General features: G+C 42.5%; 3 protein-coding genes across 7 annotated transcripts; 1 reads left to right on the top strand and 2 right to left on the bottom strand.

The window, feature by feature from the left end:
- Positions 1-6,069: 6,069 nt before the first annotated feature.
- On the bottom strand, positions 6,070-22,108 carry DNAI7 (dynein axonemal intermediate chain 7). The gene is given in 13 exon segments (XM_039708295.1): positions 6,070-6,365; positions 6,368-6,413; positions 7,345-7,547; positions 9,904-10,009; positions 11,729-12,008; positions 13,090-13,193; positions 14,243-14,389; positions 15,137-15,274; positions 17,536-17,637; positions 18,554-18,645; positions 19,645-19,681; positions 21,635-21,655; positions 21,946-22,108. Coding segments are annotated over 13 exon segments (1,626 nt in total). The 5' UTR covers positions 22,069-22,108; the 3' UTR covers positions 6,070-6,138.
- Positions 22,109-22,244: 136 nt separating this feature from the next.
- On the top strand, positions 22,245-36,433 carry ETFRF1 (electron transfer flavoprotein regulatory factor 1). 3 transcript variants are annotated; one of them, XR_005627336.1, is made up of 5 exons: positions 22,245-22,311; positions 23,250-23,355; positions 23,459-23,705; positions 30,674-30,761; positions 36,191-36,433. XR_005627336.1 is itself a non-coding variant. In XM_039707882.1 (4 exons), the coding sequence occupies exons 2-3, from the start codon at positions 23,311-23,313 to the stop codon at positions 23,672-23,674; spliced, it is 261 nt and encodes an 86-aa protein (XP_039563816.1). In that variant the 5' UTR covers positions 22,245-22,311; positions 23,250-23,310; the 3' UTR covers positions 23,675-23,705; positions 30,674-30,809. The 3 variants fall into 3 exon arrangements, 2 of the variants coding, with proteins under 2 accessions (XP_039563816.1, XP_039563815.1); XM_039707882.1 differs by lacking the exon at positions 36,191-36,433 and having other exon boundaries at positions 30,674-30,809; XM_039707881.1 differs by lacking the exons at positions 30,674-30,761; positions 36,191-36,433 and having other exon boundaries at positions 23,459-24,053.
- On the bottom strand, positions 26,840-53,064 carry KRAS (KRAS proto-oncogene, GTPase). Of its 3 annotated transcripts, XM_039707878.1 has the most exons (7): positions 52,013-52,162; positions 51,128-51,145; positions 50,910-51,032; positions 45,131-45,309; positions 43,297-43,456; positions 37,128-37,251; positions 26,840-30,994 (listed from the first exon to the last, which is right to left on the bottom strand). In XM_039707878.1, exons 3-6 carry the CDS (start codon positions 51,018-51,020, stop codon positions 37,132-37,134), a joined length of 570 nt encoding a protein of 189 aa, XP_039563812.1. In that variant the 5' UTR covers positions 51,021-51,032; positions 51,128-51,145; positions 52,013-52,162; the 3' UTR covers positions 26,840-30,994; positions 37,128-37,131. The 3 variants fall into 3 exon arrangements, with proteins under 3 accessions (XP_039563812.1, XP_039563814.1, XP_039563811.1); XM_039707880.1 differs by lacking the exon at positions 37,128-37,251 and having other exon boundaries at positions 50,910-51,145; XM_039707877.1 differs by lacking the exons at positions 26,840-30,994; positions 37,128-37,251; positions 43,297-43,456; positions 45,131-45,309 and having other exon boundaries at positions 51,010-51,145; positions 52,013-53,064.
- Positions 53,065-71,493: the final 18,429 nt, after the last annotated feature.

Here is a 71,493-nt window from a genome sequence, read left to right on the forward strand (position 1 = left end):
GAGTTTTGGTGTTAAAAGTATTCTTTTCTATTCTGCTGTATTTATAATTTGATTTAAAAGAATAAAACCATATCAATGTGATTTGTATTGGTTCATTTGCATTGGTTAATTAAAGCAAATCATTGAGAAGGGGGTTGAGCAGCCCTTGGCTGGAGCTGGCAGCTCTTCCTTATTGTCTCTTCATTCTCTGAATTTCTTTGAACTATTTCATAAGCAGTTACTGCAATCAAGATACACAGTGAGAAGAAACAGCATTGCTGCCCTGCTGGATTGGGAAATCCAAGTCCAGTTCCTCAGAGGGATCGAGGGGACGGAGAGCTGAGCCTCAGGCTGGGATTTGGCAGTGGGAATTCAGTGAGGAGGGGAGAAGGGAGATCCCCCAAAACTGGCTAAAGCAAATACTGCTGGGTTTGGATGCCCCCACCCCAAAAAATGACCCTGGTTAAAGGAAACTTGAGGAAGCAGTGGGATGTGCTGGGGGCGCTGTGTTGGAATCTCCAAACCCTGGGCAGGGATGGTAAGCAGTGCCAGAGACACAGGAACACTATGGAAGTGGGGGCTGTCACCTCCAAATTCCAGCCAGGAATGTTGGGCAGTACCAGGTCCACAGGAACACTATGAAAAGACTCTGCTGGAATCCCCAAATTCCAGCCAGAAATGCTGGGTACTGCCAGCTCTTAGGGACACTGCCTGATCCCAAGTGTTTTCCCATTATTTTCTGTCATGCTCATCACCTGACACTTCATTAGAATCCCATGGGAGCAGCTGGAATCACAGCCGATCACACAGAAGCCCGTCTAGGACTGGAAATGAGCTGTTACACAGATTTATTTTTTCCCAATGCGTTTTTAATTTAAAGCAGAACACTGCCCGTGCCCCAACCCCATATCCTTTATTTTTGGGGTTTCTACATGAGAATTATCTGCCTAGGCTGGATAAAATCTTCAAAAGGCTCTGCGGGGCCCGGTGGGGCCCGGGCTGTCCCGCTGCCAGAAGGGGCAGCGCCGGGCTCGGCCCCAGCGCCCATCCCGGAGCAGCTCCTCCCGCCCGCGGCCAGCCCGCTCCCATCCCAGCGCCAATCCCGCCCCGGGACCCAGTGAGCCCGAAGCCCCGGTTCGGCCCAGGTGTGAGGGACGGGGCTCGGAGCGATGGGCCCGGCCCCATCCGGGCAGGGCGGGGCTCCGTGAGGCGGGGCCGAGGTCATTTAATCCCCGGAAATCGCCTCAGCCGCCATTTCCTTACTCAGCGCAGGGCGCGGGGTCGTGGTCCTTGTGCGTGCTCCGCCGGTGAGGCGCAGGAGCTTCGGCCTCCCCTCCTGTCCCTCGCCTGTACTTCTCCTTCCTTCTCCCCGTATTCCCTTTCTTTCTTCCTCTTCCCCCTAAACCCTTCCCTTCTCTCCCCCCAAACCCAATCCCCTCACTTCTTCTTCTGTTGTCCCTCCCCTCTATCCCCTTCTATTCAACTCTCCCCATCTGTCCACCCTCCCTCTTCCCCACCTCCCCCTCCCCGATCTCTCCTCTCTCCCCGTCCTTCCCTCTCCCTCTTTTCCCGCAGCCGCGGAGCTCGGGGTACCTGAGAATAAAGCCCAGAGGGCCGGAATCCGGCGCCCCCTGTTCTCGCTGGAATCCGAGCCGGTCCAGCCCCGTGTGGGGGGACTCCAGGGAGGGCGGGAGGCGCCGGGCTCCGGCCCTCTGGGTTTTATTCTCCGATGCCCCGAGCCCTGCGGTTGCGTGGAAAGATGGAGAGCGGGGAATGGAGTACGATAATAGAGGGACAGAGGAGGTGGTCGGGAGGAAGGTGACAAGGACAGAGAATGGGGAATGAAGAGTAGAGGAAGGAGAGGAGGGGAAGGATTGAAGGCAGGTGGGGGGAGACTGGGGTGGGAGCGGGTGGCAGGGGCAAGGGGGGGGGGGGGGGCGGGGGGGGGGAGGGGGTGGCGGGGGAAGGGGGGAGCGGGGGTTGGGGGGAAGAAAGGGTGGAAGGAGGAGGGAGAGGATGGAGGGATAGAACAGAGTTGGGGTGTGTAGGGGGATGGGGGGGACCCGGCCGGGGGTGGTGGAGGAAAGAGAGGTATAGAGAAAAAGAAGGACAAAAGAAGTAATCCTAGGAAAAGAGACAGCCCGACCCGGCTGCAGATAGCGTCAGTAAGAGCCGAAGGGCGAATAGCTGCGCAATTCCCTCCCCGCGGTTTAAATCCCTTCGGCCCCTCGCACCTGTGCCGGCCCCGCCGCGCCCATAAATCCCCGTGGGTCTGCACCCGCTGCGCTTAGTGTGGTGGGTGTCCGTCCCGGGATGCGGCGGGACTGCTGCTCGGAGTGCTGCGCGGGGCTGGAGGTGCTGAAGTGGAGCCGGCACTGGGTTCTGCGCCCGGAGATCTGGGTCCGGTTCCTGCCGGTGTCTGCTTGGGGTCCCGGGTGGAGCCGCTTCTCGCTTGGCGGGTGGGGTGAAGGATTTGGGCTGGGGTGAGGACCGGGATCTCCGCGGGCGGGAGAAGCCGCTCCGGGACAGGCACTGGGACCAAGTCTGGACTGTGCCCGGTGTGACCAGGGCCCCGCTGGGGCTCGGTCCTGCTCCAGCCGCTCATCCACCTGCTGGGTGAGACTTGATGCTCTCCCTCAACTCCCCCACTTTCTCTGTGCCTCGCACCCCCCAAAATGGAAAAACCTGTGGGTTTAAAAAGCCGGTGAAAACAGTTTGCTCTTTATTTCCAGAGCACAGGAGATGGAGTCGGAAAGTGCGACGAGAATCATCAAGTCAAACAGTGAATAAGTGATTGATCCATGTGGGGATCGAATTCAGAATCTTGGCCTTGTCAGTACCCTGCTCCAAGCACCTGAGTCAATCTCAGGCTCATGGGGAAGGTCCTGCCTGGGATGGAAATGGCTGCTGCCAGCAAGGGAAATCATATGCAAACGTAGCTCCTTTCAGGCTAGTGCTGCTTTACACACCAGCCCCTAGACTGGCTCTAGAGCAGAACTGACTGGTACCTGACATGACAGCACAAAACTCTTCCAGTAATGCTAGTTTCCTGCCCTTTCCAGGATTTACCCAACCGCTGTAAATGGTGCTCATTCCACGTCCATTTCCAGGGAGAAATGAGCAGGAAAAGTCCTGACGGTTCACTCAGTCCATGGCCAAAGTTCTGGAGAGTGTCAGGGCTGGTCCCACCATGGCTGGTACCTGACATGACAGCACAAAATTCTTCCAATAACCCTGGTTTTCTGCCCTTTCCAGGATTTACCCAACAGCTGTAAATGGTACTCATTCCATATCCATTTCCAGGGAGAAATGAGGCTGAGGGATCACTTGGTCCATGGCCAAAGTTCTTCTGGAGAGTGTCAGGGCTGGTCCCACCTGCAGAGGGGCATTTCCTGCAGGTGAGTGTTCACAGCCCAAAATCACTGCAGGTGCTGAGGCTGGGGCCACTTTCCTGGCCCAGAGCTGCATGGAGGCCTTGGTGACTCCCACTCCCTGCCAGGAATGTTCCTTGGTGCTCCTCAGTGTGTCCCAGCTGGCTGGGAATGCAGGGCAGGAGGAGTCTGGGAGCCCCAGGAAGGGAAGCAGCACCTCTTGTCCTCGGTATTTGCAGGGGAGGAGCTGTGCCTCAGTGCTCTGCCCGTGGCAGGCAGCATGCCAAACACACATCCTGGGGATGGGCACTGGGATGCCCGGGCAGCTCTGGGATGGATGTTGATAAAGGGCTGCCTGCAGCTCCTGGGCCAGGGGCTGTTCTGAACAGGCACCCAGATCTGTTAAAAAGGCTATGACAACACAATAATGGGATTCCCTTCTGGTTTGCTCTTGGAATGCTCCTGGTTCTGTTTTCATGTATTTTTACTCCCTCAATGTGCAGCTTGTAGAATTCATTCTGGAATTTACGAGGTTGAGCAGGGCTGGCTTTGGATTGACCTTCACCTCTGGTCCCACTTTGTGCAAACTCAACTTGGGCCAAGCTGGGTGAACTCATCACCTCAGCTTTCCCCTCCAAAATACCTCCATACTTATTCCCTGCAGATGAACTTCGATCTTCCCATAACTCTGCCACTCCTCACCTCCACTTGCCCTCACAGTGTCCCTTCTGTTCCCCACAGGTGCCCTGGTGACACCAGGGAGGTCCCTTTGCCCACAGTGCCTTTTTCCTGCTCCAGGCTGCTCACTCTCTGCCCTTGTCCCCCACAGTGGGAGAAAGGAGAAAGGTTTGAGAATATACCAGCATGTTGCTATGTTTCAACAAATCTCTCATCAAATCATCTTTGAAACACTTTCCATGTGAGGTTTTTTTGTAAAAAAACTGTTTTCCTTTTCAGACTAATTTTAAAGTTTTTAAGAAAATCATGATCTCACAGGGACTCATAGAAGTTCTGGGTCAGTTCTTGTTCCATGCTTGCCAATGACCTTGAGATAAAAAGGTACAGTCATTGCTATTAATTATTGCCACAGGCTTTAGGCTTACAGCTGGGTTACATTTCTATTATATTCTGTAACTGTAAGGAGACAGACATCAGCTTACTGGAGATGACTTGCCCATTCCCTGCTCTGCTCTCACAAACCCTTCAAGCACTCTGCCAAACCCAGCACTACTGCAGATCTACGACAGAACAGCAATTTGTTCACAGGGGCTTCTCCTAAAATACATTTCCCATACGTGTCCAGAGTAATCCAAGTGCTTATTTTACATCTCCACAAGTGTGGCCAAAGCTCCAGGTACACAGAAACACCAAATTTTAAGAGTGTACCAATAGAAGCACCAACAGATTTAAGTATTACTCTTCACACAACAACTAATCCAATTAACTACTGTGCACTTGGACTGCTTGGTGTGAGAGGGTCAATAGAGCTTCTGTGTATCCTGAAGTACAAAGCATGAAAAGAAAAGATTTTTTCCACAAAACAAAACGGAAAAAAAATATGCCATACGTTAGGAAATACCTTTTTAATTTTAAGCTTAGTGTCCTACAACTCAAACATCCATTAAAAAGAAAAACCACACATGAAATGCACAAATTCATCAAATATTAGACAAACCTTCAAACAAGCATCATTCCGGAAAATGGGCTCTTCGAGTCCCTTTGCCTCATCCAAGGCCTCTCTCCATCCTTGGGGGTCACTGCACTCACTCCAGGGTACTTGGTAGGGAAAAGAAGCAAGTGGAGATGTCATGGCTTCCCTGGGATCTTTTCTCCTTTGACCATTGCAGGCAGTGACCTGACTGGGAAATGCTCTCTGGGAACCCAGTGTGAGAAACAGGGAGCATGGGTGGACGGGTGAGCTGGGCCAGCTTATCAAGAATTTGCTTTCTTGACTGTATTTTAAACTCAGAACAGAAGCTCTCCCTGCACAGCTCCCAAAACAGTAACAACCTGTCACTGTTGAAGTTTGCGGGATCTAGTTTGCTCCAAGATTTTTTGGGGTGGGGTGGGAAAAGTTGCATGTTTTGGGGAAACACTAAAGGGCTCTGTGCTTTCCTGCCCTGCCCAAGTACAATTTGATGCCAGCATGGACATCCCATTTCAAGGCTTCCTTTTGCAACACCAACAAAACCTTCTGGGTGTCCGTGTCCATCCTGGTCTTGCTGGCTGCTCTCACAAGCTTCCTGACGGGGCTGTCCCTGCAGAGACCAGCAGATGCAGCCCCTGTGGGCACTGGGGACTCCTGGAGGTCGCTGCAGCAGCTGCTGTGGCCCTACACAGGACTGCACCACCACGGCCCTCCCCCAGTATAACCAGGGCTGCGCTGCCACGCTCTGCAGGACAGGAGTTGAAGCTGGTGTTATTTTAGTTTACATGTCTGGATTTGTTTTGTTGCGTTGTGGGTATTTTTGGGGGGAAATGAAGTTTTTTTTCTTTAAAGCATGTCTTGAAATGAAAAAAATCATTTTCCCATTCTGCCAAAAGTCATCTTTAAAAGTAGCTAAAAGGATCTTAGTTCTACTGAGGTTTACAAAAGGACAGCAATTTTGTTCTACAAAACATGTCTAAGTGATCTAGCCACAAGTGAATAAAGAATTTATTTTGCTTGAACAAATGTTTGCATTTTAGAACCTGTTTCAATGATTTTAATAGAAAAGGATTTAAGACTTGAAATGTAACTTTATTGAAAGCTTTTGATAATAAAATTTTGAAGGAAAGCATGCAGTATCTAAGAGTATGCTAAGACTCGGGTAGCAAGAAGCAGCTGATACACAGAATCAATAAACAGGAAGCCAGCTCTTTCCACTTTATCCATGGCTTCATTGCTGGCAGAATCCTTGAGCATATGGTAGAGTGTGGAGTGAAATTCAGACTCTTCTTCCAGCTCTTCTGAAAAAGCCTCACTGGATTCAGTGAGCTTGAGGTTTTGTACTTTTTCACCACTGAACATAAAAAAGCCCAGTCGTTGTCTTTGGCAGAACCTGCTGTGAGATATTCGCTCACCTATTGCAGGAAGAAATGCACTGTGAGGTGAAGTCTGTGCCATTGTCAGAGTACAAACTGTAATATTTGTGTGTCACATGCATTTAACCTGTGAGAAAGCCACTGCAGCTTTCAGCAGTGGGGTGTGCTACCTTTCTCCAGCCACACATGGGAGTGTTTGTCTGGCTGGGAGGTTTTAACCATGTGTTTTAGCTCACAGGTGGAGACAAACCAACAGAGAGGTTGCTCGTTCCTTCCTTTGCAGTAGGGAGCAAAAGAAACCCTACAGGCAGGAAGAAGCTGTTCATTAAAAAGCTGGCAGAGCAGATAGCTGATTTTCAAGGGGCCTCTGAGGAGCATGAAGCTCTGTCACCCCAGCTCTGGCTAAAGCCTCTCTTGGTGACTTAACAGTTCCATTTTCCTTAGCAAGTGTCTTTGTTGATGAGACTTGTGTCCCCTGAGAGCTCTCAGGTGCGGTCTGTGACACTGAACTGAGGCTGGGGCTGAAGCCACCAGTGGGCACAGCCATTTCTCACAGATCCCAGCCTCAGACACCAGGAGCAGGGGAAGCAAAAGCAGGTGTAATTCCACTCTGTCCCCAGAGTGTTAAGAGGGAAGGAGAGGTCACAGGGGCTGTGAATGCACATCCTGGGCCTCTTCCCCTGCCACAGTCCTGCCCTCTGAGTTTGGCTTTTTGGGAATTTTGCTTATTAGAGGTTTCCATAGTGCCATCTGTGGGCTAGGTCAGTGCTAGAGGAAACCAGAACCCAGTGACCACAGTCCTCAACCAGCCTGAAGAGCCTGGAGCTGAATCAGCAGTGATTTTTGGTACCACTGTGCTTCCACCTTTCACATATGAAAGAAAAACTGATGATTTGCAAACCTTGCCTGGTTAGTTTGCTGCTCAGGAACTCGTGTGCAGTGCATGTGACAGCAGTGACAAACCTCAGGAGCACCTCTTCAGGGGCACCAGGGGCTGATTCCTGTCCTCCCTCACCTCCACCATGGTCCAGTCCCCAACGTCCTGGGCCTGGGGTGGCAGCTGCAGGGCAGAGATGTGGTACACACCCCCCACGGGCACCAGCTGCTCCAAATCCACAACTTGTGGCACCTCTTCTCTGCCTCCTGGCTCCTCCTGCAGCAGGGCATCCTCTTCTGGGAAGTTCAGCAGACAGCAGGAGTTAACCGGATGCTCAAACTCACCGATATTCCCCATCTCCTGGTATTTGCTCTGTGCTGGAAGTGCTTCGCTCTGCAGCATTTCAGCCCCATCTGCTGGTGCTCCTCAACACTCACTGAAACGTGAGGACAGGCAGAGAGCCGGGCAATGAAAAGCACTTCTGGACTGGGTCTGAGCTTTTGGATTTGTAGCCAGTTCCAAATGCTTTCTATGGGAATAAGGTTTTACTGACAAAATGAGCCCACAGAAGAATTTCACAAGCGCAATAATACAGTAGATTCTGGACAGGTTTAGTAAGATTGTATTGATATGCAAAGAAATTAAGCAAATAAAGAGATATATAAAAATAAGGCACTAAGAAGTCATGTGCTGAAGGTGAAAGACATGGTAATTAGGAAGAGCAAGAGGATTTAACATGAAACACAATTTTCAGATAACAAAGATAAAGATAACAAAGATAATTCCTTTTTTTTCCTATGCATAATTACGTATATATCACCAATGTATGAACTTATGGCTTAATTAGTTAGAAAATGTTAGTAAAAGGCAGAAACACTGTGGAAAATATGCCCATAAATATTTTCTTTAAAAAAGCCAAACCAGACCACATAAAACATCACATGGGATGGTACAGGAGGAGAGGAGTTATTGTTGACAGGAATCAAGAAAAAAGTGTTCAATACTGTAAAAACAGCTACTGTAATTGTTATGAAATTTGCTCTGAGAGAATAAGACCGTATCAAAAAAGGAGAACACTCTCTATAAATTGTCTTCAAGCTTTAAAAAAAATAGAAGTGAAAATGGTGTTAATGTCAGATTTAGTTACATTCTGTAGAGGTTTTACTCTACTGTATCACACACCACCATAATGTCCTTTTACAGTTATTCTGAACAACAAACTTACCAAGTAGCAAAAAACATTTTAGTGCATTTTACAGTGGTAGCTTACACTTTAACTTGTTTTTTTTTAAATAATAATACAAAAATATATAAGTGTCTTCTAAAGAAACTATTTTTTGTCCCAAGGTAATTTATCTCCTTAACAGTGGCACAATAAGGGTAAATCCAGAGAAACTGTCACTCCTCTCTATTGTTGCATTTCTGGTTTTTAACCCTCATTTACCTGGCTCCTTGTTTTGAACTTAAGGTAACTAAGCATCCTCTCACTGCTATTCTCAAAAGTGATTGAAAGAGCTTGCAAACCATGAGCATGCCAGAAAAAGCAGTTTTTCCTTTCTTTCCTAAAACAGATGAACAAACTGGAAAACACTCAGGTATAATTGTGCACATCTGTGCACATCCACCGCACCTAATACTGTGGTAAGGGTTTTCAAAGCCTGACAGAAATAAAATACAAATTCCTCCACATGAGGCCCAAGTCCTCAAGTCCTTTATATTCTTTTGAAAACCTTGCTTTTAGGGTCTAGTCTGACAACTGGTTCTCTGGATTGTGCTCAGTCCAAAGTGTTGTGGGGTGGGGTTTGTTTTTTTACCAGAATAAAAAGGCTGTAAAGTGGAACTAAACTATGCTAATAGTTGTTTGTAGTTGTTTTATTTAAGCCAGTACCACAAGAAAACTCACTCTTATTAAACCAAAGGACAACACCACAATACTGGAGAAATTTGTAAATTATGCGGGACAGACAAACAGTTTTATTTCCTAGAATTAGGCCCTCTCACTTCAAGCACCCATTCAGGTAATACTCAGCAACACCCCACACTACACCAATACCTACCATGATTATGCATTTGAATCATCATTTTCAAATGATGAAGTAAATCAAAAGAGGAAGTAAATCTCTCCAGAGCCTGGCAGATTCATAAAGACTGTATGTCTCACCCATAAACATATGTATAATAATATACATATCTATATAAACATGATAAACATGTTTAAGCATAAAAAAAAATAAATAAAAACAAGCGTGGGGACAAACTCCATTTTCCTATCTGTCCTGTTATCTCTCCACATGATTTAGCAATCATTAATAGAAATGTCAACAAAACCCAAATGTTATCAAAGCATCCCTATATTTATAAACTTTGCTCCATTCACATGCAGATATTGCAGTGTTTCCATAGATCATGGGATGGCCTGGGTTGGAAAGGACCTTTAAGTCCAGTTCCAGCTCCCTTGGCACCTTCCACTATCCCAGGTTGCTCCAAGCCCCATCCATCCTGGCCTTGGACACTTCCAGGGATGGGGCAGCCACAGCTTCTCTGGGCAACCTCTGCCAGGGCCTCCCCACACTCACAGGGAACAATTTTTAACACATAAAATACTTAGCCTAAGTACTTTTGTAGTGCTGCACTTAAAAAATAACCAAATACCTTGCGATGGCACATCCAAAATATCTGAATTCTTCCCAGTTTCCTCCTCTGTCTCTTTTATATCATCTGTGTTATTGCTTGTCTCTTTCAGTGAGGTGGAACTCTCCTAGACAAAAAGCAAGAGACATTTTTCCATTAGTCAGAGACAAACAAGGAGGCCCAAGGAGAAGGGATACAGAAACATTTGTACCAATCTTGCTACAGGGTCAAGGTTTTAAGAGAAATAATTTCTACCTAGCTATCAAAAATATTTTGAGTAAAGGTACTTTCTGATTTGGAACTGGATTTAGAGATAACCACAAAGTAATTACTTCATTTCCACAGCAAATTCCATCTTGAGCTCCCTGAGTACCAAACAAGCACCCAACGCTTCTTCAGCAGAGTATGCACTCAAAACTTGTGGTTTTTGCTGATTTTACAGCCAGCAGAGTGGCACAAAGTAAAATGTAAGTCAAGGCATAATCCAAACCAACGCTGAAACTGTGCCAGAACCCCATCTGCAGCTTTGGCCTGTGCCTGGCCAATGGTATCTATTCCCTTTCACACTCTATTTCACTGTATTTACACACAGGAATGTGGGGAGCTCAAGCTACAGCCAGACAGGGGGATGCTGAGAAATATTCCCCTGGATTTCCAGACAAATACCCAACGCAGACAGGGATTCATCCTTGCCACAGCAGACTCCTCTGGAGGCACAGCACCTTCTGTGCTCTGGCTGTACCTGCCAGCATGTGGGAAGAACACACATCTCCTCAAACAGGACAGGACGTGAGAGGACAGAAGCTGAGAGAAGTGAAGCCTTCAGAAGGAAGAGGAAAATTCACAAAATGGACTGAGAGAAAGAGCGTCAAGACCTGGGAAAGAAAAAGAAAGGGAATAAAATGAAGCAGCTTAGAGAAAGTCTGAGAAATGTAGATGAAAAGTGCCAAAATATAAGATTATATTAAAAAAGAAAAAAAGGAACCAAAAGAAGCAGGATTTCAAGCACTGATTCATGACAAAGGTGTTAGGGACTGGAAAGGAGAAAAGCCATGATCGTGAACAGAGGTTCGATCTTCATTTGATCTCTGTATGGATCTCAGAATTTGTTCATTTAAGAGTTGGACTCAAGGATCTTTGTGGGTCCCTTTCCACTCATATTATCCCATGAAATTGCTCCAAACATAGTAAGAAGGCCTAAAACTTGATGTTTTGTCAGTTATTTCTGCATAATTTTAGCTAGAGAACACAGGGCATTTATCTGCAAGTCACAGGTGATACACAGGGTGAAAACTCCAAATGCAGTATGGACAACACAAAACCAAGCAATCTCCATCACACCTAAAGCAAACATATTCCATGGAAGATAACTGAGGAAGAGGACAGGCAGCCAGAGATCATATTTGAAAAGGCTCTAACAGCAAAGGGTCAGCACACAGCCATGGAACAGCCAGACACCTGCACAGCCAACACCTGCTGAGCTCTGAATCTTAGCCTGCATGCTGCAAATTTCCCTAAAAAGGGATTCCTTCAGGGATTTTGTGGGGCTGTCAGTTTTGCAGAATTCATTAATCTATATATGCCAGAGATTTACAGAAATATCTTGCAATGGCACTTCATGCTTGATCCTACTCTTAAACCACCAAAAGCCAACTGCACACTGTCCAAACTTCCCTTTCTACTTTCCATCTTTCCAGTCCCTTGAGAAGAACTATGACACTGTTGACACAAACTTCCTTTTCCTATGAAACATCTAAGGATCTCACTGTCCTGCACAGGACAGTGTGACTAAACTTGAAGTTTACAGGAGCGGTGTAGAGTATCTTTTGAGCAGGTTTTTACCTACCTTTCTCCCCTTAGAACCCATTTCTTCTGCAGCAGGCACGCTGGGTTCCTCCCTGCCTTTCTCCTCCTCTTCTCCTGGTCCTTGCCCAGTGTCTTCTGGATGCTCAGCAAACTCCATGCTGTCTGAGGCCTCCTGTCTTGGCAGCCCTTGGCACTGCACCCACAGGGGAGACAAGTGGTCGTAGTGGGTGTGCAGCACGCGAATGGCCACGCTGCTCAGAGCCAGGGATTTGGGCAGCTCAAAGCCATGCCCTGCCTCCTGGAACACATGGTCCTTGAACCTGGCAAGGGCAGTGACAACAGCAACAGAGCCTGGTAAGATTGGCAGCACTTCATTTGGTGTTTCCTCACAAATGGTCAAATCTCTTCCAGGATTTGTTGCAGTGTCTGGGAAATGCTGGGATGTCACAGTGCTTGTGCTGGCAGCTGTCTGTTAGACCCTCCAGCAAAGCCACAACTGCATCAAGGGGATCAGAAGTTTCAAAAATAAGTCTTGACAGGATGATAATGAGGCAGGGTCAGATGGCAGTTCTTCTAGAAACTACATTCCTGGTAAAACTAATTTATTGGGAAAATCCCTGCACAGGTATCTATGTTAGATCACTCTCAGCACCTTCCAAAACAACTCAAATAATACTTGCTTTTGAATAAGATAAGCTAGTCACAAGTCCTAAAAATCTTCCAGTAAAGCAACACTTAGCTTTTAATTGTTGGTTGAATATTTTTAAGTTAATCTCTCTGCTTAAAACTTAATCCATATGTGTTCTTCCTGCAGGTCAGTCTGACACTGCTCAGCATCCACCCTTCTATTTATCTTAACAAAACTCACAGCAACAGGTCCTTAGTCAAGCTAAAGTCCTTTTAATAAATTATTCCTTACATTTATGGAGTGGGAGTAGGAAGTCTGCTCAAAAATCTCATTTTGAAAACGTACCATCTATATGGTAATCCAATAAAAACACAAAACTTAGATTCAGAAATGATAGTGCATCCCAGGCTTTAAAGTATTTTCTCTAACTGAGCACAAAGCATCATTCACTGCTTTGCAAGAAACTGAAACAACTTAGAAAATATTAAATGCATCAGCAAGAAACACTGCTTCCAGAGGAATTTCAATTCTCTGCATGAGCTTTACTGTTTTTCTTCCAAATTTGTTCTGGCAGTGACAGGGTTCTGCTGCTGCATTTTAATAAAGAAATTTATATATCTCTAAACCACTCTTACCAGCAGCCAGCACTGAGAGTCTGCAGAATAGATGCTATTCAACAACAACAACAACAAAAAATTATGAGAAACTGATTCTTCGTGTTTACTCAACAAAGCCAGGCCTCATTTCAAATCAATAATTTCAGTGTGCTGTACCTTTCTTTCTTCTTCAGATTGACCCAAATACAGAAAGTAATGTTTTTATCCTTTAGGACTGTGTGCATATTCCCAGTTTCAGAATCTTCATACATACTAGCTATCTACAAAGAAAAAAGCCAATTAAATAATATGTTATTTCACTTTGATTTATCTATGTTTACTCGAATAAATAAATAAAGAAATACATGTAAAAATGAAAAGACACCAGACCATGTCAGCTGTGTTGTATTTATATATTAGAGCACAACAGTAATAAACTCAAATCTGTTGCTTAAAGTTTGAACTACATTGCTTTTTTTTCTCTAACTTCATAAATTCTGTGAGTGAAGTACTGCCAAATGTGGGTTCTTCCATTATTTCCCTAATTCTCAGGCTAAATTATAAAAAACAAACAAAAAAAGGATTTACTGAGCAATAATGGACTCCTTCTCCAGATACACTGTACAGATTATTTTATCATTTAGGCAGCACCAAACTTGTAAAATATTAATTCTATTGGGAGCTTAATCCTAAATTCAGTGAACAAGAATTCAACATTTCTTAATTTGCAGGGGGTTTTGACTGTGCACATACAACTGGTTCACTATTTCACTAATATTCCCTTGCTAAACATACTTTATATATATGATTAATATTCTTAATTAATGAAATTAATTAATGAATTAATGATTAGCAGGGTCACTACCTACACATGCAGTTCAGAAAACTGACTCTCCAGCACAATTTCATGTTCTTGTTTGAGTACTCTTCACCTTTCCCAAGATCTTAGTTTCGAAAATATTTTAATTGCATGAACTTGTACTAAAAAAATGCGTACAAGGCAACCTTATGAGTTGCTTTTCACATCTACGTTTTCTGGTACAGTCAACAAATTTCATACAGCACCTCTTGGTTTCACCACCCCCAAGTCTCACAAAATTTCCCAGTAGTTTATTCTTGTCTGACTTAATGATGAGATTTTCCACTGTAAAGTTCACATTTTCAGGAGTTTTGAATAATTACAAAGTCTGGTGAGTGCTATAAACATGGTTTGGAAACTCACAGACTCATCTCTGTGACAGTTTAGGACCAAACAGAACCAACCATCATTAAAGGACACCTGGAGCTAACTTATGTGCACATATCACATCTTTGAAGCAGTACATCTCACTTTGAGCAGGTTCTGGGTAGCATCATTGTACTTCTGATGAAGCAGATCCTGCAACTGCAGAATAACTTCCTGGTACTGGTCTCTTTGTTTGTCTGTGACCTCTTCTGGTGATGCCTCCAACAGAAGAAACTCCAACTTCTCAATCAACTAGAAAACATTTACATGGGAAAAGTATCTGTTTTGACACCATCCTTAAAATATTGTGTGTTCTGTCATAAAAAATGAGGCAAACCTACTTCATTTGCACCTAAACAAATTTTGGTCACAAAAATAACCTTTTTTTTTAATAGACAGGTAAGAAATCTAACTCAGAATCAAACCAACCCAATGAAACCTGCATTATACATGCAACTTTCCCCCCAGTTTCCAGAAGACCCCATTTAACTTTCTGAAAAACACCATAAAGTCAGCATAAATGAAAATAAAATCCTAAATTTACAGAGCAGGCATTGATTGCTTTAAATTGCTTCACAAGCTATCAATGGCTCGTGACTTCTGTTGGTAAAAATCAGTTCTGGGAACTTTTGCTCTTACATGACATTTTTACTGGTTCAAGTGTTACAAAATGAGGCTGTTGTCCACCAAAGCATTTACATCTGACATGAGCTTATATGCTCTGGTTTAAAATGGAAGGGAATATGGATGTTGGAATGCTAGACCTCAGTGTAGACACACAGCACACAACTCCCTTAAATGCGTATTGAAAGTCAATACACAACTTCTTCAGGATTGACAACAGATCTGTAATTTAAGAAAAATAGAAAAATTGAAGAAAAATTTCTAGGTGTTGAAGGTCTTTCAGTTATTTGGCCACAAAAAAGGGAAAAATAGAGTTAGAGGGAGGCTGTTAAGGATATGTTAAGCTTAAACTGAAATACACCGTTTTAACATTACATTTAACACTACTTCCTCTTTCTTCATCACAAGCTGAATGTCCTCATCTTGGTCATCACGCCACAAGCTCATGAAAGTGTTGATTTCCTGAGGTACAGTGGGGTCAGGAGTCCCATCACAGCTGAGGTAGTGCTCCCACTGCAGAAGAGTTCAGAGAAAAGTGGATACAAGTGTGCTGCACACTGCTATTACAAGAAAAAGGAGGATTCTGAAAGACAACTATATTATAGTGCCAAATTCACACCTGCATCTAAACAGGATTCTAACACCACCTGGTTTACTATCCCTATGCCAGGAAAAAAAAAGGTTTACTTTGACATTAATGTGTCAAGATGCTTCTGCCCAACTCACACTTGGTGTTTATACCTATTTATCAGTGGGTTCTGCTCTGTTCCACAAAAGCAATGAATTCAGTACCTGCCACAAGGGAGGGACTGGAAGAATAAAATGACTGACAACAGAAACAAGGAAGGTGCAGGTGGAAGAGGCAGGTGGGTCTCAGATCAGATTCTGCCAAGGAAACTGAAAATTTCTACACTGGCAATAAAGTTGATTAAGAGCCTCTACTGCAACGTTTATTCCTCCTTTCTCTGCCTCTGAAGGAGATTTCCTACTCCTTACTAGCATCAATTCTTCTGTTGCAAAAACCTCTGGTAGAAATGTGAAATCCTAGATTAGGGTTTTTTAAAAATAATTTTATTTTCAAATCAATTCTTGGTCATTCCTATAAGAGGTGGAAAGAAAAAAACAGTGGCAGACTAAACCCACTTAATGCCAAACATAAGCCTAACATTGGCTCATGGGATCAATTTATCACCCATAATGGAATTTTTTTGATCCATAGAATAGGATATTAAGAAAACACTGCCCCCCTGTTTGCTGAAGATTAATAACCCCATGTTACTGAAAACAGCATTGCAAAGGAAAATGTATCTTTTAAAGCAAAAGGACCTATAGGATTGCATTCCTAACCACTTCCACCAGCATTCCCACTGACTTCAAACAAAGCAACAACAGAGGAGTGCTGAGTATACTAGAAACTGCTGTATAGAAGACTGATCAATTTTCAGGAGTAAGACATCTGATTTCTTTTTTTTTTTACATCTTCACACTTAAAAGAGAGCTTCACTTTTATCATCACATTCTTAGAACTAACAGCACTAACAGCACTCCTTTTTTTTGAGAAAAGGGATAGATTTCATGGTAAGGTGCAAATGCATGTCTTCATCTAAACTGAAATTGTTCAGAAATATATATGAAAATTCAGTGTTTGGTATTATATATTTATTTTATCCTAAATAATCTTAACAACAGACTAAAAGAAACTCTGGTATTTCCCATAATCTACCAGTGTTTTATCAGACTTACCTTAAAATCAATAGTTCTAGTTTGTCAAAAACATCCACAAACAACAGCTGGCAATGATCACAAGCTGTAACATGCCAATTACATTCAGAGAAAAACGGTTATAGTGAGAGTGGTAAAGCTGTCAAAGATGCTGGGGTACCTCCAACTTTTAAATATTTCAAAACCCAACTGGGCATCTTGATTTAACTTCAGACTTTGCCCTGCTTGGTGCAGAAGGCTGAACGGCCAGAATTTCAGAAGTCCTCTCTAACATGGGCTATCCATGATTGTGGAGTTGTTCTACAGGGACTTTAACAGGATTAAGCAATAACACAAGACAAAGACAAAATCCTTGTGTCCACAAGCCTGTAGGACATTAAACCTTCGGTTCCTTACCTGACCAAATGTCATTATCAGATTGTTACTGAGTGATGTGTCTGTAAGATTCTCAAGAGTTAAATCTACTTATTTCCACACCTTACCACCTCAAATTGAACTTGACAGGTACATAATGCCATTGGGTGATGATACAACCACCATGGACGTCACCTAAACTGCAGACATCAACTTTTAGCTGCATTTTCAGACATTTCCAGCCCTGACCTGGGTTTGTGCCACATCCTTCGAAAATCTAGCAAACCTCTCTCTATGAATCATGACCTTTCATATCTAGGAGCCACTGAACAAATGTTCTACAGAATTTCTTTTTAAGCCCTGGCAGAACTTTTTTGGTGAAATGCTTAAAAGCAGAATTAATTAAAGAAATAAAAGAGGAAGAACAGGTACCAGAACATCTGAAATTACAATTCCTCGTGACTGTTGGGATGAGGTGTGGGGCATTCATACTTTGATCACCAAACAGGCTCCTCTTTGCCCACATTTCTTTTCTGTGTACTCCAAAGTAAAGAAGATAAGAGAGTAAGCATGGCCTGTCATTGCTTTGAGATGGAATTCAAAATGTAGTCATAGCACACACCTACATTCAAGAACTGGAAGCTCCTGAAGTCTCTTCCTTGCCAAACCTCTGGGCAGATTTTGGCAAAAAAGATTACCTTGGCTTGTTCTCTGTAATCCATTTTCCACTGCTGTGCAGAAAGAAACTTCAGTTCCAGTGAATTAAGTTCTGCTAGTTCAGACTCCCTCTCTCCTTGATACTGTTAAAAAAATACATATATCAAACAGCAGTTAAATATTTGGCTTATTTCTTACAATTATTTTACACAGAAGAAACAAATTGGGGACATTTAAACGAGTAATTATTTAAATAATAAATAAATCCAAACACTGAAAACTTGCTTCTTTAATGAAACATCCAATTGAGAAGACTGCAGTAGTTTGTAATATGTTATTGTCATCACAGTAGCTGCTGAGCCATATGATAAACATAATGTGACATATGATTGCAAACTCTCACTTCAACAGTTTCCGTATCAGCATCCTGGAGACAGCTGTAATGGGAGCTGCTAAAAAATGTAAGCATAACTTGGAAAAAACATGCAAGATAATTTTATTTTTTCCCTTTTAGTTTCTATAATTTTAAGGTCATCTTCTCCCTAGGAGGAAAAAATATATTCTGTGAAGTACAAGAGGAGTAGACAAGAGTGACTCTTAAAAAAATTAGCTTGTTGTAAATCTCTTTTTTTTTCTTTTTAAACACAAAAATAGTTATCTATCATCAATCAGTTTTTGTTCTGAATGCCAGGCTGTTCAGAAAAATAAATATACGTAGTCTAATACACACACATATATGTACAAATACAAATCACTGCATCTGTTCCAACAAGGAACTAATTAAGGAATTTGTACCAAACATCCTCACAGGGAATACGAAAAATACATTCAATTGAAAGTACAGTGGAAATGGAAAAAAAAAGGCATTTAACCAAACTTAAGAAACACATATGACAAAAGGTAATGTATTTAAATTTATCAAAACTGGAACATTTCCTCAATATTGTTCCCAACAATAAGTGCGTAAGAAAATCAATTCCTATAAATTACTGGTCTTTTACAGGCCTTGTCTCTAGTTTAGAAATAGGATTTGATTTTTTCATTGAGTAAAAAACTAACCTTTGCCTCAAGCTTTTCCAAGTGCTCTCGATACAGTCTCTCCCTTTCAAGTCTCTCTTCTTCTTCTTGTTGAGCTCGTAATAGGGCTTCAGCTGAGGATTGGGAAAGAGATCAGGGGAATAACCATGCTTTCCTAAATAAAATCTAAGATATTATTTGGTTACCAGCTATAATGATAAAACCAGTATAAAATGAGCAACATAAATGTTTATCTTTCACTGCACAGAAATCTCCCATATGAAGATTGATCCAAATTAATTTGAGTACTACTAAAACACACAGTCTCTGGCACTGCCCCTATCAGGCTGTGAGGACAAGACTGGAATCAAGAACCAGTAAGTGCAGCAGCAGGAGTGCTCTCTCCATCTACAGCTTCAAGGACACAGATTCTTAATCCAAAATCTTGAGTGAAACTCAGTGCTTTAACCCCAAATTCCTCTTCTTCTTTCCTACAACCACTGGTTTCCTACAATTTCAATTTTACAGCTGTTTTTTCGTTGAAATCCACTTCAGGATCTGCTACTCCACAGATCTGGCTTCTCTTTGCTGCCATAGGGACTAGAAAATTAGAGAGGATGTGAAAACTAAAACTCATTCAATCACTAAGCCTTCAGCCTAAGATTGCATAGCCTGTGCCTCAACCCAGATGTTCCCAGTCACTTGATGTCATCACCTCCAAGTAAATCATGTCAACTGTGTGCTGCACTGAGGCAAGAGCAGCAGCAGCTCCCAAATCTGCCTGTGGCCACCTAAGCTTCCACTCCCATCACAAAAGCTTACCAGTGATTAGCAGTCACTTACTGGCAGTCACCAGCACGCCCAAGCCCCCACCAGGATTAATGGCAAGTTAATTCTTCCCAACTTCCTAAGTGCAGTAGGAGTAACTAGAGAAGAGTATTGCTCTGATGTAGAAGTGAGATGCAGCATCAAGGAACAGGGAGTTTGGCCCACACCAGGAAAGAGGGAAGAACATTTCCATTTGGGAAACAGAGATAGCAATTCATATCTAGTTCAGGGTGTTACCTTCTGCCCATTTATTTAAAATGAATGATTTTGTCTATCACATTCCCTCTAAATGAAGTGCACGGTACCTTTCAGCTTTGCTTCCTTTTCTTTCTTAGATTTTCCCTTTTTGCCATTGGATTTCACATTTGCAGTAAGGGAGAGGAAAACAAATATCAGTATTATTTTAATACTGTTTGGCAGTTCTATAACTCTATAACTTTTCCCTTCCAATGTGATCCCTCAATTAAAATTTTAGACTCCCTAGACAGGCAATGAAGGCCCCAGAATAGTAATGCATACTCTGGACTAAATTTTTTTCTTCTCTTTTTTATTATAAGGTCTTAAAATTAATGTATTTTTCTATGCTAGACATTCCCAAACACAGAGACAACATGAGAATATTAAAATATTTTGGTTTAATGTAGAAATTGAATAGCAGGCAGATCTGCTAAGAAAGTAGATGCTACAACTTCAAATATTTTAGAAAATACTGGAAAATGTATTGTGGGACAAGCCTGGCATTTAGAAGCATCTAATTCACAAGACAAAATAGCAAAGAGTTCTCTTTTCTATTGTAAAATCTCACTCCAGACAGTTCGCTGTTCACCTCCAGCATAATCCTAGAGTAACTATATTTTAAATTTGAGGTTTTCAGAAATTATCTGACTACTGTTCCTTCTTCATACACATTTATTTCACACTTTGATTTTGACTATCACACATTCAGATATAAATAACTACTTGTTCAGTCCACACTACTTGGCATGGCAATAAATATATTGGCATAAATATATACATAAGTGCAACATTGAGTACAGAGATTGTCATGAAGCTGGGACAAATACAATGGTGACAATTAAGTGTTACCAGAGTCTGTGCGCATCTTATTGCATTTGGTATCAAAGCATTCATTTGCAAAATTATCCCAAAATAGAGTCAGTAAAACTCACACTTCTACCCATTAGGATTTCAGGGAAGAATTTGTTCTTTTCACTTAAATGAACTGAAAATGGAAAACCTGCTTGTTTCAATTACTTGAAATCATGTTTTAGTCAACTTCTTTTCACATTCCTATGACTTAACAGAGCACTGAGAAGAGTAAGATGCACAGCTAGGGAGGGGTAGATAAATTCATTATCACTGAATTAAGAATAACTCACAGGACCAATTTATGCAACTCAGTTTCCTATGGACTTCTGCCTGTTGTCCCTTCACGCCCCTTATTCTGTGTCTAGCCTATCACCCAAATAACAGAATCCCAGAAGCATTCAGGTTGGAAAAGACATCCAAGATCATCAAGTCCAAGCTGTGCCCAATCCCCACCTTGTCCCCCAGCCCAGAGCACTGAGTGCCATGTCCAGGCCTTCCTTGGACACCTCCAGGGATAGCAACTCCAAACTTCCCTGGGCAGCCCCTTCCAATGCTTGACAAACCTTTCCGTGATGAAATTCCTGCTGATGTCCAACCTGACCCTCCCCTGGCATAGCTTGAGGCTGTTCCTTGCATCCTTCCCTTGTTCCCTGGGAGCAGAGCCCGATTTCCCCCGGCTGCCCCCTCCTGTCAGGGAGTTGTGCAGAGCCAGAAGATCCCTCCTGAGCCTCCTTTTCTCCAGGCTCAACCCCCCACCCCAGCTGTACCTGGTGCTCCAGCCCCTTGCCCAGCTCCCTTCCCTTCTCTAGACACGCTCCAGCCGCTCAATGTCCATCTCGCAATGAGGGGCCCAGAACTGGACACAGGACTCGAAGTGTGGCCCCACCAGTGCCCAGCACAGGGGACAGTCACTGCCCTGGTCCGGCTGCCACCTCATGGCTGGGACAGAGCCAGGACACTGCCTCTCTGCCTGGACACCCGTTGCCAAGCCAAACAAGCACTGGCTGCACTGGCCATGCTCCCTCCAGCAGCGCTGCAGGAACACTTGGCTTGCCTGCTAAAGGCACAGAAGCTTGGTGTCCTGGAAACACCTCTCCCTCCTTCAGATTCATTAACCCTGGCCAGCTGTCTCAGGGAAAAAACCAAAAAATCAGATTAAAAAAAATAAACACAACAGTGAACTACAGCGAGTTTCTGCCTACCTACCTTTTTTTTTGCTTTTGGACCCTAAAAGATTAGAAGGGGAAGAAAAAGGAAAGAGAACATCAGAAAACAATGTATCAGGTAGCAAGGAATAATTACAAAAATACTATTATTCCGCTACAATTGGATGTGATCATCTATTGAAAAACGATAATGACAAGAATTTCAACGTGGCAAAAAATTAGCCTAACACATTATTCTTGGAATTTAGTTTCTACCACGGATGTTGCCATTCTGGCAACGAAGTGTGAGCCACCTCCCGGCTGGTTCCACACGGAGCAACCACAGCAGCAAACCACGGCACAAGGACTCACATCGGGGCTCTCACAAAAGATAACTCGTCCTTCAGGTGCTTCTTTCAGCCTCAAAGCCTTTTTCCCACCTCCTGGGACTTGGGTAGCTAACAAGGAACATCCCGCTTTACTCCACCACCTCATCCTTCCCCATCCCACCACGTAAGCCGTATCCCAGGCCCCTTCCCCGCCCCACCATGTCCCGCCGCGGGTGGCGGGGCCCGCGTCCCTCAGGATGCCGGTGCCGTGGCGGGGCCCGCGTCCCTCAGGCTCCCGCGGCTCCCCCCAGGCCCCGCCCGCAGCCCCGGCGGCCGCGCAGGCGCAGCTCGGGCCGGGCGCTCCCGGCGTTGCCGTAAAGCGGCACCGCGGCGGTTCCGGGAGGAGCGGGTGAGATCCTGGTCCGGCCTCGCCGGGGGCCGCGGGGAACCGGGCACGGCTCCGGGGGTAGCAGGGCGGCAGGCAGAGCCAGGAGGAGGTGGCGGCCCGGGGAGGCCCCGTAGCGGGAGCTGGATTGGATTCCAGTCGCTTGTGATTTGGTTTTGGTTGCCCCGTCCCTGGCACCTTCCAAGGCCAGGCTGGACGGGGCTCAGAGCAAGCTGGGATAGTGAAAGGTGTCCCTGCCCACGGCCAGGGGTTGGGACGAGATGATCTTTAAAGTCCTTTTCAACTCAGGCTATTCTGTGATTTTGTGTTTACAGAAATAAAAGTCAGTTACTTTGTCACTTATCCTTATATTTTGCCGGGGCACACTGGACTCAATTTGTAATGCACTTGAAGAGTCCTTAAAAAAGGAAAATTGATGAATGTGACAGTTGCAGGAATATAAATGTATATGTATAAAATGCATATACCTATATATACAATATAGGAATATGTAATACCTAAATACATATGGAGATAAAAATAAACACATCAAAATATGTTGTTATAAACACTGCTATATGAATACATAAAATACATAAATATGTATTCTATTTAGATATCTTTACCACTTTATATGTGTATATATATGTAGATACAGTTTTTTAGCACACCATAGAAGCAGCCAGGCCAGCAGGTGCAGAATTGTAAGGGTATGAGAAAGCAACCAATGAACAGCACTAAGTGTCCCAGTTGTTGAAAGTTATTAGAAGTTTATTTTCTGTTTGAAGGGGGGAGGGGAGAAGACAATGAGAAACTAAATAGAATAAAAAGTAGGAAACAAAAAGAAAGAAGAGACAGTATAATCAGAGCAAACGGGCTTGGTAGGATATGGAAGTTTTAGGAAGGCTGAGGCGGTTTACTGACTCCCAGAGAAGGCTAATTTCAAATTGATTATCCTTCAGGTAACAAAACACAAACAAACCAAAAAAATCACACAAGGACAGAGTTCACTGAAATGTGAGAATGGCCAATTCTTTAAGAGGTGAAGTGATAAAACTGTACAAAAATGTAAGTGTCTTAAATGCCACCAGCACTTTCCTTAACCAGAAAATAAATCCCCTTTCACTGTGCACTCAGTTAATTAAAAACACATTATTCTTTTCTCTCCAAGCTGCTGTACCTTGGAAGGGAGTATCCCAAAGGAGCAGACTACTTCAGAAGCCGTTTGAAAGCAGCTTTTCTAAAAAACAAAGATGAGACAGATCCTGAAAAAATTAAGCAGCTGATTGCCCGGGGAGAATTTGTTATAAAGGAGCTGGAGGCTTTGTACTTTCTGAGGAAATACCGAGCCATGAAGCAGCGCTACTACAGTGATGACAAGCCCTGACTGTGCCTGTAACCACACACACCCAGGAAAGGTAACAATAAAAGAGCTCTAACTGCAAAGAAGTGACATGTAAATCCTTCCAACCCCTCTACAGCATAAATGAAGGAGCTGCTTTCCCACCAGAAGTCACTTGAAGGGTTTGGGTGTGTAGGTTATAGGTAATAGGTTTTCCTGTGCTGCTTTTGACCTCCCCAAACTAAAACTTCAGGTGTGAAAGGATTTTGCAGGAAGGAGTGGTTGCACAGCACTGTTTTGTTTCACTTCAATGTATGTGTTGAACAGAAACTCTTACACCATAGCTGTGTGTTTGGGTGTCAGTTCAAGGTGCTGTGCTTGTAACCTGAAAGATGAACCTGATTCAAAATCCTCCACGTTGAACAATCTGTTTCTGCTGGAAATGAGCACCCTCTCAGAAGTGAGGTTCGCAGCCCTGGAGAGGGAGTGGTCAGTTCTGGTCTCCACAGTGCAGGAAAGACAAGGAGCTACTGGAGAGGATCAAGCAGAGGCCATAAACATGAGGGGTCTGGATCATCTCTTATGAGGAGGGAATGCAGGAGCTGAGCCTGCTTAGCCCAGAGAAGACTGAGAGAGGATCTCATCAATGCATATAAATATCTCAAGGGTGGGTGCCAAGAGGACAGTGCCAGGCTCTTTTCAGTGGTGCCCAGCAACAGGACAAGGAGCAATGGCCATAAATGTAAAGCAAGAAGTTCCACCTCATGAGGAAGAATTTCTGTACAGAGGGTGGCAGAGCCCTGAACAGTTGCCCAGGGAGGGTGTGGAGTCTTCTCTGTGGAGATCCCAAAGTCACCTGGACTGGAAATGAGCACCCTCTCAGAAGTGAGGTTCGCAGCCCTGGAGAGGGAGTGGTCAGTTCTGGTCTCCACAGTGCAGGAAAGACAAGGAGCTACTGGAGAGGATCAAGCAGAGGCCATAAACATGAGGGGTCTGGGTCATCTCTTATAAAGAGGGAATGCAGGAGCTGAGCCTGCTTAGCCCAGAGAAGACTGAGAGAGGATCTCATCAATGCATATAAATATCTCAAGGGTGGGTGCCAAGAGGACAGTGCCAGGCTCTTTTCAGTGGTGCCCAGCAACAGGACAAGGAGCAATGGCCATAAATGTAAAGCAAGAAGTTCCACCTCATGAGGAAGAATTTCTGTACAGAGGGTGGCAGAGCCCTGAACAGTTGCCCAGGGAGGGTGTGGAGTCTTCTTCTCTGTGGAGACCCCAAAGTCACCTGGACTTCTTCCTCTGTCACCTGCTCCAGGTGACCCTGCCTGGGCAGGGGAGTTGGATTAAATTGTCTGCAGAGGTTCCTTCCAACCCAGACTATTCTGTGATTCTGTGAAAGTAAATTCTTAGTTTTTAACCTCATCTGCTCACCTTGCAGAAGCGCCACCTTGCTACATCAGGGAGACAGCTGTGGGGTCAGGAAAGGGGTGAGTTTGAACAACAGTGCTTTAAGCACTTGGGCCCTGAAGACAACTCCTGCTACTGCTGATTTCTGCTGGTGTGTAACTGCTGCAGCAGGAATAGAAAACTTGGCCTTTGCCTCTGGAAGAGAAGTTTGGCTGTGGCTGTTTGCTCCAGGCTGTCTCTGTAGGCCTTGGCTCAACTCATACTTGTGTCAGAGCTGATACTCTGTTGGGTTGGTTGGTGTTTCCACCAACTAAATGAGACTAGAGAGAAAAATAATGTTTGAAATACAAGTAAGGAATCACTGCAGTAGAGCTGTTGGCAGTAGCAAGTCTTTATACTGGCGCTAAAGAGTGTTTTAAGGTCAAAAAATTGCCAGCAAAGGCATCAGCAAAACTGGTAAAAACCGCTAAAAACATAAAAGTGTGACCGAGTCCATTCAACAAGGTTCACTGCACTATTTACTAGCTGGTTAAAGCACACAGAGAAAACACAAACTAATATCAATCAAAACCAAAATCAACCAAAACTTATCTCTGAGGATGCTGGGGATACAAAAAGGTTAAGAATGGAAAAGGGTAAGGATAAAATGAATAAGGAGATGCTCCCAGTGAGTCACTAAGTTCAGACTGGATCCCCCGCTGCTGAACTGAGCCCCAGATCTGACCAGTGATTTATACCTGAAGGTTTAACAGCACTTAAACTTAACAGTACTTAGTCCAGTTTAATTTAAAACAATTTAACTAAAGATTCATACAGAATTTCCTATAAGCACAACAGCAACTCATAGGCCTGAGTTACTTGCCAATCTACAGTACTTAGAATCTCTGAGAACACTATCCATAGTAGATTTTCTGTAGCATATCCACACTCACAAACAGTCCCGAAGGAGTATGTATGAGGTATAAAATTTCCCTGGAATTCACTGAAGCACTTACCTTGGATACCTTTGCATCTTGTCAGTGGCTGAAGGGTTGAGCCTCAACGAAGGGGGGCATCATTCCATGCTCTGTTGTCACTGCTGGCTCTCCAAATAGCAAACAGGAGTTCACTGGCTCTGAGGGGCTGCACACAGAGGGAGACTTCTGGTCACTGCCCACTGCAGTCCAGGAGAGCTCCAAGGGCCTCACTCAGGCTACTCTTTATAGGGTCACAAGTGAGGTGGGTTTAGTCACAGCAATCTTCCATCCTGAATACAGTCCAGGTTGGTAACTTCCTTTGAAATTTCAAAAGCAAAAATGCTGTTCCATTGGGGGTATTTCTTCATGCAGGCAAAATAAGCTTCCAGGGCTATTGGTTACAAAGCAGGAGCTCTTCAGACAGTATAAACTCCTGGGAGCTGTTTCTGAAGAACTCCAGAGGAGCTCAGCCCAGGTGCCGAATGAACATTACAGCTGGCCTAAGGAGGAGGGGGGTGGGGGATTCAGCACCATCCTCACAAAATTTAAAAAGTGATGGCAGAGTACAGTACCTTGTAATGAAATGCACATGCTCCAGTTTCTGCCACCAGTCTGACGTTTTTCACGGAAAAACTCCTTCCACATCAGCTGAGCTCCTCTGCACTTCCACCTGCTCTGAGCAGCCACCCCTCTCAAAGACAGGGACACCAAGGGGGGCAAGGACAGCAGCTCTGGAACAGGCAGCACCAGCAGAAGTGCAAGAAAGACTAGGGGACAACTGCCAAACACATGGAACTTGTGGGATGCTCTGTTACCTGAAATTCTTGCAGAGGAAAAGGAAACTGGGACAGACACAATAACTATTTTTTTATTACATTACAATAAATAGGAGCAGTACAGTTTGACAAAAAAATGACAAATTCCAGATCACCTCACAGCACATACTCCTAAAAACATTAAAAATTTTAAAACAAACAGTGGTCTTTTTTTTTTTTTCCTTTTTTTAACTTAATGTCTGGCATGACCAACATTCCTAGGTCACACAACCAAATTATGGAAAAACTGGATCACACTGCATATGTTCCACATCCAATAAAGCACAATGTACAAAATGTGCATGTTTCAGTTTACACTATACAAAAATAGTTAAAATACATTCCAGGTAAACATATTACATTAAGAAGTCATTCTAGTAAGAAGTTGGCACTCAAGAGGAAAAAGCAGAAGTATTTTCAACATGAAAACACAAGACAGTGGAATAAAGAAATGTTAGGAAAGATTTACCATCTTTGTAGCTTTATGTAAACTTGAGACACAATGATTTGTTTTACAGTTTGATGGTCTTTGAAGGTAATAATTGTATTGCTTCATAGTCTAGACAAGAGCAGAAGATTGCGTGTGTCAGTATTTACCAATTATCCTGTTACTGCAACAAAGCCCACTCAGCAGAAGAGTAGCAAAAAAATTTCAGGGCACTGAAACTGGTCAGAATAATTCCTTTTGGAGCAAACCAAGGATCCAGGTATTTAGCAAAGTTACATATAGCTACTGTAAGAAGGTATTACTCCCTGACACAAGGCAGTTTGATGTGGTGACATGGGCAGTGACTCCTAGGCTTGCTCAGGAGCTGCTCTCAGGACACAGCACCCAGGGATGTTCTGTGGAAGCATCTCAAACAGGGCAGGACACTGCAGTGATGATGGAGCAACTTGTGCAAGCTGCAATTGCAATCCAAAGTGCTTCACCAAATCTCAACAAGCAGGAAGACAAAACTGCACAACAGTGGCAAGGATGGGGTTGGGTTTTTTTCAAGTAAATAAGGGCTAATTTAAATGGATTTTGTACTAATTTAATTAGACTGGCAGCTACAGCTCACTTTTGCTGAAAAACCCCAGCATTGGTTCATACATAGCTTTATAGTAGAGCTATAGAAACCCGCTTTTGATGAATAAGATATTTCGGCTATAAAGTCTCCTAACAGCTTTAAGTTAAATTTACATCAGAATTTTTGACCAGCCCTAATTTGACATGCAGTGTGACTCAGTTACCAAAATTAAAATAACCTTAAGATTACTTCTATTTGCTCAAGGCTTACAACCCACTTTTGCTATGTTCTTCGTCTATTATGAAGAGTGTATAAAATGTGCAAGTAACTGTCTCCAACACATTTTAACCTTGCAAGCTCTGAAACATTTTGTGACATTAAGAATCTGTTCTTACTCCTTATTGGTCCTTACAATATAAAGTTAAGTTCTCCTGTTCCTGTTTTTCAGAATATTTCATAACTTAGATTTCACACTGAAGCTGAGAGGAGTGGTGTCGGAACCCAGGACATCCCTCTGGGTGCCCGGGATGGCTCAAGCCCCTGGCAGGGGGCTGGGGAATTTTAGAAGGAAGCCAAAGACTTCCTTCTAAAGGACTAAAAGACTTGGGATTTCGATTTAACCCATGGAGCAAATTACCAACCTTGTATGACGAATTATAAGTCACAAAGTTTAAGTAGAATGATAATGAATTTATCACAGGCTGAAAAAGCGGAATTTTGAGGATTTTACTATAGGGGTCTAGGAGGCAAGAGGGAGGGATTTGGGCATTGTCCTGTCCTCCTTCCTTCTTCCTAGCCTCCATCTTCTGTGTGATGCTACTTTTGGATTGGTTTAGAGTAGAAGTAGACAGTCTAACACAGGTGACAGGTATTGGAAAATAACGGCAAATAAAGTACATGTAGTTCATAGTATAAAATGTTGACACCAGCACAAGGGCGGGCAGTGTGCCTCAGACAGACCTGTTGAACAGATCTCTGCGAGTCAGAAAGAGCATGTTTTAGATAAGAGACAATCAACAACCTTGAAAACCAGAGCCAAGGGATTCCGACTCCTTCAACCATCGGGCTGGGAAAAAAGGACTCTTGGGGTCATCCTGACCGCAGGAAACCCAAGAGAGTGGAGGGGTCTGGATTTTGGTGAAGGCTGGGAAGAGGGGGCACAGGCAAGAAAATGCCTGATTTCTCCCAGACACAATGGAATTAAAGAATATGGAGCAATTCAGACACTGTGTTCCCTGCCAGCTTTGCAGGTCCCCACCTACAACAGTCACTCTGATTTTTTTGTAGAAGCAAAATAATACTTTTCACAGAAATGGTCCAAGTTACACAGTCCAATTTTTATATACATGTGTAAAAATTCCATGGAATACCTTAGGTTATGGCAATGCTGCTATTCCCTGTTCCAAATTTTCCAGTGTCCTGAACTACTCTACTTCAGTATCTCGTGTTTTATTTTTTGGGTACACCAGAGTCACACCTTCCAGTGTCACTCTGCAGCTGAGTTAGCTCCTGTGGAGAAGTGCACCTTCAGGAACCATAGCTCTCCTGAAACAACTCTACATTTACAGGGAGACACCAAGAACTGGAAATACTGCAACTACTGGCTCGTACTTCAGTGGATAGCTAGGCTACTGCAGTACCAAAAAGTAAAAGCTCCTCAAAAATCCTACATTAATTCCAATCAGGAAAAAAAAAAAGTGGGGGGAGAGAAGAACAAAAATCACAAGAGAATTTAATCACAAAGAAAGACAACATTAAACTCTTGGCGTAGCTTCATGACAGTCTAGACACTGGAATGCTACTCACCAACCATTGAATCAGTACTTCACAGATATCACACAAACAACACTGACTCTGGAAATCATGTTCCATGCAAGATTGTGCAAATTCCACACCATTTCCATGGCATAGTGGATTTCCAAATTATTTGCATGAAGCAGCTAAATTCAACTCTTTCATTCACTCATCTAATGTTGCTGGAATTTAGAATTTCTCCCCTATTTTGCACAAAATGGGCATCTGGAAACATTTAATGCCACTCTTAGCGGGGGGGGGGGGGAAGAATGGTTTTACTCCACTACGTAATTTAAGACTGATTTTGATTTAATTCTTATGTAAATTCTGGGCCTACGTATGAATAAACCTAAGAATTTAAATCAACTTCTCTGTTAAGGCATTCTAGTATTTCCTAGGGACACCCAGGGTAAAATCCTAACCCTACTGAACAAAGCTACTCAAAGCTTTGACACAGCGGGATTTCATCTTGCTCTTCAGACACAAAGTCAGTGAAGCTCTTAAAGCAACGCATTAACAATAGCAAATCAACCTAATTAGAACTTTTACTTTTTCCATTGCCAGGTGTGCATTGTATTTTTAGATTTTTTCTTTTTTTTTAAATTTTTTATAGAAAAAATAGAGTATTTAAGGAGTGACCGTGACAAATTGCAGTGAAATTTTTTTGAAAGTTTTCTCTTTACATTCATTAAAGTTGATCTGAAATGCTACAAGACTAGATGCCTAGAAGCAAAATCTACAGGAAGACTATAAAGGCTTCTGGTCTCTCTCTATTGCAATCAATCTAAAATAAAGGAAAGGCTGAAATGAAAGTTTCTTTTGCTAACTAGTCCTTTTTCCCAACCAAATTTATAAACCCAAAAATTCAGAGGAGATGTTAAAATGTATAGAGCATCATTTGTTTGCTTTGTACACAAAACATAAGTTCACAATCAGTAAGAAAAATAGGAAGTTAGCAACTGTGCATGCACCAAATAGTCCTAAGACAGTTCTTAGGTTTTTTGTGGGTTTGTTTTTTTTGTTTGTTTTGGGTTTTTGTTGTTTTTTTTTTTTCTTTTCACAGGAATTGCTAGTTCAAGAACCAACAGTCAAAGAATACTGGCACTTTAAGAGGAATGAAGTTTCCACTGTCATTTAAAACAAGCATTCAGGTAAAGCTAACAGGATCATGAAGCAGAAAGTAAAGTAATGCTAAAACAAACGCTAATAATTTAGTGTAATGTACAAAATTACTTCAGCACTTCTTAAGAATAAGGATAAATTGTATTTACATAATTATACACTTTGTCTTTGTCTTCTTTTTCTTCTTTTTACCATCTTTGCTCATCTTCTCTTTGTGTTTTCTGATTTCTCGAACTAATGTGTAGAAGGCATCATCAACACCCTGAAAAGACACAGAAGATACAAATTAGGATGAGGTTCAGAATCACAGGCCTGCTGAGGTACAGCCTGTGTCCCTCCCTGGCCATGTGAGGGGGGGTTCCATCAGCACATTTTGCTGCCTACCTGCCATCCTTTGAACCATGAATCCTGGCTGCAGGACTAATCCTGTTCCTTTCTGGAATTCTGAGCAGCACTGACACAACCACCTGAAAGTACTGCTTTGGTGCCAGCAAGAACTGACACCTGCTGCCCTATTGCTCAGCTGCTTTAAACTGGGCTTAGGGCATCCTGCTGGTTACTCACAGGTGCCCATGGTGAAATTCCATTGTTGGTGTGGGAAGGAAGGTAATAAAGGATGTGCTGTCCTTGTCTCCATCTCCAAGAGCACACCTTGCCCCACCTCAGGCTAGAAAAGTGTATTTATATAATAACACCTCACAATCTGATTTTAAGTATATATTATCACAGAATCATAGATTGGCCTGGGTTGGAAGGGACCTCAAAGATCCTCCAGTTCCAACCCCAACACCTTCCACTGCCCCAGGTTGCTCCAAACCCCCAACCTGGCCTAGGACACTTCCAGGGATGAAGCAGCCACAGCTTCTCTGGGCAACCTGTGCCCCAGCCTCAGCACCCTCACAGGGAAGTTGTGAGGCATTAACAACGTTATTTATGCTTTAATAATCTATATACAGCTCTGGAATATGAATTCTAATACTTGTACAAATTATTCAATACCAAATATATAGTTATAGTTAATCCACATATTCTGATAATTTCTCAGGCACATTGGTATAGTAATCACACCACAATTTTACAGATCTTTACACATGCAAATTGATCAAATCAATCCCATGTCCCGATGATCAGTTATTTGATTAATCATTCTACTCAACTCTGAAAGTTAAGGACACTTGAAACACATTCTCTCTGGTGCTGGATAGCCACTTAAAATCTCCACAGCTCCAAGATTTGAGCTATAGACACAAAAGCTGAAGTTTGTTCACAATGAGTAGTTTTTCATAACTTTCAGAGGTAATTACAGTTGACCAAAGTTAACTCTGATCTAAAGAGACCAGCATATCCAAAAGGCTGATGTGGACCACTATCAAGTACAATGTTATACAATGTACTTTGTTACAACTTAAGGGAAACAATTTATGGCCTTGCTCTGAGGTTGCTTCAAGTCCCACTGAAGTACTCATGCTGCAGTCTTGCCTTCACATTTAATAATTTGAGTACAGGTGGTTATAAAATCCTTAAGAGAAACATTTTCTTGATTCTTTGCTGCCTTACTCCTTATATCTTTGAGAAATGACAGTGTATCACAGCAGCCAAATGCATCACTACAGAACTGGGTCTAGAAATTCAGTCTCACAAGTTTGCCTTCAAACTGCCAAAAACAATAAAAAAACCACTGCATTTTGTCCTCTATGCATACTTCAGTAAAGAACTGAAAGTGAACTCTGAAAAAACAAAAAGCCAAAAATCACCTAATTCATTACTGTTTCAGCCAAACTCCAAGTGGTGATGAAACCTACCATGAAAAGTCCAAACAACAGGGAGGTGTGAAATAGCGTCACTTAAAAAGCAGCACTAAGTACAGTCTAAATTTATTTAAAATCTTCAAGTTCATAAAACATTTACACACAACTGATGTTCAAAGTCCTTGGCGGTATATCGCCAAAATAATAACAGCACACTTTTGCACATTACAAGACCTTGCAAACAACTTGTTCTGCATTTTGAGGCATTATTGACCAATATAAAATTGATGCAGCATGCCTAGTGGCTTTCTGCAAAAGGTCATGTCACTCATTAGTTTTTGTAAAATTAAAGGTACTTGGTATTACTTTAGAGAGAAGTAGTGTATTTTGCTTACAGCTTCAGCACAAGGAGAATATTTAGCAATGTTCAAGTAGGAAAATGCTACAGAAGTAGCAACAGTTCATGATTCCACTGCAGGTCTCAGTATTAAGGAGGACTACAGCACTAAGAATGAATCACAACAGAAAAACCAAGAGTTTCATTCTTATAACATAAGAACCATATAAGAACAACCTCTGCTCAAGACTCCACATGGCCTTAAGAGAGCCAGCTTTCAGAATTGTCTTTCAGCTGGTGTCTTCAAATGAGTCACACTTAAAACTGCAATTTAAGTATTCAAAAAAGCAATCCTACCTCATTAAGCATATTTTAAAATAAATACAGAGAAAATAACTTGTACTTGGGCAGTCAAAGTAATACCCAGATGCTATCATGAACCTTTAAACACATGACTTTCCAATCAAGACTGACATTTTTTTTCTACCTAGTAAGATGATGATCTGTTAAATACAGCATATGTTGCAACACAGAATCATAGAATGGTTTGTGTTAGAAGGGGTCTTAAAGATCATCTCATTCCAATCCCCTGCTGCAGGCAGGGACACTTTTCACTAGAGCAGGTTACAGAACTGACTTGGCCTTCATCCTTGCATTTACACCTCTGCAGACCAAGCCTCACTAATTATTGATCATGTTTGGTCCTGTCACAATTCATCTTCAATTCAGGTCATTAACAGAACATGACAAACAAAACTATGCTTAGATCACTTGTGAGCTAGAAGTGAAGAACACAAGGTAAAGGGACGTCTTTCACTTTTCAGCCTGCCCATTAAATTTCAAATATAAGTAGTGGATACTCTGTCTCCAGAAAGTCCCCGAGGCATCAATGCTGTGAGATCAAAGGCTGCCAACCTTTCCAGTCAGCTTTTTCAGTAGGAAGGGACTGCAGGCAGCTGACCTTCCTCCCTCTGACAATGCACTTATTGTGTGCAAGCCTTTGGGGAAGCTAAGATGTACTGAATGAGAGCACTAAATCCAGGCTCAGATTAGAAACACAGTTCCCTGGGCAGGCTCAGAACTAAACCCCAGAGCCTCACTAAAGGTGCACTGACAGGCCTTGCTCCCGGCCCTTGTTCTTCCAAAGGGCAGAGGCAACAGAAACAGCAGAACTGATCCCACAGGAGCAGACTGATCCCACAGGAGCAGCCTGCTCCTGGCTACAAGTTTGCTTTTGGAGCCCCACATAGTCCCAATGGCTGTAGAGAAGTCTGGAGATGTGGCAGCAGGACCACAAGCATGCATGAGACTAGGCAACGAACCTGGCTGGCAATAACAAGCACCAAAATCATAAGGAATTTGGAATTCCTTAAAATCCCAGCACTAAAAATAACCCTTAAACGAGTTCTAAATTGTAGGAGTTCTTTCTTATTTTTTTTAATATAAAATGCATATATACATACACACATGTATCAGTCACAAGGAACAGAAGCTATTTGTACACCTCTGTAGTACTATGGAGAGAAATCATTAAATTGCAGCTTGAATCAAGAATTTAGGCATTTTTAAATTCAAATCTAGAACTTTTGTAATTTAAACTTTTCACTACTAACCCAGCTTAACCCAAATTGCATTATCTAGATGTCTGCTTGTAGCATGCTTTTTATTTTAAAAATCTGACACTTTCATGGAACAAGTTCTTTTGAGGATTTCACTTGGAGTTTTGGAAGTTTCTCCCTGCTAGCTGGAAATTACAAATAGATCAAAAGATGTTTTGTCCTTTCTGCTTTACTGTGTAACAGCCAAAGGAATGAAACTTTCAGAAGGCATCAGCAGTTCATGGCAGTCTGGGCAGTCGAAGTTTTCAGTCTACTTGTGCAAGACTAACAGAACTCAAAAAGGCATCCCACAGGCAGCAAGAAGATAAATATTCCAAGAGGGAGAAAAGCACTCTGACCATCCAACTTGATTATTCACAGAATACTGTCATTGCAGTCTGTGTTACAATGAATATTTCTGAAGTCTAAAATTCCAGGTGTAAGGCTCACACCATCAGCTGCTGCTCTCCTTAGCGGCCCACTACATATCAGACTGAAATAATACATTTTTTTACTGACTGGAAAGTAATACAAGCCAGGCTGGTTTAAATATCAGACTTCTCATTCCACTCAAATCACTACTGAACTACAGCTGTGCCCTAATAATTTTGGAATATGCTTCCTCCAGCTCAACTCCCTAAATACAAAGTTGCTGCAAATGCCCATCAATACCATGCAGAATTCACTTGGGAATAAAGGCAAACAATTCCTTCCCTAAGCAGACTCCTGAAGTTCTAGAGCCTTAGATCCACAGCTATTTTCTAAACAGGGTGCAGGGAAAAAAGAAAACACAACAACAAACATCCAAATCTCAGCAATATCCACTGCTGACAGAAGACTCCGCTCATGGGGGGAGGAGAAAAAAAAGGTGCAAAACCCCCCAAAATACTTCTCTTGGACATCACTAGAAAGAAAGTAGGAAGCTGGCAGAAGGAAAGGATGTTCTGAGACATAAATAAGAACCTTACAATCTGCAACAATCCTTCCACTGAAAAACACAACTCCCACCATCCTATTCTCATTCTCCCAACAGAAAGGGAAAGCAGACAAGAGTCAGCATCTTTCAAGTCCCACTATATAAAAAAAAATTCTACTTTGTGGTATGGTTTCACCCGTAACACACCAAGTAACAGCAAAGTTAGTTTCCAGAAGGCTACAGGGCTTAAGCAACTTAATTTCTGTTGTTCTCATCAAAAGTCATCTTGCCCAGCTTCTCTTAGTTGTTTTTTGATAGCAGGGAAGGATAAAACAAGGTGTTTTAATGGCACCAATTTTAGTAATATTTGGATGCAGTACTAGGGAGTTTAATGACTGAAGTTTCCAGTTTCCTGCAATGAAAACCTGTGATGCAAAGAGTGTCACAAAGCAACTGAATCGTATCATTAAGGTTGGAAACCATCTCCAAGCACATCAAGTCTCTGATCAACACCTTGTAAACTATGTCATGGCATTAAGTGCCACATCCAGTCATTTCCTGAACATCTCCAGGAAAGTGGACTCCACCATTTTCTTTAGAAAAAAAAAATCTAAATAATTACCTCTGAGCAGTCATTCATCACTTAAAAGATGAGACTAACAAGCCTGAGCAGATCTAGTAAAAATTGATATGAATCAAAATTTTTTCCCAGAAAGAGAAACAAAACTTCCTCACTGAGGAGAACATTCCCACACTGTGACAGTCTCTGGAGGATACAACCCAAATTCTACTACTTCTCTGCCACATATTCTGAAGTACAAACATACACCTTGAAAAATGAACAGCTTTTCTTTTACAGAATGGGAAACTCCAGGTCATCCTCCACTTGGACAAGCATATAAGGAGTAACAACTCACTCTCTGCACTGGTCCAGAAGGAGATAAAGAATTAATGGGATAGGAATATCTGCAAGGAACTGCTCCAATGGTTTGCTCAAAAAGCACTGGAAGTGATTTAGACAAGCATTTCTTCCATTCCAGTTTCTTCTGTCCTCACCTCCTCCATTTTTTCTTACAGCAGAATACATAGATTAAAAAAAAAATATTTTGTGAGAATTTGGGTATTGGGGTTTTTTGGTGCTTTCTTGTTGGTTTTAGTTTAGTTCCCTCTCCTCCTCCAGTGTTCCTTCACCCCCACCTCTTGAAAAGGCTCTCAAAAAAAGATGAAACCTTATTTTGTCCAAATCTGGATCACTCATGGTATTACAGGTGACAAAAAAGAAATGGTAAAGGTAAATTTTTTAAGTTTAGCATGGCATAAAGAAGGGCCTGAGAATTTAAAAATCCTGTACACCAGTTAAACACTGTTTTGCTGGATTAGGAACCTCCTATTTCTGCATGTGAGGAGAACTTTTAAGTGTTATAATCTTCTCCCCTCAGTTCATCAGCCTGAAGCTTCAACCAATATTCACCTCAACAGTATCGGCAATATATTCCTAATAAAACTATTGGCAATATATTCCTAATAAAACTCCTTCCTCTTAACTTCTTCCCACTCAGAACTGTGACTCCGTTTCCCAGCTGGAAAATTCAATATGCAGTAAAGATTTTTTGTTAACCCATTTATAAAACCCCACAAAACAAAGCAAATCCATACTGAGGACACTGAAAGGTGATTGTTTTTATATCTGAAATTATGTCATCAATTAGCCACAAAGTCTGATTGGCAAGACACTCTCAATCAGTTTTATTTGGCAAGTGATTTGCAACACTTACCCTGGTACACTACAAACTTACCCTCTTACATTACAAGGCATTTTTTAATTTTCACACACCCTGGAGTCTTTTCTTCTTTGCTGATTTTTTTCACTCTGTACTGTCGGATCTCTCGCACCAATGTATAAAAAGCATCCTCCACTCTCTGCATTGTAAAACACAACTCCTTAAAAACTGCTTTGTTAATGACTGAGACAAACTGGGACACCCATGGAAGGGGAAAAAACCACAACAAAACCACTGAAATTATGAGCTTTACTTGAGAAAAGTACATGGAGCTCCATTTATGTATTTAAAATGCTGGGCTTGCTCATTTGCTGCTTGATAAAAACTTTTTTGATTACCACTCATTGCAAATATCTATGCTTCAAGCCCTGATTTTCTTCTGTGCATGGTAACACTGGGCCTAAAAAAGAGCAAGACTTCTTCCATTGCTGAAAATGATACTGCTTGTGTTACTGAATATTACCATATTTCTGTGGGCATGGATGTATACAGGAGCCACAAAACCTTACTGGATTGTGAAGTAGGGGGTACTTATGAACACACATAGTTAAACCACCCACTTGCAGTTTTGAGCCAAAGTGAGAACATGTTACTATTTGGGGCAAAGAAAAGCAAGCTCCTTCATGTTCTGTTCTTTAGGTCAGAAGGGGAACTTTGCAAAAATCCACGGATCAAGCCAACAAAGTAATAAAAAAGTCCCTCCAGGTGATTTCCAAAATGGTTATAAAGAAGTAAAATTTTCTAAGATTATTAAATTTGTGGCAGTGTTGGTTTTTAAAACTACTAACTTTACAAAGCAAGCACTGTGCTATTAAATTTAGGAAAAGTGGTATCTGAGCCATGGCAGCAAATGTTCATTATCATAGTCTTTAAGAATGTTGTTACATCAACAAGACACACCTGATCTGTTCCTCTGGGCCAGACTCAGCAACCAAGAGGGTGCCTTAACAACACCTAAATGCAAACAATCTGTGAAGTTGTGCTGCTCAGATCTTAATCTGCTGCAGAAATGCTCCTCAGGTGTTCCAGGGATGACACAGAGCTACATGTTTTACTTCTCTGGTCTCACATCTTACTTTTCTGCAGCTCTGCACTTAGGCCACTTGGATATAAACTACAAGCTTTAAAAAAAATAAATGTACACAGACTGAAGACATTTTTAACCACACGTAATATAAAGAGATACAGTTTAGTGTATCTGTGCATAAATTTAAGACTTTAAATCAATCTGTGAGGATGTTCTTATTAGAACAACATGAAATATGTTCTACTGCAGCTTTTTAAGGGGAGAGCAAATCTCTCCTCTGCCTTACTATCAGTCTCAGTACTTGTCTCCTCAATCAGATTAACAGGGTTATTAATTTAATACAAACTCATCATTTGAAAATAAAACCACAACACACTGATTATCATGGTAAGCAGCACAACCACTTAATCCCCAAAGCTTTATTACTACCAATGGGCAGTCTGGGCTTTTATTTGGCAGATTTTTCATAAATTCTCTCTCCATTTCATCTTCATATTATGGACTGAACAACAAAAGCCTGCCAGCATTGACGACCACAATTACTGGGTCATTTTGCATGACCTGTGCCACAGGTATCACACTCAACATTTATTTTTAACACGTTGTTGCTTAATCCTTACACTTTAAGGGTTCTTTGAGGGTTCTTCTGAACTACAGCCTCTTCAATTCAAAGACTTAATTAATTAGATTTATTTCTTGGATTGTATTTCCCTGTATATGCATAGTGTGCCTTCTCAGGATGTAGTAAAATATAGACAAGTCCAGGTATGTCGGGTTGCAAAATATAAAGAAAACCACTAAAACAGGCAAAATCCAAGTAAAGCTCATACTTCCACGTTTTTCTGGAAGGAATGGAAGTTTCTTTCTGAAGTGGAAACAGCAAACATTGATCAGCTGCTATGTGCTGAAGCACAGGCTGTACAAAAATCAACGCTTTCACAAATCTACTGTTTTGCAGTAGAAAGATGTAATTTGATTATAGAGCTTTCACATTAAAAATTAGGTAACAATTGTTGAGTCAACATTTATTGCCAACTTTCCCATCACCAGTAGGAGCTGTAATTTCCTTTAGCAATGCAGAGAGATTGAGAGACACAGAGTGAGAAAAGAAATTGCTATTACTGCCACCACCAAGAACAGACTTATGAACCCTGCTGAAAGAGATTATTCTGAAAGAAAATCTGTACATGCACATATTTGCTTACAGCATTAGCACAATGTGACATTTTAAAGAGCCAGATGCCAATCCTACAAACTGAAGTAATTTTAATACCAATTTAAGACTCTCCAGTATTTTTTTCCTTTAATAAGCAATGACCATATAAATAAAATGGGACTAATCACTTCTTTTAGCTGTGAGAGCAGGAAGCAAAAATACCCTTTGGCAGTTATTAAAACCTTCAAAATCCAAACAGCCCAAGGAACCCAGGACCTTGAGGCAATGTTTTTGAGGTCCTTTTGCCTCCTGAATGACAGCCAAACACTCCATTTAAAATATGACCATATGCAAAGAACAGTTGTTTCAAATCCAGACCGAAGTATCCCAAACAGGAATCTTCCCAAGTTCCACTTCTGTAGTACTTAAAGGAAATGAAAGTTAGCCCTTACAACTCAAAACTGTTCTGTGCCCATCCTTAAGCACTTTACCACAGCTGATTTTCTAAAAGCAACCAAAACTTTCTACCCTTGGAGCTTTGTCCCTGGGGGAGGACTAAGCTCTTCCAGAGAAGTTCTACCTTACAACAGGCAAGTGACAAGAAAAAACTCAACCCCCAGTGTAAAAAGTCTGACCAAATTAAAGACCACTGAAAACAAAACTTTAAGATGAAACCTGTACACAAGAACTGGATTAAAAATGGCTTGGAGTGATACAGTATCATTAAACAGATATGACAAACCCCTAAAAAAATGGTTCAAGCAAACTATATTATCAGTTAGCCATGAATTTTAACTGATATATATGAATGAATTTCTGTAAATACTGCCCCAGTTACTTCACCAGACCAGGCATAGGTTCTCAACTTAGTTTGATGACAAGGCTGGGGTCTAACCCACTGTACATCAGACAGCTGAAATAACCAAAATGCTTTTTTAGCAGTATTCTGGTGATTTAGGTCAACTTCTTCATTATACACTTTAAAAGTACATTTAAGCATGTATTCTAAATAATGAGACCTCAATCTTTGGGAAAACCTTTATTACGCTTGCAATAATGCTCAATCATCTGCCTTCCCTGTGAATCCAATACCAGCAGGAAAGCTGAAATATTCCAAGGGAAACAAAGCCCTACAGTCAAACCACACTGAGGTGTGGTTTGGCCTCACAGCTTTACCCTGTGTAACTCCCAGGCATGGAGAAGCTAAATAAAAAATGGCAGGTGTAGCTTTGGCAGGGATAAATCAAGTTTGTCCCTCATCTCTCATTGATACTATGGATAATATTGGGAACTACTTGCTCACATAGACAGGGAAGAACCTGAATATAAAGCTTATGTCAAACAGAGAAAAGCAAATCAGCAATCAAAATAAACCTAAGCCATTCATTTCTTTCTCCATAAGAACTGTGAAAGGATGAGTAAGGCTCACGGCCTTACAAAACTACCAGTACTGCCACTTGCTTACTTTCAGAAACAGGACTACCACTTGTTTTCATAAATTACATTATATTGATTTCAGTCAGTGGTCCAAGTGAAAATATTAATAATCTGCAGCCTTATACCCAAGTTGTAGGGTCCACTAAGGCAAGAATTCTCTGATTAATTCAATGATTTGTTTGAAAATTCAGGGAGGGATTTGGCTTAAAACACCATCTTCTTGTTGTGAGTTGAAGTTCACATCTTTATTCTCAGTCAGAACCCAAACACACTAACTTCTAGAACAACTTATTTCTGTACTTCATTTCAATATTCATCTATTTTCTGTCCTTGCTTATGAATTTTTTTAAAATCTTAAAAACTTAGTTGAAGTGAGACATCATCCTGCATGAGCATGGATGCTCACACTTTTTTAAAAGTGTCTTGGCAATCAAAAAAGTCTACTCTGACAACTCCCTCCCATTTCCACCTTCCTTCTGCAGAAACATTTCTGATTCCCTCTGAGCTCCAGAAGAACTGGGCATAGTAAAGGGCAGAGGCAAGAAAGTGGTGCCTTTCAGCAGAGCATTAGTGATGTTGTTTCCATGTGGTGGAAGGTAAGGACAGGAATGGAAAAGAAGGTTCCTACTTTGAAAGATTCATGGCAGAGTTTCCACAGACTCCAGAAGACCACCAGCTGCACCTGTTCATATTTGGAAGGTCTCCATGAGGACAGAGAGGACAGAGTTTTTATTAATGTATTGACTTTTAGACAAAGTGAATAAAACTACAGCCCACAGGCCTATGCAGCTCCCAAAATGGTTTGACTCCCCTAATTTAAAATTACTTTTGAAGAAGGTGTGTGTATGTCTGTATGTATTTATATATCTATACACATACACATATTTGTATATATGACAGTGCAACTGAAAAATCATTCTATGCATATACACACACATGTATATACAATCACATACACTAACATTTAGATCCTCTTTTTATAACTAAATGCTAGTTCTTTCTCCAATGCCCTTTTTTCTTCTCAAAAATATTTTATTTACATGGCATCCTATGAAGGAATTTCATAGCACAACGAGCTCTGAACAGCACTGGGAAAGAATCAGCAGCCATCCCTAGTGGTGCCATCTTTTCAAATCCAACAGGTTCTACTGGGCATCTTTGTTTTCAAATATCCTTTTTAATAGAAGTGGCTATGCAAAAGGAGTATTTGTTCAGTAAAACAGACTGAACAAAGTAAAACCTAGATGTTGGTGTAGCACTTCTATTGTTTCAAACCTAAAATGTAATTTCAGAATTATTTTTTCACCCTCCTATCTCCGTGACAGCCACTAATACAGCACCTTCCAAACAAAGCCACTGTCATTATTCAGTCCACTTGTATGCCCCCCTTCTTCAGGACAATTGTGTGGCCTAATTTATTCTCAGTCATTCAAGTTTGGTAATTCTGCTTTGATTTTTTTTTTTAAATCCTACCCAACAGAGACTTTCTTTGTTGCCAGAAGTTAAGATTGCTTTGTGAAGTTTCAATAATTAGCCCAGGTTTCAACTTGTCAAAAACTTGGGTTGGTGGAGCAAATTTGCACTAGTAAAATATTCATTTCTCAGATCCAAACATGCCTTACAAGCTATGAGGAAATTCTGCCAGGTGATTTAACTGGATCTCTTCAGAAATTCTGAGCAGTTACTCCAACTGTAGCATTCTGCCCTTACTTACCGCCTGAATTTGATTCACAACCTGCACATAACACTCCTGATTATGCAGAATAGGAGCCACTCAGGCCTGTTCTAATTTGTACTAACATTAAAATCTTTGCTCTTTAAAGAGAAACCACCAACCAGCATTTTTCAAGATTGCTTTCTTCGAGAAGGACTGAACCAGTTCCACCTCTATCCATAGTTTCTCTTCTCCTGAAAGCTCAGGTGTGCCACTCTGTCACCTGTGCCCTCACACAGCCCAAGAGAGGCACTGAAAGGACCAGTGAGCTGCAATAAATTAAGAGTGAGCTCTAAAGTCTTAGAAAAAGTATAATTTTACACAAACAACTAATTCAGGAACTTCAGAAATAGCCTTAAGGTCAATTTCTTAGGTGTATCAAGCATGTCCCCCTAATTAGAGAATCGATGCCTCAAGGAAAAATTATTTTGTTATAATGAAAACAAATCAGACTAAACTAATTAGCCGCTCGTCTGTTTAACCCTCTTGCTGAGGGAAAAAAAAGCATTTCACCTCTTAGCAGAAGTGCTTTTCTATTAAAATAAAAGTATTGCTATTCTATTAAAACTTCTCACAAAGTCAAGAATGCTGCAAACACCCGACAGAAGAGAGTAACAGCAGGCCAGGTCTCGCTCAAGAGTCTGCCCACTTGAAGCCAATCAATCACTCATCCATAAGCAATTATCAATTATAAGCAAGTTGACAGAAAGAAGAAACACCCCAAGGAGTTCCAATCTGCAGAAATGCATCCATTTATATGACTAAGCAAATGTCAATGCCTGGAATAATTAACATTATGGTAATTCCGATGAAAGCTCTGCCTTTGCATCTGGGAAGTTTTGAGCTTTACCTGTCTTGTCTTTGCTGATGTTTCAATGAAAGGAATTCCATAACTTCTTGCTAAATCCTGAGCTTGTTTTGTGTCTACTGTTCTGGAAGGCAAATCGCATTTGTTGCCTACTAGCACCATTGGGACATCTTCTGAGTCTTTAACTCTCTTTATTTGTTCCCTAAAAACAAAGAAGAGAAGATTGCATTTAACAAGTATTAATAGTTTATACAGTAGATTTTAAAACAGTTGAAACATTAAATTAACAGAACATCATTCTTTATGTTAATCTACTGCACATGCACTGTTGGAAGCCATTAAACAATAAACTGACCAATCCTCTCATCATCAAGTTTAGCATCTTACTAAATAAAAACAAACCAACGAACCAACCGACAGCCTGACATTTTACAAACTACTATAGAGGTTACCATCATTACACTGGCTTTTTAAAATATTTTTTTAGCTTTGTAGCAGCTAGTATCAGAATAAGCTTAACAAGCTCTGGTATTAATCTTACTACTTACCTCTCATATTAATAATACTCCATTCATTTGCCAAAAAACTGCCAAAAGCTCTGTGTCTCCTGTCTTGATTTTGGGGGGAGGCTGTGATTCTGTTTTGTTGTTTAAGTAAAGACAGCATTAAAAAATCTGCACTTAGGGGGTTTACAAATCTGAAGACCACTAGTCTGGCTCTCTACAGGGAGGTATTTAGTAAGAGTGCCTTCAAGCACTAGTTAGAAAGCATCTTCAAGGATGTTAGATGTACTTGTGAGGAATCTCGAAGAAAAATCATTAATTTCATTACTTCTGCCTTCCCAAATAATCTAGCAGTGTGTTCCCTAATTAAAACAGACACTGTTTCCAGCTCTTTATGATCAATCAGCTTCACGCCTAGAAGGTCACCCACAGGTCTGTCAACGGACAGAAGAATTTCCAGCACTCAACTCCCAACACTCTTTGAAATAAACTGTGATGGTCTTCTTATGCAAATCTGCAACTCTTTAAAAACAAAAATTCCTCATGAAAACCTCTATGCTCCTTCTTCCCCTTACACCAACATCTTTCTTGCCTTTTTCCCTTCCTCCTCTAAACCCACAGGAAACCCATTTGTGGTATTACTATTATTATTATTACTACTACCTAACTGTGGATAGACTAACATGTGTTTGGGACTAACCTTAGGCTGATGAACTCGGTGATCTTTGGTGGGAATTGCATGGGCTTCTAATAGGGAGAATTCAGGGATAACAGTAAGGTACTGAGTTATAAATGGTCTGCTATGGAATCACCAGAGACTGCTTCTATTTCCAAATCAGTGTAGTTGACAAAGACAGCATGAGTTGGAATTCTCAACTAATTATTTCAAAGATGATAATATGAGGAAATTTGTAACAAGTTGGTTTTTACTGTCATTTTGGAGCTTTGGTTTTGTGTGTTTGTCCTCCTCAGGCATCAGGGCTCACACAGGTTATTCTTCTCACAACAATCCCCAGGTATTTCCCCCTCCAGCCCCAAACAAAACCAGCAATTGTCATTACCATCTGTACAATTACAATAGCTTCAGTTTTTCCATCTTAGCAAACAATTCCATCAATGGAATGGACAGAATTTATCTTTGGGTAAGTCTTGACTCAGAATACTAAGTCACAATAATTTACATCTAATTTATGAGCGAGGCAGATTTTCAGACTACCCAAAATTCCAGAGAACAGATGCACAAATAAGCTGCAATATTGTTAATTTTCAGATTTTCCCTATTTGATGAGAGATCACTGTATTATCCAGAGGAAGAACAAGCCCCCTTCCCACCTAATAACAAGAGCTGGTGGATTATCTCTTCATATACACACCTATAATGGTGAATATCTTCAAAAGACTTTGTATTGTTTATGGCAAACACACAGAGGAAGCCTTCCCCTGTTCTCATATATTGGTCCCTCATTGCACTGTATTCTTCTTGACCTGCTGTATCAAGAATATCCAAGAGACAAGTTTCTCCATCAATTACTACTTGCTTCCTGTAGGAATCCTAGGGAAAAAATACACCTTGGTTAACCACAAACAGGTACGGTTTTGAACATCAGTAAATCTAGAGACAATCAAATTATTTACCAGGAATAAGAGTGACTGAAAAGGTTTGACTGTGCTAAAGCTTGCTAATTTATATAAAACTTTATTTTATTTTAATTTAAATAAAATCTACTAATTTTGTTATTTCAACCACAATTTGTCCCATATTCTATGCTACAAGAATGCACAAAATAATAAACCAGAAAGAATACACAAGTAAGACAACTCCAAAAATCTTTGCCACTGAAAAGGAAGAGAAGAATAAAAAGCCTTCAGTGTTTGGGACAGAAAATCTGTTTTGTATGCCTGAGCAGGTGTGTATAATGATATCTCTTGTTAAGTTACCAAGGTTGGTCTGATATATTTGAAATTGAAGCTTTTCAGCCAGGACAGACCAACAGAGCCATATTAAAACCCTGATGGGCTGGTTCACAGAGATGTCAGAACAAATTGTTTCAATGCTACTAAATCAAAGCTTTCAGGTCACTGACTGAAGTGGCTACAAAGTCCCACCAGCTATTAGATTTTATTACATCTCTGTTTAGGTGCCAGGCCTCTATGAGTACACAGTCTTCACAGTAAGAAGGTGAGCATTACATGCCCAATAATTTCTGTAAACACCTCTGTGCTTGAAATAAAGCCAAGGCAATGAGCTTGGAAAAGGTGTCACCAACCAGCACCATGAATTATTCCCAGTGAGCAGCTCTTGCAACAAATACCAGGTATGAACACCAGCTCCTGCTGTCACCTTTCAGCTTCCTTGGCTCGAGATTAACGCAGCATTGCTGCTGTTCTGACACTGTACAGGAGTGAACCTAAGCTACTGGGAAGGGAATTAAAGAATTAAAATTGCAGTTCTAGCCAGCTGCAAGGTGAATTCAGAACAACCTTCCTTCCTTTACCCATTTGAATGCACAGCACACCTACTCTTAGGCAATTTCTATTAATTTGTAATTTTACAAAAGACTCTGTTCTTTCCTGTTGCTCATGCTAAGAAACAAGCAGGAGATAATTGTAAATAACCAGTATTTTAAACCAAACCAAGTCTGTAACCTCACATTTACTGTTAAATGTCATCCAGGCTCACAATATCAGATAAAACAATACCTACTGTTTACCTTAAAGATAGAATCTTGCCTCCAACATTATTTAGGACTATTTATTTCACAGAAGTGGAAATTCAGTGTTCAGGCAATAAGTGGGGAAGTTACTTCAGAAACTTTAAAGCCATGTTTAAATATTGATAACGCTGAGAAACACATAAGCTCCAATGTGTTTTAAAATATAATTAATATTCTGTCTTGCTGCTTAAAAGGAAAAAATTACAAAAAAAACCCCCAAACCTAAGGATGCATCTTCATTCCAACACTTCCATTCAAGAGCAGATCCCCCATGTCCTAGGATACCTTTACCACAGTTCTAGCAGAAATTCTATCATTATACCAGACATATTTACAAAGCTTGCATTTTCTTCTTACAATTTGACTGCTAGTTCAAAAATATGAAAAGCAGTTCTTGAAAAGCCTGTACTATTGCTTTCCATCTTAAGGACTTCAAAGGGAAAGAAATTCCCCTCAAATGAACACTAAACAAAAGCTGTAAGTAATTTTCATCAAAGAAAATAATTTTTAAGAGCAAAGAAAATTGCTTTTAAGAACTGCCTAACATGTTGGCAGTAGCAGCAAAGACGCACCAGCAAAAAGAGCACAGATACAAAAATTACTATTTTGAGGTGCTGTGTTGCTTTGCCACTTCTGGGGAGAAAATCTTAGTGACTACCTTATGATTGGATTTGAAGCAGAAGGAAAATAAAGATGTGGGAGAGAAAATTGAAGCTTATGATTTCCAGATGAGTGAAATAATAAATATTTTTATTTTTGGCCTTTTTCCCCTCCCCCTTGCAAAACATCAAAACTGAAATTCACATTTGACACTATTAAGTAAAAACAAAATGCAAACTAGAAATTATGCGAACTAGAAGATTAATTCCTGATTCCTACCCAGCTTCAAATGTGAAATTCCAATTGTCCCAAGCATACAGTACGTAACTTTAAAAAATTTCATTGATCACATAAACTGCTTTTATTGGTCTTTCACATGCCATAAAAACCAGCAAGAATTATGTTAAAGGAGTAATAATTCCGTATGCTCATGAGCACTGATAACAAAATGATATGAAATCTCAGCTTTACATTACATATGGAATTTAGCTAAAAAACTCCCAGTGCTTGATAAATCCCATCTAGGCAAGTAATTATTACTCCACAAAACTCCATTATACTGGAGATTTAATGCTAAAAATCACAGCTCCTGAGACCAAGCTATTACTAAATACTGGTGCTTGTTTCACAAGGGCACAGGCCATTTAAGAACACGGACTTAAATATCAGTATTCCTAAATCAGCCGAGGGATTTGGTTAATCCAATTTCCAAACCTCTGACAAGCAGCTAGGAAAGCTGCTCTTACTCTGGAACGTTTTAAAGACAACACAAATTTAGGGCTGAAATGTCCTGAAAATGTAAAAAAGCTAAAAAATTAAAGTAAAGTGAACACAAGTAATATTTACTCAGCCTCCGCCAGTAGAGGGCACTGCCCCAACTGCTCAGACCAGATTTACAACGGTTACTACCCATTTAATTTAAAATAAAACACTTAAAATTACTTGGCTATAAATCCTTGCTCAGACATCTCCTTCAAATAAAGCACTGGACTGCGAAACACACATAAAGCATTGATATCTGAACAACTGCAGTCACCCAAACACTCATTTTCAGTCCTCCCCCTGCCCCGCCATCTGCTGTGCTCAGATTTAAGTAATAAAACACTCAAGCAGACCCTGAAACTTGACGTTTTCCAATCAGGTTATCTGTTGAATCATTAGGTTTACTCCACCAAAAAGCAGCAGCAAAATTAACATTATAAAGGCGCCTGTGATAGCAGCAGCAAAATTAACATTATAAAGGCACCTGTGATTAAGTAATTAGTGTGTTTTTTCCTCTGCTCCACCATATTATGTCTTCATAACATGAGAATTTTAGAAGTGTGGAGTTTCATTCTGTTAATCATAGCAAATATTTAGAATTATTCACTAACTGTGTAGTTATGAAATATACCATGGACAACAAACACTGAACTACCTCCTCTATCTTACCCCAAATTATTTAGCATGATTATCTGCAGGAAAAAGAAGCATTCTGCTGCATGGCAATGAAACAAACAGTACTAAGTGGCAAACAACAGTAGTGACACCACTGAACTATCCTAATTATTTACCAGTCAAGGCAATTTTAACCTTATGTCCTCATACTGCCTAAAACCCACTCCACAGCCACTGTTCTTTGATTAGCATCACAACTACACCTACACAGGAAGCACATCACCAACCCTTCTTAACCAAGTGGATTCTGCCCAAGCATGAACTGGACCATTTAAACCCAATTTTTATTTTTGTTTCCCACTCCAAATCACAGCCTGCCCTTGTTGGCAATGAATTACTGCTTACCCACGCGTGAGCACATACAAGGCCAGTTACCAGGAGGAGGAAGATACAGTTTCCATCCCCGAGGCCTCAGAATTTACAAGATAAGAACAGGATCTAGTAGACAAGAATGTGTAAAAGGAGCAGAAATTAATGTTGCTGCATGTGACTGCTGGCAAAACCTATTGGGTTGCTTAATTACCAGTTAATTTTTGGTGTAATTCTTAAAGAAGACATGGATTTTGGACCACAGCACTGAATTTGCCCCATCCATGGAAATGGCCACGGCCAGGTTGGACAGGGCTTCAAGCATCCTGGTCTTGTAGAAGGTGTCCCTGGCCCATGAGAACAAAATGATCTTTAAGGTTCCTCAAACCCAAACCAGCCTATGATTCCATGAATGAAAGATACAGTTCTGGGATTTTCAGGTTCATTCTATAAGGAACTGTACTTCCATTTTATTATTTTACATTAAAAATGTAGTTAATGTCCTTCAAATCACTCTGCTGGAGGGATAGCAAATTCCCTCAAGAGCTCCAGGAATACTGGCATTTAAGTTTCTGTGTTCCTAAACTGTTTACACAGCGACAACTTATAAGATGGAACCTGCATAGCACTTTCTGCAGTGCTTAAACACACCTCTAACCTAAGAGAAACTCAGGTAATTATGAAAAATCATCAAAGACCAACAGCCACCAAATGTGTTTTTGCAGGAAAAAGTAAAATCCCATTTGGCTGGTTCCTCTCAGCAAGTTTGTGTGATTTTAGAGAGTGTCTGGGGTTGTTGTTTTAAGACTTTCTTTAAAAAAGAGCTGCTCTGCTGGAGTACAAAGTTTTCTGCACAGGCCTAGTCACAAAACCGTCTGCAAGCAAGGTGTTACTCGGCCATGCAAGAGACAGAAAAGACGACAAATGGAAAGAACCTCAAGTCAACAAATCTCTGTTTGGGTTCAGGCCCTCACTAAATTTGTGCTACCTCAGGGCACTGGCTCCTCCTGCTTATCCCTGAAAATCACTACCTACACACTTCCCAAGTCTCCATTTTAAGCCCAGATTTAAACCCTTGTGATTCCTTCAAGTGAGCCTGCAAGTTCCTTGCTGGATAAACATATAAATGAAGTCATGAGATGCAGAGCTTCAGTGCTCCAAACATAAAAACCTGAGTTAAGTTATGGTGTAATTTTGCCTTTTATAGAGTCTGAGGTTGTTAAATGCAACGATCCACAGGAGATTTTAGACAACACCAGTATTTTTCTTGTATTTACAAGACAGAGCTTGCCTGCTTATTATAAAGCTTTAAAACAGCACAACTTTTATATACAGTTTCAAACTCTGAGGTACTGAGCAATGCATTTCAAACAACCCATTTCAGAAGCTATCTTAAAACATCTTCTCTAGATAGGGAAACTCGTACTGGTGTGTTTAAAGAGAGAAAAAAAAACCAAAACAAAACAGGCTCCAATTTTTGCTTCATTCACTGCAACATCCTAGGACTCATTTCTCCCTGCGTGAAACAGATCCCCGATAGGAGCTGAGAAAGACTGGCACACACGTCTCACAACCACAAATTTTCCTTCTTATATAAAGAAAAACATCCCATTTAAGAGGCTGCACAAAGCTATGAAGGGTTTCACCAAGTGTTTTCAAGTGAGTTTGCAAATATTTTGTCATGAAAATATTTTGTCATCCTAAACACCAGCATCCACACTGCCTCCTTCTTATATAAAGAAAAACATCCCATTTAAGAGGCTGCACAAAGCTATGAAGGGTTTCACCAAGTGTTTTCAAGTGAGTTTGCAAATATTTTGTCATGAAGATCCTAAACACCAGCATCCACACTGCCCAAGAATACATGACAATTAACACCATGCTTTTAATTGATCAAAACTGGTAATTTGTTACTGCAGCTGTTGTTCCACTGCTAGATCAAGAAGCACAATTCTGTCTCCAACGCAGAAGATTATCTCTGAGCTCTTTTTACTATAAAGCCCTGTCCTTGTGGTAAGTATGCAAAAGGAAACAAGCACCATTATTCACTGATAATCTCCCCTCAGAAAAAGTATGAGATGGAAGTGTTTACCTCTATTGTGGGATCATATTCATCCACAAAGTGATTCTGGATTAGCTGTATTGTCAAGGCGCTCTTGCCTACGCCACCAGCTCCAACCACCACAAGTTTATACTCTGTCATTTTTTAGCAGACCTGATGACAAAGAAACCAACATTAAGCAGAGCTGGGCTCCCACTAACGAGGATGCCGCCGGTGCCTTCTCATTCAGCGTCAGGATCCTCTATTACCGGGAAGCAGCTCCCTTCCTGCAAAACAAGACAAAAAGAGATGAGGGAATGCTGTTCCTCAAATATTACACGCACAGGGAATAATATTAAGAGTGGGCAGCGGTCACACCGAGATTAAAAGAAATAAGTAAAAAAACCCCCAAAAACAATACACAAAAAAAAACCCCAACAACGAACCCCAGTAAATAAATTTAAAAGGCACTGAATTCCGGGAAAAGAAAAATGAGTATTTCGTGCAGGGAATTAATCCATGTAGGGATTTAGTTCCCCGCTGATTCCTCCAGGTGCCTGGCGGAGCCCGCCCGGGTTTCCCGGAGCGTCCCAGCTCCCCTCGGGATGAAGCTTACAGCCGGGAACGGGTCTCTCGTGCCCGGACAGGAGACACGGCGAGCACGGCTTCTCCCGGTGGCTTCCCCTGCACAGTTTAGGGTGGGTTTTATTAAATTTTAATTGCGGGGCGAGCCGTGCCTGCGGGACCCCCGCGGCTCCGGGGCATCGCCCGCCCCGCCCCGGCTCCCTCTGCCCCCGCCAGCGCCGCGCCCGCGCCGCCCCAACTTTCCGGGTTTAAGGATTTGCGAGAAGGAGTGAAGGGGAGGAAAAAAAATCCATGAGGGCTCAGGAAGGGGTGGGGGATGTCTCAGGCGAGCGCCGAGTCCCGCAGGGCGTTGGCCACCTGTCCCCTCCCGCCGGGAAGGAACGGGAATGCGGCTCCGGGGGATGCCGGCGAGAGCTGCAGGACAGGAGAGGGAAAGGGGACGGGAGAGGCAACGGCGACGGGGGAGAAAGGGGGCGCCGGCTGCACTTCCCACCTCGGAGGGGAGGCGGGCAAGGAAGGAAAGAAGGAAAAGGGTCGCCCCAGCTCGGCGGGGTGAGGATAGGCAGTACCTGGCTGGCTGTGCCGCGTGAGCTCCCGGCACCCGCCGTGCCCGCGTCGCGTCCCTTCCTCTCCTTTCCCTTCCCGCTCCAGCTCCCTTCCCTTCCCGTCCCGGTGCGAAATGGCGGGGGACGAGCAGGGCTGGGCGGGCGCTGCCCAGGGAGCCGAGCACCGATGCACGGATGGACGGCCGCGATCGATGCGCTCGGCGCTCCAGCGCCCCTTGCGGCAGCGCCGGCACCGCCCTCCCGCTGCCGAGAGGTGAGGCACGGGTTCGGGACCGCGCCTGGCCACTGCCGTGTGCAGTCCTGGGATCCTCGGGATGAGGGATACAGGGAGCTCCTGGAGCGGAGGCTGCGGAGATGATTTAGGGACCGGAAAGGCTGAGGGAGCTGGGGCTGTCCAGCCTCGAGAGGGGCCCTCAGCCCTGGGTGTCCCTCTCTGCAAGGAGGGCTCTGAGCAGGGCCCAGGCTCCAGCGGGGCCTCCTCTCCAGCGATGGCACCAGAGGAACGGGCAGGGACACTGATCCCAGGAGGTTCACCTGGACAGGAGGAGGAACGACTTCCACAGATTGCCCAGAGAGGCTGGGAATTTCCTTCACTGGGGGTATTCCAGAGTCATCGGGACACAGTTGTGTGCCCTGTGCTCTGGGATGGCCCTGCTGGAGCAGGGAGGTGGCACCAGATGCCCCACTGAGGTCCCATCCATCATGGGATTCCATGGGGCCAGAAGATGCGTGTTTGGGGCTGGAGAGAGGCTTGGAGGAGACATTTGGGAAGAGTCTGTCCGGGAAGCTCGTGCTCGAGGGCGGTGAAGGGAAATGTGCACAATTCCAGCATTTCCACACCGTTTCCCCCTTCCCGCACTGCCCATGGGGACCTGGGGGGGAAGAGGCACAAGAGCCACCATAAGGCTCAGGACAGGCTCATCTGAGGGGACATGTGGACTGCCCAGACAGGCAGTGCCTGGTTACACATAAAGAGCAATTTGATCCATCATGGAAATGTCAGCAGAAGCTTTGTGGAACTGCTGCAACACTTACCAACCAAATAAAGCTGGTCAGCTTTCAAAATAAAATGCAAGGTTTGATTTTTAGCTCTGAATAAAAGTTAATAAACAGAGTTTGAAACAAGTTAACAGATGCGTAGTAAACCATCATTTCTTATTAAAAGGCTAAAGCCATAACTCCCGTGTAACTGAAATACAGACTCACAGAATGGCCTGAGTTGGAAGGGACCTTAAAGATCATCCCGTCCCACCCCCTGCTATGGGCAGAGACACCTTTCACTATCCCAGGTTGCTCCAAGCCCTATCCAACCTGTCCTTGGACATTTCAAGGGATAGGAAACTTTTTATGATCTCCATTTCACCTCTCCCACAAATTTAGGTGTCAGTAACCTAGTAATTTTTGCATTAAATGTTATTAGGTTGTTTCCCAACAGCCACAATTAAAAAAACAAACAAACAAAAACAAAAAACAAACAAACAAACAACAACAAAAAAAAAAAACAACAAAAAACCCCAAAAAACTGCCACAAAACAACAACAACAAAACACAAAAAAAACCCTCACAAAATTCCATGTGACAGAGTACCATGAGATCATCTCGCAAATCAGGGTTGTTAATTAGGCTGCCTCACATGAGCAGATGTAAAACCCAAAAGTCAGACTTGCTTTCAAAGAACAAGTAGCCTGGTGGTAAAACCACAAGCTTGGGATGTGGGAAACCCTGAACCCACACAGCCACATCTGGGATCAGAAGAGTATCCGGAGTGCAGCTGCTGTTGGCAGAACCTTCTCCATGAAAACTTCAGGTCCTGATGACAGCTAGTGTTGCCTTATCTCCATAGGATCTCAGCAAAATGTGCAAACAATCCTTTTGCATGTCATGTGGAGGGAAATGAATTGTTAGAATTCTGGAAAAAGCAGAATGCAAAGCTGCTTTTCTTGTGCACAGAATTTGTTTATAAATATCTATTATGAAACTGCTTGTTCCTATATTTGCATTTAATTTAGAAATAACTTCTTGTGCTCATTGTGGAGTGGTTTGAAAACAAGATCAAATAAATGAGCTGATCAAGAACATTAAGTGCCAGCCCATTCACTGCTGGTGATAGTCAGCACAAGTGATGGAAAATCTCTTTGATTCTGTGGAAGTTTTTTTCTCTGACTTACCATCTTAATTTTAGTGATCTTTGGTGTAATTTGCACAGAGAATTCTGAACATGTGCAAAGATGATGTGCACTCTCAGATCCCAGAACCCTTCAGTGTGCTGCAGCTACATACTTTTGCTAAGTTAAAGCATATTTTCAATTCAAAGATTTCTTCATAATGGCAATAAAATATTCCAGTCCCTGTCTTCTGGATCCTCCATGGATATGGAACATTGAGGGCAACACCAGCTCCTTACTCCAAGATGCCTCCCTTATGACATCGAGCACTAGGCCAAGTACAACCTCACATTTACAGTACTCAGATTTGCCTGTTCCTAAACATGATACAATGAATTCAGTGACATTTTCACTTTGAGAACATAGGAGTATTCCTCACCTGTCAGCAGTTGTGGGCTGGGGGGCAGGACATGTAAAATTCAGCTCCAGCCTGGGGATGAATAGTAAGCTTTCCCTGTTAACAGAGAGCATCAGACAAGCTGGGACAAGAGTTAATTTTCCTGTGGCTTTTCCTGGCATTGAACTCTATGCAAAGCAGATGCAAAACCAGTGTAGTGTTAGCACAGAAAGGTAAGTGGGTTTTGTGCAACTTCAGGTTTGCCTGCTGTGAATTAGGAATATTAGTGAAGGGAATTTATTTTTAGATAGGTCAAGGGTGGTAGTGATACCTCCATTTGGGATCTGCTAGCCTTCAGGTTTTACCTTTGCCTCTTCTCCCCCCCAGGAAATTAAGACTTTTAAGGACATCCTGCCAACTTCCTTCTGCTGCTCTCTTGTTGAGATCACCTACAGAAGATTTTTCATTTTAAATTCTATTTAGAATAGTACAAATGTGCTTGCAATGTTTTGTCTGCTGACACAGCAGGATACAGTTATATTCCCCAAGACTTTTAACACTCTACTCAAGACAGTATCTACAAGACATTTATACAGTGAACTTAAAATATATAAATATTTGCATATATAGATAAATATCTCTACATGTGCAATTTGGAATATATAGGTTTATATTAAAATAAAGGCTATAGTTCTCATGAAATGGTGACTTTAATGCCCTGTCAAATTTCCTGGAGTGGTCTGGGGAGCTCCAGTAATTTTACATGTATAGACTGAAGTCTAAGGAAGCTGAACTCACCCAGAATATGAATACAGCATGTATGGGCTCACACTGAATGTGAACATGTATTGCTCCATCATTGCAAATCTCTTTCAAATTATTGGATGGACCCCCAAGAAATCCATGAACACTAAACCAAAAATTACATTTCAAACCCTCAGCTATGTAAAGCACAAGTCTAGGTCCTGCTTCATTGGCTTCAGTGGCAACTTGGTTGGCCACTACCCACTTCAAGCATAAGAATAACAAGAGGTCCTACAAACTTTCCTTCTTTTTTAAAACATGTAGGCTTTAAAGGAAACATGGCTAAAGTATTTTTCTGCAATAACATTAGATTTGGCTTGAAAATAACATGCTAAGGTACATGGTATTTGTGAATGATTTGGCTTTTGGTTTAATTCAGCTGTCTCTGACTTTTTGAATATAGTTCTCTACTAAAAATGGGGTGGGAAGAAATGAACAGTTCAACTGTGAACTATTCTGTACAAAACGGGATGCTTTTGCCATCCCACTAATGTCATCTGGTATTAATTAACATAGCATCTCTCTAATTATATTGTCAGCATACAGCCACCAAATTAAAATACAAAGAGAATCATTAAAATTTCCCAATTTGACTTCAGCATTTCTTTTAAAGCACAATTTTTCAACTTTTGTGTACATAGGAAATCATCCAAAGCCCACTGAAATTAATGGGTTTCATCCCAGTGGGGCCCAGAAATGTTTGGAAAATATCAGTGGGGTGTTCCAAATTGCCTCTCTAAACCAAGTGATTTGATGCCTCTTTCTGTTGTTGGCACCAGGAGCTCAGCACCCAAAACTGAGTGTGCATGGCTGGTGGGTCTATCAGGGGAGTGAGGACCATCCTGTGGGGAAGAAAACAGGGCATTAGGCACAGTGGAAGTCCACCATCCCTCTGCTCCCTAAGAGGAACACAGGCATGAAGGACTTAAGTAGATCTGTGCTACCTGAGACGGTGTGGAAGAGCAGGGGGGCTGCAGCATAACCTGTCTTCATCCCAGGTTACTGTGTCACGCCAGGATCAGCTGCCCTCTGATGCTTTCCTCATGAGTTTTGCGGCTCTTTCTTCCAGTGGGGAGGGCTGTGGAAGAGAACTGGTGCCTTGGCAGAGTGTGTGCTCTCAGGCAGAGAGGGCTCAAGAGGCCATGAACAAACCCTTGGGTTCCAGCTAAGTCTGTCCTGCCTCAAAGCATCCTGTCCGTGGGTGAGAGGAATCCATGTGTGGGGCTGATCCAGGCTGAGGGGAAGCCCAAAGTAAAACACTGGCTTGTTTTTGCCTTTTGGTATGGCCTAGAGGTCAGTCCTGCTCTCAGTGAATGGCGTTGCTGCCATTTGTTTGTGCCTGGCCTTCCACATTAGCACTGTCTGCCCTTCAGCATCACTGGCCTCTGCAGGCGTCCCTTGGTATTATTAAAATCTTTGGGATCAAGCTGATTTCTACCTCACCAAGAGCTTCACCTCTGGAGTTTGGAAAAACTATACATTGTCCTGAGATGATCAGAAACACATGGGAAAATATTTAAATGGTTCATAAAGATTAAAAAAAAAAAAAAAATTCTTTCCAAGACTTTTACTGCTGAATTTTTACTTCAGGGGAAAAAAAGAAGATGCTTGTCAGCACTTTAGAAATGACATTCCTTTTTCCACCTCAACAGGCCTTTGCCTATTTTGCCTAGACCTGTTAAGCTGAGTATGTTGCTACAGCTCAGGACAAGGCATAGAGCTAATATTTTTCAAAGAAATAAAAAATGTTCCAGCAGCAGTAGCAGCTTACATTTTTCTTGGACAGGATGTATTTCTTCAACTCCCCTGGGAAACTTGAAGCAGAATCCCAGGGTAGCCCTCCTCACTGACTGCTGTGCTTGGGTGCCAGCTGTTTGGGGAGTATGAGCCAGACTGGGAAAATTATTCTCTGGAGATGCTGGACAATTTGAAGACTTAGGGAAGGCTGGAAGCTTCTGACCTCAGTGATACACAGGCCTCTGAAAGCTTGGAGCCTGAAAAGCCAAGGCATGCAGGCCTGCAGTTCAGGGAACTGCCTGGCAGCTTTGGAGCAAACAAGTAGTTTAAATTGAAATCACCAGTTCCACACAGAAAATTCCAGGTGGCAAATGCATGTTTCTCCATTAGGGCCATAATCTGGATGCCCTTATTTGCCATCAGAAGGCTGGTTAGCACAGGGATGTTTGGAAAGACAGGTGACTGCTAAGGAAGGCAGGAGCTTCCCCTGAAATAGCAAATGTCAACCTTCTCCCTCAGAATTGCTATAAATTTTAAATTAAGGGGGCTCTCAGGCAAAAAAATATGGGAGCAGAAATAACAGTTCTTTAATAGGAAGAAAAATAAAAATATTTCTGATGCCACTCCCATTCTCCTGGTACCTGCAGGGTCCCGGTGTCCCTCCCTGGCAAGCATCAGGGGGACAATGGTTAATCACCAGCCATTAACAGGTAATTGAAGAAGAACTCTTTAACAATGAAGCTAACTTAACAGCACTGGTCCAATCTGTTTTAACTCTGCAACCTTAAAAAAATAGATAACTCTTTATTCATAACACCTGATACCGTGTTGGTGAGGGTGTTAGTAGCAGTCCAATTGGAAATGTGGCTGCAGTCCTCCTGGAGTGTCAGGTGTGGTTCTGTTGGAGCAGGGATCCTGTAGAAAAGGGTGTAGCCTTCCTCTGAAGACCCAGTGGAAGAAGAGGCAGCTGTTCCTCTGGGAAAATCCAGGGGAGAAAAGCCGTGCTAGTGTTCCAGTATCTCCAGATTATATCTCGGGTAGCAATGCTTGGCTCTTCCCTCTGGTCGGAGCATCTCACAATGGGATGCTATAGTTCTTATCAGTCATGCAGTGACATTCAAGAGCGTATTATCAGCAGATGTCTCCCCGGTCATAGGAGGGGTTGTGGAAGAGATAAGGAAAACTGCCCACTTAACAGAAGACAACTGCCATACAGATGGCAAATGGAATAAAATTTCCTTGACAGTCCAGGACAGATGTGTTAATTCCTGCTGGGAGCCCTGAATGCAGAGGGCAGGGAGCACGCTGGGCTTATTTTACATGGTCTTTTCTATAGAAAATAGGGTGCTGCCTCTTTCATGAAGATGTACATATGTCTTGCTGTGGTAACTTCATGATCTGTCAATCATTCTCATTCACTGCTCCGGAAAGCTAAAATATGGAGCAGCATTTTTGGCCTGTCACAATAATGCAAGACTGGATTCCCTGTGCCCTGTGACTTCTGTGTTCATGCATACAAGTGGCAGAATCTGTGTGGGCAGGGCACTTGTGCAAGGCCACTAAATGGAAGTGGTGGGATATTACACAGGGAGAGGGGCAAACCCCCGTTGCTAGTCATGAGGAGCTTAAAACACACGTGGTCTCTGAGCAGATCATTCTGTGAACTGAAACTAAGCTTGAATATACAAATTTTGTACTCATTCCTCTTGATCACGTAACACTTTCTGGTAGGTGGTGAATGGTCAGGGACTACCCCCGTAGCCAGACCCTCCACCAGCATAAAGGAGTGAAGTGTGAGTAGAATGATACGAAAGAACCCTCTTGAAGCCAGCTTTGGGCTTCACAATGTTAATTTGGAACTAAGCTTTGGAACTCAGATGTGTGGCCAGAGGCAGAGAGAACCCTTCCATCCCTGCAGTGGGAGACAGAGATGTACAATGAGGACAGAACCTCTGGTGAAGTGAACTGTTCATTGCTGCTGCTCTCCAGGCACAAGGAGGCATTGGACAGTGGTTGCTTCCAGGTATGGCCAGTGCCAACCAGATTAATCATCTGTATCCCAAATAACCAAGCTCTCTTGTCACAGCAGCTTCTGCATGCTGCCAGAGATGTGGGCAAAAAAAAAAGAGAGCCCACACTACTCCTGCCTCTTCTCATCCTGGTCTGCTATCCTCACTCTAGATCTGGGGCCAGTCCAATAAATTATATGTGTTAATATGTATTTTATATCAAATGAATTTTTTTTTATCCTTTGTGTATGCCTTTGGTTGTTACTACCATGATAACTAAACAAACACAGGAAGAAACAATGTCTGCAGCAGCAGCAGTTTGCTTACCTGCTTGTTCACACACACACACACACACACACACACACACACAGACACACACACACACACTCTCCAGGGCTAGAATTTCATGTTGTTATGAATAAGGGGGTAATTCGTGCTGAAAATGTAAGATTATTAATGTAATATAAAATAAAGCTTTAAGATCATGCCAGCCAAGGGGAGAGGGTGATTGCCACACAGGACAGCTCGCAGCCGAGGAGGAGATGCGTCATTAACATACGAAGAAAACCTAGCCTGCACAGGAGATGGGCACTCCCCTATGGCATGAACAAGAAGCCCCCCAGCGATGATGGCCCATGTAGATGTCCACCTCAGATAGACAGGACTATCAAGGACATACTTCTGAATGAAGGATTCTGGGAACTGGGGATCGATACACATCAATTCCTGGATGAGGCTTTGTCCAGCACAGGACAGAGAACAGACACTGCATGAATATGGAGGACTCCAGGAGGGGACAAAGGGACTCCGCTGTGGGCAAGAAAAAGAGAATAAAAATCGAACTCTGCCAGGCCTTGATGGTGAGCAGGGGGATCCGGTGTGATAGAGGCCGGATCACAGTTCATCCGCTCCAATCCTGGGGTCGGCACTACTTTTTGATTGTTGGCAGTTGGGACTGTATATCGGTCGCGAATAAATTCAATTTTTATTTTTGATCTAATTGGCTGGATCAATTTTTACCTATAACAATGTCAAGAAAAGCTCACGGTACCCAAGGTTGCAGGTCCCACTTTGCTGTGCAGTAATTCAGTTTTCATTCAGCTTTATTTCAGGAGACTCCACTGTCCATTCAGCAGCTTACACATGCAGAATTTTCTGGGAGTGGCTGCCTTTACTCCAGACTTGAATTAGAATAAATTACAGCAAAATGTGTCTAATGGGGCTTAATAAGTCCACAAGAGCGTGCAGCCTGTTGTAGGCAAGAAATCTGGAAGCACTGTAAGAATCATCCTAGAATCTTAAAATCACAGAATAATTTGGGTTAGAAGGGACTTTAAGGCTCATCCAGTTCTACCCCCGGCCATAGGCAGAGACAGCTTCCAGCAGACCAGGTTGCTCAGGGTCCCATCCAACCTGGCCTGGAACACTGCAAGGGATGGGGCATATGAACACAGCAGGAAGTATTGTTGAGGTGTAACACCTTTAGATGGTTCTAAAAATAAAAGAAACTTCTGTTTAATACCAACAGTGGGATTTTTAGGATTTCTTGCTCCTGCAGAGGCAGCTAAATAGATCCTGACATAGAGTACCAGGGAAGGAAATGTATGTGTTTATTTTGGAGTATTTGGATCATTGGGTAGAAAACCTATAGGAAAATGGAAAACATGCAGCAATAATTTATTTCTAAAGGGAAAGGGGAGAAAAGTCAAGGAAATTCACTTACAGCCTGCTTGGAGCCAGGTTTTCAGCTGGTGTAAATCTGAGGCTAGGTTAAAATTATTGGAAGCAGCTCATGTCCCATACCAATAGAAAGCAATAGGGCAGTGGTGACTTGAGGCCCTAAGAAGGTGGCAGTACCAGAATCCTGCATCAGGGTCTGCCCAGGGTTCTGTGCTGGGATCAGCTCCAGCTCCCATCCAGAGTGAAGACAGGTAGGGGTCCCTGTCCCTTGTTACGTGCCAATAAATGTGTCCCTTGTTACTTGCCAGCGTCTTCCTCCTCCCACCAACCTCTCCAGGCCCTCCCTGACCACATTAAAACACCACATGAGCTTTGCAGCAATGATTCTTATTCTCTTTGTCTTTGGGTCCCAGCTCTCACCAGCTCTGCAGACTGAGAGCATGTTCTTTGTGACCTCCTCAATACGTTTGCGTTATCAGCTATTACATCTTTTATCACACATCATTGAATTTGATGCATCAGGGCTTCTACACAGCTTGCCCCTGCTCTCTAGGAATTCCACAAATAAATCACTGCCATGCACTGCAAACTGTCAAAGAGTTGCTGGCATGCTCTGCAGCAGAAAACTGGATAACCTTTGGCACCAGAACGCTATTTTTAAGTGCTTTAATAAAGAGCTCCATTGTATTTGGAAATGTACAGCTATGGTGAGAGGAGTTAATGGTTTGCACATGATGCATCACACCCCTTATAAAATTCTTAATTGAAAAGTTAAAAATCCCAAGCAGTAACCACACACACAAAATCATTAAGGATACTCTGTGGCTTGAAGCTCTTGCCTCTGTATGAGCTTTCTGAGCAGCCGTTGTGAAACTGATCCCAGATTTACAATAGCCAAGCTTAATGATCCAGGTGCTTTTCCACACCATGGGGTCAGAGCCTTGGGCAAAGATTCCCCCCATTCAAGTCAGGGGTGGGAGAGGAAAAGGGGTGCTGGATTTGTCCAAACAGCTGCCTCTTGGTTTTGTGGGTAGCCCAAAGAAAAAGGACACCAAAGCATCTGTTCCTTGGGACAAGGCTGTGGTGTTTCTGCAAAGGGGAATTAGCTGTGTGCTGTTTATAACCACCCTTGTGGTGATCAGCAAGTGTCAGTATGTTCTTTAAATAGACACATTACCCTAAGGAAACACCCAAGTCAGCACCTCGGTATCCTGCTGGGAGAGAGGAAACCTGACCTACAAGGCACCAAAATTTGCTGTCTCTTGGCTAAGGAGCAGAAATATTCTAGCTAAGGCCTGACTGCTGCTTGCTTTTCTTGGAGACTTTGCTTTCTTCAGCTCTCACAGAAGTCAGTTTTACTTTGGGGTGACTGCAGTTAGAATTGCTCAATAATTACACAATTGGCAGTGAGAAAAGAATCAAGCCTCAAGGAACTGCTTCCTAAGTAAAGCAAGGATATGATCGAGTAATTGATCAGTTTATAGATTCCTCATTTATTCTCACTAATTGCTGTTTAATATGGAAATATTTCCAAAATTTTGTCCCAGGAAATTGCTGCTCTTTTATCTGATGCTGAAGTCTGACTATATGAATAATTCAAAACCAGACAAGACAAACCACCAGAGAGTGTGTTAAGCAAAGTGAGGATAGAGTTGCAGCTGATCAGAAGAACAGAGAAGACGGTCTTCCTTCTTCCTCAGTGCCTGCAGAGGAAAGATCTGTACCACAGTTTGCTAAACTGATGTGCTTCAAAGAGAGAAGACTGAGAGGGGATCTCGTCAATGCATATAAATATCTCAAAGGGTGCCAAGGGGATGGTGCCAGGCTCTTTTCAGTGGTGCCCAGGGACAGGATGAGGAGCAATGGACATAAACTAAACACATTAAGTTCCACCTCAAAATGAGGATGAGCTTCTGTACACCAAGGGTGGCAGAGCCCTGGAACAGCTGCCCAGGGAGGGCCTGGAGTCTCCCTCTCTGGAGATATTCCAAACCTACATGGATATGCTCCTGTGTCACCTACTCCAAGTGCCTGGGCAGGAGGTTGGACTGGGTGATTTCCAGAGGTCCCTTCCAACCCCAGCTATTCTGTGATTCTGTGACAAGGCATGTCACCTACACACTTTTGAGGAATGTCTCTGAAATTCCCATCAAGCAGCACTACTGGTAAAGCTCAGAAATCTGTTTGGGAAGATGACAGAGGACTGCAAGATGTCATTGTACAAATGGTGTAGCTCACCAAAAATAAGACCCTGAAGACTTACCCCTGTCCTCACCCTACAATTATGGGGAGGGAGTGACCATGGAACACAGCTTTTAGGACACCATGGAATATATTTGACCTCCAAGCAGTTCTTATAGCACCTTGTCATATGTAATTAGTGAGGATGCTGGTGTTTGTGTAGGGCTTGTTGTTGTAAAAAATAGAACAAAGCAATTTGGGGGCTTGGGGGTGATGATAGGCAATAATCAAGCCACTAAAGTAATTTCTCTGCTTTCTATGCTTTTTCCTCTCAGATTTTGTATCACAAAATCAAATCAAACCTCACCTTATCCAGTTAGCTCACTTAACTCTCTCTTTTTTGACAGCACATGCTGTGCAAGACTTTTTCCCTACATTCCCTTCTGCCTACCATCCTTCCATTTGATTCTTGCTGTATCATAAAGCTGGAAGATCTTACCATTTAAAACTGGTTTTGAGAGCCCGTTGTCAGACTGACAAAAGACAGCAGGGAATAAGCTTACCTTGCTATTTTCCTCAACAGTTCACTTTGAGATGAAAATTCCTCCTTGGCACATACAGTCCTAAATGAAAGAGCAATTTCTGACCTGTTTGCATTTTGATTTTCTTCTTTAGTCTGCATGTGTCTCACAGATATTTCTACAGCCTGTGCTCCTTACTGGCCAGTTTCATCTTACCTCACTCTTCCATTTTTATCAAAGCTTTCCTTTTAACAAAGAGATGCTCTGGAGAAAAAGTTCAAATCAAAGTTCCCTTGAGCTTTGTGAGAGGAATCACCCTGAAACTTATTTTTTTTTTTTTTTCCCATGATGTTCAAATCAGTGTTCTGAGATTTTTTTTTTTAATTTAAAAGAAAACTTGGTTGGGGCTAAAATTAATGGTGCTTTTTAAAAACATAAACTCATATTAGAGCCTGAACTTTGCAGCTTGTGCTCAACCATTCCTATAAGTGTTCATTAATAAAATACTTAGTGAAGGCAGAGAAATAATTAGTCTCAACTGACATCACAGGCAGAAATGGAGGTTGTGTGTGGCTAAACAGTACAATTAGATACCATTACAGAAATAAACTCAACTCACTCTCTTTAAGCCTGCTCTGCAGTTCCTTTGTTTCAAGGTAAAACGAGGTAAAGGCTGGCTGGATGAGTAATAAATGTATATCACAGACATTAATATACAGTAATCAGATAGTAAAATCTTGTTCAAAAGGCCTATTGTGCAAGACACTGTACAGAGTTCCTGCCTGGCTGTTCCATAAAGGCAAAAGGGAGAATGAATCAATTTAACAGAAGATTAACATGAAGCATAGTAAAGTCAGTGCTGGTCTTTCCATGGACTTCCCTTGATGGCAGATGCCATATGCACATGTGTGTACATGTCTGTCCTGCCTATGCTTCTAGATGCACACATTTAACTGGGATGCAAGTCTTGCAGTGGCACTGCATAGGTGCAGCAGTGCACAAGGTCATAGACTCAGACAATGGGTTTTGTTGGGAGGGACCTTAGAGATCATCCAGTCCCAACCCCCTCTGCCATGGGCAGGAACCCCTTCCACTAACCCAGGGCGCCCCAAGCTCCATCCATCCTGGCCTTGGACACTTCCAGGGATCCAGGGACAGTCACAGCTTCTCTGGAAAACCTGTGCCAGGGCCTCACCACCCTCACAGGGAACAATTTATTCCATATACCAAATCTAAACCTCTTCTCTGTCAGTGTGAAGCCATTCCTCCTTGTCCTGTCACTCCAGGCCCTTGACAAGGGTCTCTCTCCATCTTTCCTGTGGGCTCTCTTCAGGCACTGGAAGGCCACAATGAGTCACCCCAAAGCCTTCTCTTCTCCAGGCTGAACACTCCCAATTCCCTCAGCCTTTCCTCCCAGCAGAGCTGCTCCATCCCTCTGATCCCCTTGGTGTCCCTGCTCTGGCCTGGCTCCAGCAGCTCCCAGTCCTTCCTGTGCTGGCCCCAGGGCTGGATGCAGCCCTGCAGGGGGCACTCAGCAGAGCAGGCAGAGAGGCAGAATCCCCCCTGCCCTGCTGCCCTGGGGCTCTGGGTGCAGCCCAGCACAGGGGGGTTCTGGGTTGGGGCAGGGCCAGCTCTCACCCACAGCACCCCCAAGTCCTTCTGCCAGGGCTGCTCTGGATCTGTTCATCTCCAGCCTGGACTGATCCTGGGCATCACTTGGTCTTGCTGAACCTCATGAAATGTCCATGGACCACTGCTTGAGCTTGTACAACCAAGTCCCTCTGGATGCCATCCCATTCTTCAGGTGTGGTAAAAAACCACTCAGCTTGGTGTCATCTGCAATTTGCTGAGGGTGCACTTCATCCCTGACTGTACTGAAAAATGAACCCACATTTCTCCTGGCAATGAAATCGGTGTCTGCTGTGTTTAATTGCTGCCACTCTCCTGGAATGGGTTGGTGTCCTAACAGTTGTACTGTGACAGAAACAGGGAGTGAGGGAGGATCTATCTTGAGAAGAAAAAGAGGATTACATTTTAGAAAAAAAGGTATTTTTATGGAGAAGAACAACGTGTATTTTCATCCAAACAAGCTGTTCTATGAGGAGGAGAAGGAATTTCACTATTTGAATTTTCTGGGGTTTAGTGTAAGCTAAGGTACTCAAATCCTACATTGAAGGCATGAGCTACAAAGGTTAAACCTAGCAAAGCACAGTTTTAGCAATGTGGGGGCAGGGTAAGAATGCATCTTGTCTCTTGCAGTATTTGAAGAACTAGTTCTCACCAATTTTTTAAATATTTTGTGTGGCATTTAGTGAAGCCACATCAAGACTCCCTCCTCAGCCCTTAAGAGATGCTATTGTCTTTTTTAAACACTCTTTTTCAAAGCATACTCCTTCACTGCTAAACTCATGATAAAAACCAGTGTGAAAGGCACAGAGAATTTTCAATACATGAAACATTCAATTTCGGTGGCAAACCATTAGCTCTGGAACTCAAGGAAAGAAGCCAGAGTCACAAAGTCTCATGAAGAGGGGACAAGTTTTAAATTATGTTGAAGGAAGGTGGGTGTTCTGCCTCAAAAAGATTGACTGAACCCAGTGTGAAGTGCTCCTGTCCATGAGAACTTCCAGACACAGGGTTTTTAGCTTGGATTTAGCTTTTATTTGTGAATGCCTACTTCCAGATTGCCCTTTGGTCCCTTATGGAGGAGGTTGGCTCCTACAGAAAGATCGCTGCACCTTTTACCCAAATCCTACTTCTCAGCCTGTTCCTAGCTTTCCCTAGCCTAGCAGGAGTAATCTCAGCCTCAAAACCCTACCCAAACTTAATCAAATAAATGCACTCTGCCTATCCAGCTCTCCAACTTAGTTTCAGTAGGAAAAAATCATGCTGCAGGTTCCATATTGCTGTGTTTTATAAAGTTTTTACAATGTAAATGTACCAAGCCTTTGCCAAAATGTGCCCTAATTCTGATGCAGCCACAAAAGTCGGGGGGGAGATTGCTCAGTGCATGGCACACACTGATGGCTCTGAAATGTCTTTGTGTGAAGGAATTTCTATAAATTATGTATAAACCTGGTTTTGTTCATTTAAAGGCATTTCTTGTGGTGGCTTATTGTCTCAGGCTAATGTAAGCAGTTATGCCACCATTGTGCATTTACAAATCGGGCTATGAATAAATAACAATTAAACTGTTTATACTTTCATTTTCAAGTTTCACATCCTACTGGCACTGAGAATGTATAACCTGAAGGTTGAACTGTACAGGAATACTGTAAAGGAAGGATGCACATGGCTAAGTCTTGGCTTTATAACATCTTGCTTGCAGATATTTCCTTTTGCATCTAATGGGAAACAAGGGAAGATCCATGTTTCAGTTTATCTGAACCACCAAAGTTTACAGAGAAGGAAAAGAGTGGGTGGGAAAAGAGGAAAAGGGAGGGGAGGCTGGGGAAAAAAAAAATCAGCTGTTGTCTATCTATATTCTAAGCACAGAATCCTCTGATCTACTGATACGTCACTTATACCAGCAATTTGATACCTTGAAAATATTTTGCATGGGGCTGATGATGTTACAGAATTTTCCTCCACCTCCTTTAACAAACAGGGCCATGGGATGATTTTCCTTTCTTAGCCTGAGTCATTTCCTCTTCCGTTGCCTCAAGCTCTTTCAGCTACGGCTGACATCAGCCATCTCTGCATCAGGGGAGCCCTCCAAGTGCCCCTGCCTGGCTGCTGCTCTCAGGAATTCCGCATTGCTCTTTGGGGAAGCTGTTGTGACACTTGCCAGGGTGTCAGTGGAGTTATTGTTCTTGAACTGCCCATCTGGGCACTCTTATTCTGCCTTTTTTTTTTTCTTGCTGTTTTAATTGATCCACTTCCAAACGAGCCTATGCTAAAGCCACACTGACATATCTACATGGAAAAGTAGATTGAAATAGCTTGTAAGAGTTTGTATTCATCCAGTGTAGGGATGGTTATTCCCACCCTAATTACTTTCTGGAATTGCCTACTGAAACCTTGGGTAGTTTTACAACAAAAATTTTTTCTATCACCTCTTTTATGCTACCTATTGCAAGCAACTCTACCCAGCTATATAAAATGAGAACTTCCCTGATTTCCCTGTTTCACAAGCATTCTGAAATGCCTTCAGTGAATGATATTTTATAGATTTTACTGGAATACCACAGATAAAGCACAGCTCTTTTTAAGAAAAGATCATGTTGATGAGATGTTGCTATAGAAATACTTAAAATATGAACAGCTTTAAACTTCAGCCATTTTGTTGGAGAAAATGAAAAGACAAAAACTTACAGTTTTTTTGGCACTTCAGGCTAAGCCTGGTAGCAGAGGGGTGACAGGAGCAGGTAGCAGGCAAGGAGACCCAAAGTGTGAGGCATGAGCATTTCATCAGGCAGAGCTGGAGGAGCCAGGACAGGGGCAGTGCATGGTCAGTGAGAGCCTGGAGCTGCTGGGGCACAGTCAGAGGAAGGGGTTTGGGCTTAGGAAGGAGTGGAGTGTGTTGCAGGGAAAAGGGCTTTGGAGGAAAGACAATCCCAGCAGAAGGGAGCAGAAGGGAAGTGGGGAGCTGGAGTGTTGAAAGGCTCTGGAAGTGCAGAGCAGGGATAAATCTTGTGGCAGGCAAGCAAAACAGAAGTACTGGTGGCTGGGAGGTGCAGGAGGGCACTGAAATGAGGTGGCTGGGATGTCTGGGGCTCTCAGGGAGTTGGACTCACCATGGATGTACTCCTTCCCAGGCATTCCCAGTTATACTTGGGGTCTAACAGGCGTGACCCTATCAATTACCTTCATCTTCCTCATCCTCACATTTACTGTAAGGAAGGCAGGAGCTCAGCTCAAAGCTCTTTGCTTGCTGCTGGTGGACCCTCTTTGCAGTCAGAGGGTTTTGGCAGCAGAGCTGACAACCCTGGCTACTGCAGCCCCTGGGGAGCCTTGAGGGGCTCAGGGCCTTCCTCAGAGCTGTGTGAGCATAAACCTGCTTGTGAACAACTTTTTAATTAAGAACAGAATGTGAGTTAGGCTGGGACACTCTGAGGAGAGCTTTTTATGCTGGGAAACCACTGCAATCCAAGGGGATTCAGGTTGTGAGACCCCCAGGACACCCCCGCCAAGGAGAATGTCAAAAGATGCAGGTGTTCCCATCCACAGACCAAAAGAGTGAATTCTCTGTTCAAGAGGACTGAAATTGTATTTTCAGAAACTATAGGGACTCCTGAGCAACAAGTTAAATGCTGCTGCTGCTGTGACTGCTTAGGAGTCCACTTACTCACTGTATTTGGCAACATCTTAAATTACTTCTCATAATTTCATTTAGAGCATGGAAAACCTTTAGAGAAAGAACTGAGTGATAAGGTCCTTCGAGTTGGTTTTATGTTGAGAGCTTTATCTTTTAAGAACCTAAGTTATGACATATTTTAGAAAGCATTTGTCCATATATCAAGCCTTTACAAGAGTGGGAGGGAAAAGGAAGAACAACAGACATTTCATCCTGAAACATAAAGGAATCATGTGGATCTTGGCTTAGTTCAAGTTAATTTCTACTTAGATGATAAATCTATTTTTCATAGATTTGTAACTTGGCTATAAAAGCATATTTGAATCCTTGAATATTGGCAGTCAAAACTTTCAGGTGAGGATAATATTTTTAGCAACATTTTATTTTTAAAAAAGAAAACCATAAAAAGTTGCTTTTAAGTCTAGAAAGTTAAAGGGAGAGTTTTAAAAAGCATGGGTTGGGTCACACTTTGACACCCATGTTTGTTTTATTTTCCCTTAAAGAAAAGAAACAAAAACCCCATCCAACATGCTTCCTGCCTGACAGATAATAAAAGACATTTCAGATTGATCCTTTTAAAAACTGCTCACAAGTTTTTTCATATCCCAGAGTAAACAGTCCATCTCAATTAATAACCCATAAAAAAGCTGAAATCAAGGGACTACCGCGAATTTCAATGGCTAGGTTTAATGAGCAGATCTTCAGCTTGTGCAGACAATTGTAACTCCAGGAATGGCAACAGCACTACATCAACCAGCACCCACTGAAGATGTGGATGGTAAATATACACTACACTCCCTCCCTCAAGACACGTGACTAATTCAGCAATACTGAGGCAGTAATTAAGGTAATTAATGCACTGGAAGGAATGAAGGCCCAATGAGAGCAGACCAGTCAGCTCAGCATGCCACGTACAGAAAGCATCAGGACAAGTCTGGCCACGTGTTCTGGGGCAAACACCTTGCCACAGAATCTTTCGTTTCACAGTTTCCTTTAGCCTCAAAATTACAGAGGGGCTGAGTCAATCCTGCCAGGATTTCAGTTAGTGGTTCCAGGCTGAGCCACTGGCACAGCTAAGCTGGGGGGCAGAGAAGGTGTGGAGCACACAGAGCAAACAGGAAGGTTCATTTCTGGCCTTTCACTCACACCCTCTGGTGTGTTTTTTGCTGCACAGTCTCCCTTCTGTGATTTAGGCTCCCTTTAACATTGTAGGCCAAACACAGCTCTGGCTGCCAGGGTTCACTTCTTTGTGCTGGCCCTGTGTGGAAAAGGGGTGTCCCAAAAGAACAGCTGCTGTGTTGTTGACACTAAGAGAAATCCTGATTTGGTATAAAGATGATTCATCCACCTTGCTCCCAGCTCAGACCAGGAAACTCTTTAGAACACTGTCTGGGCCAAGATTACGGCACCCCCTGCAATAGCACAACTCCTATGCAACCGTTTTAGAGAAGTTATAGCTTTAAATGCTCTGGAGACAAATTGATTCCAGACCTGCAAAGTTTAGAGGGATCAGAAAGATCACTTTGACAGATTTTACGCTCACCAGAGGCTCTTTATTCAGTTCAGCCCACTTGGGCCTGAAGACCTAGTTCTTCTAAGGTGACCAAATCAACATTTAAAAGCAATTCTCAGCCCAAAGGAGGTCTTCAAGTTTATCTTCAGGTGTTTTACATCCAGCAGTGACTTTTGTAGTCCCAGTTACTACCTTAGTCTCTGTCCCTCCAGCCCTGCTTCTTCCACCCTCATCTTCCCTTGCTCTCCCTTCCCTGCCTCCTTCCTCCAGTGGCTGGGTCCCCCGCTCTGGGCTGCACACACCCTCCTGATGGTTTCTGCACATCTTCCAAGCACACATCCTTCCTCCAGCCCTGTGTCAACGGGCACACCTCCCCTGCCGAACAACAGGCCTTTTCTTCCACCACCTCGGTCCCAGCACCTCACCACAGCCCAAAATAGAATAGAGCAAGGAGGGGGGTGGCTGGGCAAGGCTTGGGCTATGCTGGGCTCAGTTTCACACCCCACAAAGCCGTGAGGCAGCAGCTGGGATGTTTGCAGCCTGTTTGCAATTAGCATGGTAGCTGGAGAAGGTGGATGTGTGCTTTCACTTAAAGGTAGGGCTCTGCTAACATCATTTAGGAGGAGAATCTCACCACTCAGCTATTTCAGCCAGCCTTTGTGCTGCTGCTGGAGCTCTTTGAGCTGAGGTATTATATAGTCCCCCTCACTGCAGAATTGGAGCACCTCCCAAGTATTTGGAAACAGAAGCCGCAGTAACAATCTCCCTTTCTTACTTGGCAGCGGGAGGAAGAAATAGTTGGCATAACTTATGCATTTGTTTGCATATTCGTGGGTGGGATCAAGTTATTTGTTGATGTGTATATGGGAAGAATTAAATTTTTCTCAGTAAGTTGAAAATATTTTAGCATAAGGAAAGATGACTTCAGAGGCAGTTTTCCACACAGATCAGTGCAGATCAATGAACTGCCTTGTGTCCCCTTGTGTTCCTTAGGTTTTGCCCAGAGAGAAAAGGTGTGGTCAAGACAACGATCTGGTGGAGCTCATCATTCCTGTTAATTGGCTAATGGGGTCTTGCCAACATGAAGAACTTTCTGTCCCTTCCTTTCTGCTTCCAGGCAAAGCCACAGCACTGCTTTGGAAACACTTCTGTGCTGTGGAAAGCCTTTTGAAAGGGCCGAGCAACCCACCCACATGGCACAAACATCAACTGTTTGTTTGGAGAAGTCTCTGTCTAATAGA

The sequence above is a fragment of the Passer montanus genome, unplaced genomic scaffold, assembly GCF_014805655.1.
Source record: "Passer montanus isolate IOZ18808 unplaced genomic scaffold, ASM1480565v1 scaffold20, whole genome shotgun sequence".
Lineage (NCBI taxonomy): Eukaryota > Metazoa > Chordata > Aves > Passeriformes > Passeridae > Passer > Passer montanus.

Coding starts and splice junctions, on each gene's coding strand:
- ETFRF1 (XM_039707882.1), top strand. CDS start 23,311: ATGGCCAATTCTTTAAGAGGTGAAGTGATAAAACTGTACAAAAAT. Junction 23,356..23,458: donor TGATAAAACTGTACAAAAAT/GTAAGTGTCTTA, acceptor TTTCTCTCCAAG/CTGCTGTACCTTGGAAGGGA.
- KRAS (XM_039707877.1), bottom strand. CDS start 52,723: ATGGAATCCCATGATGGATGGGACCTCAGTGGGGCATCTGGTGCCACC. Junction 51,146..52,012: donor CACGCGGCACAGCCAGCCAG/GTACTGCCTATC, acceptor CTTGTTTTGCAG/GAAGGGAGCTGCTTCCCGGT.